Raw genomic sequence first — 69,522 nt, 5'->3', positions numbered from 1 at the left:
GGGAGAGGGACAGGGAGAGAGGGACAGGGAGCGACACAGGGAGAGAGGGACAGGGAGAGAGGAACAGAGAGAGAGAGACACAGGGAGAGAGGGATAGGGAGAGAGGAACAGAGAGAGAGAGAGACACAGGGAGAGACACCGAGCCAGATACAGGGAGAGGCACAGGGAGAGAGGGACAGAGAGAGGGACATAGAGAGGCACAGGGAGAAACACAGGGAGAGTGGGACAGGGAGAGAGGGACAGGGAGATACACAGGGAGAGAGGAACAGGGAGAGAGGGACATGGGGAGACATGGGAAGAGAGGAACAGAGAGAGACACAGGGAGAGAGGAACAGGGAGAGAGGAACAGAGAGAGAGACACACAGGGAGAGACACAGGAAGAGACACAGAGACAGATACAGGGAGAGGCACAGGGAGAGAGGGACAGAGAGAGGGACATAGAGAGGCACAGGGAGAAACACAGGGAGAGTGGGACAGGGAGAGAGGGACAGGGAGATACACAGGGAGAGAGGGACAGGGAGAGAGAGACGCAGGGAGAGACACAGGGAGAGACACAGAGACAGATATAGGAGAGGCACAGGGAGAGAGGGACAGAGAGAGGCACAGGGAGATACACAGGGAGAAAGGGACAGGGAGAGAGAGACGCAGGGAGAGACACAGGGAGAGACACAGAGACAGATATAGGGAGACACAGGGAGAGGCATAGGGAGAGAGGGACAGAGAGAGGAACAGGGAGAGAGACACAGGCAGATACACAGAGACACATACAGGGAGACACAGGGAGAGAGGGACAGGGAGAGAGGAACAGAGAGAGGAACAGAGAGAGGGACAGGGAGAGAGGGACAGGGAGAGAGGGACAGGGAGATACACAGAGACAGATACAGGGAGACACAGGGAGAGAGGGACAGAGAGAGGCTCAGGGAGAGAGGAACAGGGAGAGAGGGCCAGGGAGAGAGGAACAGGGAGAGAGGGCCAGGGAGAGAGAGACTCAGGGAGAGACACAGAGACAGATACAGGGAGACACAGGGAGAGGCATCGGGAGAGAGGGACAGAGAGAGGAACAGGGAGAGAGACACAGGGAGATACACAGAGACAGATACAGGGAGACACAGGGAGAGAGGGACAGGGAGAGAGGAACAGGGAGAGAGGGCCAGGGAGAGAGGAACAGAGTGAGAGAGACGCAGGGAGAGACACAGAGACAGATACAGGGAGACACAGGGAGAGGCATAGGGGGAGAAGGACAGAGAGAGGCACAGGGAGAGAGACACAGGGAGAGAGGAACAGGGAGAGAGGGCCAGGGAGAGAGGAACAGAGAGAGAGAGACGCAGGGAGAGACACAGAGACAGATACAGGGAGACACAGGGAGAGGCATCGGGGGAGAGGGACAGAGAGAGGCACAGGGAGAGAGACACAGGGAGAGATGGACAGGGGGAGACATGGGAAGAGAGGAACAGGGAGAGACACAGGGAGAGAGGAACAGGGAGAGAGGAACAGAGAGAGAGAGACACAGGGAGAGACACAGGGAGAGACACAGAGACAGATACAGGAGAGGCACAGGGAGAGAGGGACAGAGAGAGGCACAGGGAGATACACAGGGAGAGAGGGACAGGGAGAGAGAGACGCAGGGAGAGACACAGGGAGAGACACAGAGACAGATATAGGGAGACACAGGGAGAGGCATCGGGAGAGAGGGACAGAGAGAGGAACAGGGAGAGAGACACAGGGAGATACACAGAGACAGATAGAGGGAGACACAGGGAGAGAGGGACAGGGAGAGAGGAACAGAGAGAGGAACAGAGAGAGGGACAGGGAGAGAGGGACAGGGAGAGAGGGACAGGGAGATACACAGAGACAGATACAGGGAGACACAGGGAGAGAGGGACAGAGAGAGGCACAGGGAGAGAGACACAGGGAGAGAGGAACAGGGAGAGAGGGCCAGGGAGAGAGGAACAGAGAGAGAGAGACGCAGGGAGAGACACAGAGACAAATACAGGGAGACACAGGGAGAGGCATAGGGGGAGAGGGACAGAGAGAGGAACAGGGAGAGAGACACAGGGAGATACACAGAGACAGATACAGGGAGACACAGGGAAAGAGGGACAGAGAGAGGCACAGGGAGAGAGACACAGGGAGAGAGGAACAGGGAGAGATGGACAGGGGGAGACATGGGAAGAGAGGAACAGGGAGAGACACAGGGAGAGAGGAACAGGGAGAGAGGAACAGAGAGAGAGAGACACAGGGAGAGACACAGAGACAGATACAGGAGAGGCACAGGGAGAGAGGGACAGAGAGAGGCACAGGGAGATACACAAGGAGAGAGGGACAGGGAGAGAGAGACAGGGGGAAACACAGGGGGAGAGGGACAGAGAGAGAGGGACAGGGAGCGACACAGGGAGAGAGGGACAGGGAGAGAGGAACAGAGAGAGAGAGAGACACAGGGAGAGAGGGATAGGGAGAGAGGAACAGAGAGAGAGAGAGACACAGGGAGAGACACCGAGCCAGATACAGGGAGAGGCACAGGGAGAGAGGGACAGAGAGAGGGACATAGAGAGGCACAGGGAGAAACACAGGGAGAGTGGGACAGGGAGAGAGGGACAGGGAGATACACAGGGAGAGAGGAACAGGGAGAGAGGGACATGGGGAGACATGGGAAGAGAGGAACAGGGAGAGACACAGGGAGAGAGGAACAGGGAGAGAGGAACAGAGAGAGAGACACACAGGGAGAGACACAGGGAGAGACACAGAGACAGATACAGGGAGAGGCACAGGGAGAGAGGGACAGAGAGAGGCACAGGGAGATACACAGGGAGAGAGGGACAGGGAGAGAGAGATGCAGGGAGAGACACAGGGAGAGAGGGACAGAGAGAGGCACAGGGAGAGAGACACAGGGAGAGAGGAACAGGGAGAGAGGGCCAGGGAGAGAGGAACAGAGAGAGAGAGACGCAGGGAGAGACACAGAGACAGATACAGGGAGACACAGGGAGAGGCATAGGGAGAGAGGGACAGAGAGAGGAACAGGGAGAGAGACACAGGGAGATACACAGAGACAGATACAGGGAGACACAGGGAGAGAGGGACAGAGAGAGGCACAGGGAGAGAGACACAGGGAGAGAGGAACAGGGAGAGAGGGCCAGGGAGAGAGGAACAGAGAGAGAGAGACGCAGGGAGAGACACAGAGACAGATACAGGGAGACACAGGGAGAGGCATAGGGAGAGAGGGACAGAGAGAGGAACAGGGAGAGAGACACAGGGAGATACACAGAGACAGATACAGGGAGACACAGGGAGAGGCATAGGGAGAGAGGGACAGAGAGAGGAACAGGGAGAGAGACACAGGGAGATACACAGAGACAGATACAGGGAGACACAGGGAGAGGCATAGGGAGAGAGGGACAGAGAGAGGAACAGGGAGAGAGACACAGGGAGAGAGGAACAGGGAGAGATGGACAGGGGCAGACATGGGAAGAGAGGAACAGGGAGAGACACAGGGAGAGAGGAACAGGGAGAGAGGAACAGAGAGAGAGACACACAGGGAGAGACACAGGGAGAGACACAGAGACAGATACAGGGAGACACAGGGAGAGGCATAGGGAGAGAGGGACAGAGAGAGGAACAGGGAGAGAGACACAGGGAGAGAGGAACAGGGAGAGATGGACAGGGGCAGACATGGGAAGAGAGGAACAGGGAGAGACACAGGGAGAGAGGAACAGGGAGAGAGGAACAGAGAGAGACACACACAGGGAGAGACACAGGGAGAGACACAGAGACAGATACAGGGAGAGGCACAGCGAGAGAGGGACAGAGAGAGGCACAGGGAGATACACAGGGAGAGAGGGACAGGGAGAGAGAGATGCAGGGAGAGACACAGGGAGAGAGGGACAGAGAGAGAGAGACGCAGGGAGAGACACAGAGACAGATACAGGGAGACACAGGGTGAGGCATAGGGAGAGAGGGACAGAGAGAGGAACAGGGAGAGAGACACAGGGAGATACACAGAGACAGATACAGGGAGACACAGGGAGAGAGGGACAGAGAGAGGCACAGGGAGAGAGACACAGGGAGAGAGGAACGGGAGAGATGGACAGGGGGAGACAAGGGAAGAGAGGAACAGGGAGAGACACAGGGAGAGAGGAACAGGGAGAGAGGAACAGAGAGAGAGAGACACAGGGAGAGACACAGAGACAGATACAGGGAGAGGCACAGGGAGAGAGGGACGGAGAGAGGGACAGAGAGAGAGACACAGGGAGATACACAGGGAGAGAGGGACAGGGAGAGAGGGACAGGGAGAGACACAGGGAGAGAGGAACAGGGAGAGAGGGACTGGGAGGGAGGGACAGGGAGAGAGGGACAGGGGGAGGGACAGGGGGAGGGACAGGGAGAGAGGAACAGGGAGAGAATGACAGGCAGAGAGGGACAGGGAGAGAGGAACACGGAGAGAGGGACAGGGAGAGAGGGACAGGGGGAGACACAGGGAGAGAGGGACAGGGAGAGAGGGACAGGGGGAGGGACAGGGAGAGACACAGGGAGAGAGGAACAGGTAGAGAGGGATAGGGAGAGAGGAACAGAGAGTGAGACACAGGGAGGGACACAGAGACAGATACAGGGAGAGGCACAGGGAGAGAGGGACGGAGAGAGGGACTGAGAGAGGCACAGGGAGATACACAGGGAGAGAGGAACAGGGAGATACACAGGGAGAGAGGAACAGGTAGAGAGGGACAGGGGGAGACACTGGGAGAGAGGGACAGGGAGAGAGGGACAGGGGGAGGGACAGGGAGAGACACAGGGAGAGAGGAACAGGGAGAGAGGGACAGGGAGAGAGGGACAGGGAGAGAGGAACACGGAGAGAGGGACAGGGGGAGACACAGGGAGAGAGGGACAGGGAGAGAGGAACAGAGAGAGGAACAGAGAGAGGGACAGGGAGAGAGAAACAGAGAGAGGGACAGGGAGAGAGGGACAGGGGGACACACAGGGAGAGAGGGACAGGGAGAGAGGGACAGGGGGAGACACAGGGAGAGAGGGACAGGGAGAGAGGAACAGAGAGAGAGACACACAGGGAGAGAGGGATAGGGAGAGAGGAACAGAGAGAGAGAGAGACACAGGGAGAGACACCGAGCCAGATACAGGGAGAGGCACAGGGAGAGAGGGACAGAGAGAGGGACATAGAGAGGCACAGGGAGAAACACAGGGAGAGTGGGACAGGGAGAGAGGGATAGGGAGATACACAGGGAGAGAGGAACAGGGAGATAGGGACATGGGGAGACATGGGAAGAGAGGAACAGGGAGAGACACAGGGAGAGAGGAACAGGGAGAGACGAACAGAGAGAGAGACACGGGGAGAGACACAGGGAGAGACACAGAGACAGATACAGGAGAGGCACAGGGAGAGAGGGACAGAGAGAGGGACAGAGAGAGGCACAGGGAGATACACAGGGAGAGTGGGACAGGGACAGAGTGACAGGGAGATACACAGGGAGAGAGGGACAGGGAGAGAGGGACAGGGAGATACACAGGGAGAGTGGGACAGGGACAGAGTGACAGGGAGATACACAGGGAGAGAGGGACAGGGAGAGAGGGACAGGGAGTGACACAGGGACAGAGGGACAGGGAGAGAGGGACAGAGAGAGGAACAGAGAGAGGGACAGGGAGAGAGGGACAGTGAGAGAGGGACAGGGAGAGAGGGACAGAGAGAGAGGGACAGGGGGAGACACAGGGAGAGAGGGACAGGGAGAGAGGAACAGGGAGAGAGGGACAGGGAGAGAGGGACAGGGAGAGAGGAACAGAGAGAGGGACAGGGAGAGAGGGACAGGGGGAGGGACAGGGAGCGACACAGGGAGAGAGGGACAGGGAGAGAGGAACAGAGAGAGGGACAGGGAGAGAGGGACAGGGAGAGAGGGACAGGGAGAGAGGGACAGGGAGAGGGGGACAGGGAGAGAGGAACAGAGAGAGGGACAGGGAGAGAGACACAGGGAGATACACAGAGACAGATACAGGGAGACACAGGGAGAGAGGGACAGAGAGAGGCACAGGGAGAGAGACACAGGGAGAGAGGAACAGGGAGAGATGGACAGGGGGAGACATGGGAAGAGAGGAACAGGGAGAGACACAGGGAGAGAGGAACAGGGAGAGAGGAACAGAGAGAGAGAGACACAGGGAGAGACACAGAGACAGATACAGGAGAGGCACAGGGAGAGAGGGACAGAGAGAGGCACATGGAGATACACAGAGACAGATACAGGGAGACACAGGGAGAGAGGGACAGAGAGAGGCACAGGGAGAGAGACACAGGGAGAGAGGAACAGGGAGAGATGGACAGGGGGAGACATGGGAAGAGAGGAACAGGGAGAGACACAGGGAGAGAGGAACAGGGAGAGAGGAACAGAGAGAGAGAGACACAGGGAGAGACACAGAGACAGATACAGGAGAGGCACAGGGAGAGAGGGACAGAGAGAGGCACAGGGAGATACACAAGGAGAGAGGGACAGGGAGAGAGAGACAGGGGGAAACACAGGGGGAGAGGGACAGAGAGAGAGGGACAGGGAGCGACACAGGGAGAGAGGGACAGGGAGAGAGGAACAGAGAGAGAGAGAGACACAGGGAGAGAGGGATAGGGAGAGAGGAACAGAGAGAGAGAGAGACACAGGGAGAGACACCGAGCCAGATACAGGGAGAGGCACAGGGAGAGAGGGACAGAGAGAGGGACATAGAGAGGCACAGGGAGAAACACAGGGAGAGTGGGACAGGGAGAGAGGGACAGGGAGATACACAGGGAGAGAGGAACAGGGAGAGAGGGACATGGGGAGACATGGGAAGAGAGGAACAGGGAGAGACACAGGGAGAGAGGAACAGGGAGAGAGGAACAGAGAGAGAGACACACAGGGAGAGACACAGGGAGAGACACAGAGACAGATACAGGGAGAGGCACAGGGAGAGAGGGACAGAGAGAGGCACAGGGAGATACACAGGGAGAGAGGGACAGGGAGAGAGAGATGCAGGGAGAGACACAGGGAGAGAGGGACAGAGAGAGGCACAGGGAGAGAGACACAGGGAGAGAGGAACAGGGAGAGAGGGCCAGGGAGAGAGGAACAGAGAGAGAGAGACGCAGGGAGAGACACAGAGACAGATACAGGGAGACACAGGGAGAGGCATAGGGAGAGAGGGACAGAGAGAGGAACAGGGAGAGAGACACAGGGAGATACACAGAGACAGATACAGGGAGACACAGGGAGAGAGGGACAGAGAGAGGCACAGGGAGAGAGACACAGGGAGAGAGGAACAGGGAGAGAGGGCCAGGGAGAGAGGAACAGAGAGAGAGAGACGCAGGGAGAGACACAGAGACAGATACAGGGAGACACAGGGAGAGGCATAGGGAGAGAGGGACAGAGAGAGGAACAGGGAGAGAGACACAGGGAGATACACAGAGACAGATACAGGGAGACACAGGGAGAGGCATAGGGAGAGAGGGACAGAGAGAGGAACAGGGAGAGAGACACAGGGAGATACACAGAGACAGATACAGGGAGACACAGGGAGAGGCATAGGGAGAGAGGGACAGAGAGAGGAACAGGGAGAGAGACACAGGGAGAGAGGAACAGGGAGAGATGGACAGGGGCAGACATGGGAAGAGAGGAACAGGGAGAGACACAGGGAGAGAGGAACAGGGAGAGAGGAACAGAGAGAGAGACACACAGGGAGAGACACAGGGAGAGACACAGAGACAGATACAGGGAGACACAGGGAGAGGCATAGGGAGAGAGGGACAGAGAGAGGAACAGGGAGAGAGACACAGGGAGAGAGGAACAGGGAGAGATGGACAGGGGCAGACATGGGAAGAGAGGAACAGGGAGAGACACAGGGAGAGAGGAACAGGGAGAGAGGAACAGAGAGAGACACACACAGGGAGAGACACAGGGAGAGACACAGAGACAGATACAGGGAGAGGCACAGCGAGAGAGGGACAGAGAGAGGCACAGGGAGATACACAGGGAGAGAGGGACAGGGAGAGAGAGATGCAGGGAGAGACACAGGGAGAGAGGGACAGAGAGAGAGAGACGCAGGGAGAGACACAGAGACAGATACAGGGAGACACAGGGTGAGGCATAGGGAGAGAGGGACAGAGAGAGGAACAGGGAGAGAGACACAGGGAGATACACAGAGACAGATACAGGGAGACACAGGGAGAGAGGGACAGAGAGAGGCACAGGGAGAGAGACACAGGGAGAGAGGAACGGGAGAGATGGACAGGGGGAGACAAGGGAAGAGAGGAACAGGGAGAGACACAGGGAGAGAGGAACAGGGAGAGAGGAACAGAGAGAGAGAGACACAGGGAGAGACACAGAGACAGATACAGGGAGAGGCACAGGGAGAGAGGGACGGAGAGAGGGACAGAGAGAGAGACACAGGGAGATACACAGGGAGAGAGGGACAGGGAGAGAGGGACAGGGAGAGACACAGGGAGAGAGGAACAGGGAGAGAGGGACTGGGAGGGAGGGACAGGGAGAGAGGGACAGGGGGAGGGACAGGGGGAGGGACAGGGAGAGAGGAACAGGGAGAGAATGACAGGCAGAGAGGGACAGGGAGAGAGGAACACGGAGAGAGGGACAGGGAGAGAGGGACAGGGGGAGACACAGGGAGAGAGGGACAGGGAGAGAGGGACAGGGGGAGGGACAGGGAGAGACACAGGGAGAGAGGAACAGGTAGAGAGGGATAGGGAGAGAGGAACAGAGAGTGAGACACAGGGAGGGACACAGAGACAGATACAGGGAGAGGCACAGGGAGAGAGGGACGGAGAGAGGGACTGAGAGAGGCACAGGGAGATACACAGGGAGAGAGGGACAGGGAGATACACAGGGAGAGAGGAACAGGTAGAGAGGGACAGGGGGAGACACTGGGAGAGAGGGACAGGGAGAGAGGGACAGGGGGAGGGACAGGGAGAGACACAGGGAGAGAGGAACAGGGAGAGAGGGACAGGGAGAGAGGGACAGGGAGAGAGGAACACGGAGAGAGGGACAGGGGGAGACACAGGGAGAGAGGGACAGGGAGAGAGGAACAGAGAGAGGAACAGAGAGAGGGACAGGGAGAGAGAAACAGAGAGAGGGACAGGGAGAGAGGGACAGGGGGACACACAGGGAGAGAGGGACAGGGAGAGAGGGACAGGGGGAGACACAGGGAGAGAGGGACAGGGAGAGAGGAACAGAGAGAGAGACACACAGGGAGAGAGGGATAGGGAGAGAGGAACAGAGAGAGAGAGAGACACAGGGAGAGACACCGAGCCAGATACAGGGAGAGGCACAGGGAGAGAGGGACAGAGAGAGGGACATAGAGAGGCACAGGGAGAAACACAGGGAGAGTGGGACAGGGAGAGAGGGATAGGGAGATACACAGGGAGAGAGGAACAGGGAGATAGGGACATGGGGAGACATGGGAAGAGAGGAACAGGGAGAGACACAGGGAGAGAGGAACAGGGAGAGACGAACAGAGAGAGAGACACGGGGAGAGACACAGGGAGAGACACAGAGACAGATACAGGAGAGGCACAGGGAGAGAGGGACAGAGAGAGGGACAGAGAGAGGCACAGGGAGATACACAGGGAGAGTGGGACAGGGACAGAGTGACAGGGAGATACACAGGGAGAGAGGGACAGGGAGAGAGGGACAGGGAGATACACAGGGAGAGTGGGACAGGGACAGAGTGACAGGGAGATACACAGGGAGAGAGGGACAGGGAGAGAGGGACAGGGAGTGACACAGGGACAGAGGGACAGGGAGAGAGGGACAGAGAGAGGAACAGAGAGAGGGACAGGGAGAGAGGGACAGTGAGAGAGGGACAGGGAGAGAGGGACAGAGAGAGAGGGACAGGGGGAGACACAGGGAGAGAGGGACAGGGAGAGAGGAACAGGGAGAGAGGGACAGGGAGAGAGGGACAGGGAGAGAGGAACAGAGAGAGGGACAGGGAGAGAGGGACAGGGGGAGGGACAGGGAGCGACACAGGGAGAGAGGGACAGGGAGAGAGGAACAGAGAGAGGGACAGGGAGAGAGGGACAGGGAGAGAGGGACAGGGAGAGAGGGACAGGGAGAGGGGGACAGGGAGAGAGGAACAGAGAGAGGGACAGGGAGAGAGGGACAGGGAGAGAGGGACAGGGAGCGACACAGGGAGAGAGGGACAGGGAGAGAGGGACAGAGAGAGGGACAGGGAGAGAGGGACAGGGAGAGAGGGACAGGGAGCGACACAGGGAGAGAGGGACAGGGGGAGAGGGACAGGGAGAGAGGGACAGGGAGCGACACAGGGAGAGAGGGACAGGGGGAGAGGGACAGGGAGAGAGGGACAGGGAGACCTGGGCAGCATGATTCAAGTGGTGGGAATGAGTGAGAAGGAGCTGACTGTCTCATTCTCAGCGGCAGCTGGGGGTGAGGAGCAGAGCTCAGGACCTGTGCCTGGCTATACGGCAGACTCTGCCTCCCCCTCAATCAGCCTCAGCTCCCCTGGAGTCAGGGAGAGGTGAGATCGGCCAGAGGGCCTGCTCCTGCTCGCTATCCAGTGACGTCCTGCTGCCGATATCGGGCTGAGGACAGGATCAGGCTCCCCCTACCACAGTCGAATAGCCTGCCGACACGGGCTCGGACATGAAGAGAATGAGTGTGCGAAACTGGCAGCCTATGGGGCCACATCAAGGTCGCAAGCCGGTCGGTGATGCATGTGGCAGACTAGGTTAAATAAAGAGCGTAGTGGAGTACAGCACTATCTGCCTATCAGTGAGGGACTGCCTGGGAGATTGGCCAACCATCCACAAGAGGCCGTCTGTTCCGTCTCCTTTGTCCCTCGCTGTGAGGACTGAGAGATGCACTGTCCTCCCTCCCACACACACACACACAAGAGCCACGGCCTTGAGCAGTTCAACTGGGAGAAGGATGCAGCTGATGTCAGGAGTGGGCCTCATGCTACGATGTCATCACTATCTGTTCACAGCTGCTACAACTCAATGGGCCTTCTGTAACGAGCAGGATCAATTCTTGCAACATATCCTTCCCTCCCCTCTCTCGCTCCGTATTTCTCTCTCTCTCTCTATCTCCCTCTCCCTGTCTCTCTCTCTCTATCTCCCCTCTCTCAATATCTCCCTCTCCCTGTCTCTCTCTCTCTATCTCCCCTCTCTCTCTCTCTTTATTTCTCTCTCTCAATCTCCCTCTCCCTGTCTCTCTCTCTCTATCTCCCCTCTCTCTCTATCTCTATCTCCCTCTCCCTGTCTCTCTCTCTCTCTATCTCCCCTCTCTCTCGCTCCGTATTTCTCTCTCTGTCAATCTCTCTCTCCCTGTCTCTCCATCTCTATCTCCCCTCTCTCTCTCTCTCTATCTCTATCTCCCTCTCCCTGTCTCTCTCTCTATCTCCCCTCTCTCTCGCTCTGTATTTCTCTCTCTGTCAATCTCCCTCTCCCTGTCTCTCTATCTCTATCTCCCCTTTCTCTCCATATTTCTCTCTCTGTCAATCTCCCTCTCCCTGTCTCTCTATCTCTATCTCCCCTCTCTCGCTCTGTATTTCTCTCTCTGTCAATCTCCCTCTCCCTGTCTCTCTCTCTCTCTATTCCCCCTCTCTCTCGCTCTGTATTTCTCTCTGTCAATCTCCCTCTCCCTGTCTCTTTCTCTCTATCTCCCCTCTCTCTCGCTCTGTATTTCTCTCACTGTCAATCTCCCTCTCCCTGTCTCTCTCTCTCCATCTCCCCTCTCTCTCTCTCTGTATTTCTCTCTCTCAATCTCCCTCTCCCTCTCTCTCTCTCTATATCCCCTCTCTCTCTGTATTTCTCTCCCTCAGTCTCTGACTCTCTCTCTCTCTATCTCCCCTCCCTCTCTCCCTTCTTTCTCACCCCCCTCTCTGCATTTCTCGCTCTCCTTTCTCTGTATTTCTCTCTCTCTCACCACCTCTCTTGCCACTCGGTGTTTCCCTCTCTCTCCTTCTCTATCTCCCCTTCTTTCTTTCTCATCCCCCTTTCTGTAGTTCTCTCTCTCCCACCTTCTCTCTCTCCCCTATGTATTTCTCTCTTTGTCTCCTTCTCTCTCCCTTTCTCTCTCCCTCTGCATTTCTTTCTCTTTTTTCCCCTCTCTATATTTCTCTATCTCTGTATCTCCCTCCATCTCCCCTTTCTCTTCTCATCTATCAATGTCCCTTGGTCTCTGTATTTCTCACTCTCTCCCTCTCTCTCCATTTTGCCCTCTACCTCGCTATCTCTATCCCTCACTATTTCTCTTTCTTTCCCTCCATATATAGCTCTAATTCTCTCACTGTCTCTATTTTCTCTCCTTCTCTCTATCTCAGTCTCTGTCTCCCTGTCTATCTCTATCTTTCCCTTTATCAATCACTTTCTCTCTCTTTCTCTCTATCTCTCCTTCCCTCTCATTCTCTCCATTTCCCTTCTTCTCTCTACCTCTCCCTCCTGTCTGTATCTCAATCTATCTATCTCTCTATCTCCCTCTATCTCCACCTGTCTGTCTCTATCTCTATCTATCTATCTATCTCTCTCCCTATCTCCCTCTATCTCCACCTGTCTGTCTCTATCTCTCTCTATCTATCTATCTCTCTCCCTATCTCCCTCTATCTCCACCTGTCTGTCTCTCTATCTCTCTCTATCTATCTATCTATCTCTCTCCCTATCTCCCTCTATCTCCACCTGTCTGTCTCTCTATCTCTCTCTATCTATCTATCTCTCTCCCTATCTCCCTCTATCTCCACCTGTCTGTCTCTCTATCTCTATCTATCTATCTATCTCTCTCCCTTTCTCCCTCTATCTCCACCTGTCTGTCTCTCTATCTCTATCTATCTATCTATCTCTCTCCCTTTCTCCCTCTATCTCCACCTGTCTGTCTCTCTATCTCTATCTATCTATCTCTCTCCCTATCTCCCTCTATCTCCACCTGTCTGTCTCTATCTATCTATCTATCTCTCTCCCTATCTCCCTCTATCTCCACCTGTCTGTCTCTCTATCTCTATCTATCTATCTATCTCTCTCCCTTTCTCCCTCTATCTCCACCTGTCTGTCTCTCTATCTCTATCTATCTCCCTTTCTCCCTCTATCTCTTCCCTGTCTGTTTCTGTCTCTCTCTATCTATCTCTCTCCCTATCTCCCTCTATCTCCACCTGTCTATCTCTATCTCTCTCTCTCTATCTATCTCTCTCCCTCTCTCCCTCTATCTCCACCTGTCTGTCTCTATCTCTCTCTATCTATCTATCTCTCTCCCTTTCTCCCTCTATCTCTTCCCTGTCTGTTTCTGTCTCTCTCTATCTATCTCTCTCCCTCTCTCCCTCTATCTCCACCTGTCTGTCTCTATCTCTATCTATCTATCTCTCTCCCTCTCTTCCTCTATCTCCACCTGTCTGTCTCTATCTCTCTCTGTCTATCTATCTCTCTCCCTATCTCCCTCTATCTCCACCAGTCTGTCTCTCTATCTCTCTCTATCTATCTATCTCTCTCCCTATCTCTTCCCTGTCTGTTTCTGTCTCTCTCCACTTCCCTGCCTATATCTCTCTTTTTCTCCCTGAAGAAGATTGCGACAAAACACAAGACGACGTAAATAAACTTGCAGAATGGGCGTATAAATTAATTTCAATATGGGTAAGTGTGAGGTGGTGCATTTTGGTAGGAAAAATAAGGAGGTCACATTCTCCATGGAAAATAAGAGTCCAAATGAGGTAGAGGAGCAGAGGGGATCTAGGGGTACAGATTCACAAATCATTAAAAGTAGCAACGCAGGTTAACAAGGCCATAAAAAGTGCAAACAAAGCACTGAGGTTCATGTCCAGAGGAATAGAATTGAAAAGCAGAGAAGTTATGTTAAACTTGTATCGAACCTTGGTTAGACCACACTTGGAGTACTGTGCACAGTTCTGGTCTCCATATTATAAAAAGGATATACAGGCATTGGAGAAGGTGCAAAAAAGATTCACATGGTTGATACCAGAACTGGGAGGTTATCATTATCAAGAAGGATTGAACAGGCTGGGGCTTTTTACACCAGAAAAGAGAAGGCTGAGGGGTGACCTGATAGAGGTCTTTTAAATTATGAAAGGGTTTGATAGGGTAGACGTAGAGAAAATGTTTCCACTTGTGGGGGGAGACCAAAACTAGAGGCCCATAAATATAAGATAGTCAGTAATAAATCCAATAGGGAATTCAGAAGAAACTTCTGAGTAATTTGAGGCGAATAGCACAGATGCATTTAAGGGGAAGCTGGATAAACACATGAGGGAGAAAGGAATAGAAGGATTTGCTGATAGGGTGAGATGAAGTAGGGAGGGAGGAGGCTCGTGTGGAGCATAATCACCGGCACAGACCAGTTGGGCCGATTGGCCTGTTTCTGTGCTGTAAATTCTATGTAATTCTCTCTCTCTCTCCCACTGTCTGTCTGTCTCTTTCTCTCTGTCTATGTGTCTCTCTCTGCCTCTCTCATTATTTCCCTTTCACTATATCTCCTTCCATCTCTATTTCTCTTTCTGTCTCTTTTCTCCACCTCTCCCTCTCTGTCTGTCTGTCTCTCCCTCTCTGACTGACTCCGTCTTTGCCTTTATCTCTTTCCCTGCCGATATCTCTTTTCCTCTCTCTGTCTCTCTCTATTTCCCTTTCTGCCTCTATCTTTCTCTCTTTCTATCTATCTCCATCTCTCTCCACCTCCTTCTCTCTGTCTCTCTCACTCCAACTCTCTCTGTCTACCTCTTTCTCACTGTCTCTCTTTATCTGTGTGTGTTTCTCTCTCTCTCCATCTCTCTCTTGCTGTCTCTCACTATCTCTCTTTCTGTCTGTCTCTCTCTCTCTCTCTCATCGACTGCAGACTCATTAACCCTGGAGTCCTGGACTTTACACAACAATAAACGCACAACGTAGAGACGCAACTGTCACGGACAAAATAAACAAAACAAAACCAAACAAAGGGACTGAGAGAGGAAACTAAATGACGTTAGTGCCTGACCTTCTGTTTCTGAGTGGGAGGCAGTGACAGTGTGTGTGGGACATGTGGACCCTGCCTGAAAGCGGAGTCCGGCACAGAGCAGGTCAGTGTGTGGACCGTGCGTAATGGGTATTGATAAAATATATATAAATAAGATGTAACTTGTGCATATATTAGTTGCAGCTTAAATACTTTCAAAGTAGGACGGGGTAATTGGAGCAGTCTTGTGAATTTAGTCAAGGACTATAACTGGAAATTAAAACATTTATAAGTTTGTACCAAAAATATTGGAAAGTTTCGCTTCTAACGCGGGAAGGAAAAGTTTTTCTTTGTTTCATTTTGAACAGAAGATGGGTTTGATGTGGTTCAAATCTGGAGGGGAGAAGGAGGTGTCTCCGAGCGAGGGGACGGGGCAGTTTCAGGGGCTGGGGGTCCCCATGCCGGCCAGTTTGGACCTCCTGCTGGATCTGCCCCGGGCACCGAGGGAGGTGCGGATCCGACACACCTGGAGCAGCTGGGACTGTTCGCCCAACGTATGTCCGGCGGAGGAGGAGGAGGAGGAGGAGGAGGAGGAGGATGAGGGTGAAGACGGCGGGTTGACCGCGTGCCGGCGCCCGGCGGCCGACAGCACCGACTGCATGCGGGGCAAGGTGGGATACAGGCGGGGGCTGCACGTCTGGAGGGTGGGCTGGCCCTCCGGTCAACGGGGCAGCCACGCTTCGGTGGGGGTGGGTACGGCCGGCGCACGCCTCCAATCCGCCGGTTACCGGGTGCTGCTGGGCGGAGAGGACGGTGAATCGTGGGGCTGGGAGCTGGGAGGCAACAGGCTACACCACGCCGGACGCCCCGGACGGCGCTACCCCGGGAACCGCGGCGGGCCGCTGACCGTGCCCGAGAGTTTCCTGGCCGTGCTGGATTCCGACGAGGGGACCCTGAGTTTCCTGGTGGACGGAGAATTCCTGGGAGTCGCTTTCGCCGGTCTGAAGGGGAAGACCCTGTACCCCATGGTGAGCTGTGTCTGGGGAAACACCAACATCTCCCTCACCTACATCAATGGACTGGATAGTAAGTGGACAAGTACAGAAACACCCTGCTGCAATCTGGCACTTAGAGAGTACTGGGCACAGTTCTGGTCTCCATACCACAAGAAGGATATAGAGGCACTGGAGAAGGTGCAAAAAAAGATTTACAAGGATGATACCAGAACTGAAAGGTTAGAATTATCAGGAAAGACTGAACAGGCTGGGGCTCTTTCCTCTAGAAAAAGGTCGTTAAGATTATGAAAGAGGAGATGTAGAGAAGTTGTTTCCACTTGTGGGGGGAGACCAGAACTAGGGGGCCATAAATATAAGATCGTCATTAATAAATCCAATAGGGAATTCAGGAGAAACTTCTTTACCCAGAGAGTGCTGAGAATGTGGAACTCGCTCCCACAAGGAGTAGTCGAGGTCAATAGCAGAGATGCATTTAAGGGGAAACTAGATAAACACATGAGGGAGAAAGCAATAGAAGGTTATGCTGACAGGATTAGATGAAATGGGTTGGGAGGAGGCTCGTGTGGAGCATAAACACCGGCATAGAGCAGTTGGGCCGAATGGCCTGTTTCTGTGCTGTACATTCCATGTAAGAAACAACAAGTAAAAGCCCATGGGATCCCAGGGAAAGTGGCAAGTTGGATCCAAAATTGGCTCAGTGGCAGGAAGCAAAGGGTAATGGTCGACGGGTATTTTTGTGACTGGAAGGCTGTCTCCAGTGGGGTTCTGCAGGGCTCAGTAATCGGTCCTTTGCTTTTTGTGGTATACATCAATGATTTAGACTTAAATGTAGGGGGAATGATTAAGAAGTTTGCAGATGATACAAAAATTGGCCGTGTGGTTGATAGTGAGGAGGAAAGCTGTAGACTGCAGGAAGATATCAATGGACTGGTCAGGTGGGCAGAAAAGTGGCAAATGGAATTCAATCCGGAGAAGTGTGAGGTAATGCATTTGGGGAGGGCAAACAAGGCAAGGGAGTACACAATAAATGGGAGGATACTGAGAGGTGTAGAGGGAGAGAGAGACCTTGGAGTGCATGTCCACAGATCCCTGAAGGTAGCAGGACAGGTAGATAAGGTGGTTAAAAAGGCATACGGGATACTTTCCTTTATTAGCCAAGGCATAGAATATAAGAGCAGGGAGGTTATGCTAGAACTGTATAAAACATTAGTTAGGCTACAGCTTGAGTACTGCATACAGTTCTGGTCACTACATTACAGGAAAGATGTGATTGCACTAGAGAGGGTACAGAGGAGATTTACGAGGATGTTGCCAGGACTGGAGAATTTTAGCTATGAGGAAGGATTGGATCGGCCGGGGTTGTTTTCTTTGGAACAGAGGAGGCTGAGGGGTGATTTAATTGTGGTGTATAAAATTATGAGGGGCCCAGATAGAGTGGATAGGAAGGACCTATTTCCCTTATCAGAGAGGTCAATAACCAGGGGGCATAGATTTAAAGTAATTGGTAGAAGGATTAGAGGGGAGTTGAGGAGAAATGTTTTCACCCAGAGAGTGGTGGGGGTCTGGAACTCACTGCCTGAGAGGGTGGTAGAGGCAGAAACCCTCAACTCATTTAAAAAGTCCCTGGATGTGCACCTGAAGTGCCGTAACCTACAGGGCTGCGGACCAAGAGCTGGAAAGTGGGATTAGGCTGGATGGCTCTTTCTCGGCCGCTCAGACTCGATGGGCCGAATGGCCTCCTTCTGTGCCGTAAATTTCTATGATTCTATGAACGACAACAACGACAACAAAAAAAATTCCCTCGGGGATATTCCACTGATGTTGCAGCATTCCATCAGGAGAATCCCCAATGGAGTTTCTAGCAGGCAGACTGGTCCTTTCATTCAAAATTTTCTGCCCCCCACCCCACCCCGACCGCTGAGAAATAGTGCAGGGGTCAAAATTTGTTGACAGACTAACCAGGAGGTTCTTTTAATTTAAAACAAATGATGCCCACCCCCCGACAAAAGATTTATCCGAATCTCCCATAAATTTTGCCTCTTTGTTTCCGTTCCCTGTCAATGAACAGGAGGAGGCCATTCAGCCCCTCGGACCTGTTCTTCCATTCAATCAGATCATGGCTGATCTGCACCTCAACTCCATTTACCCGCCTTTGCTCCCTACCCCTCGATACCCTCACCCAACAAAAACCTATCAATCTCAGTCTTGAAATCTCCAATTGCCCCCAGCCTTTTGGGGGGGAGAGAGTTACAGATTTCTATGTGAAATTTCTATTTGTGTGAAAAAGTATTTCCTGATATCACTCCTGAATGGCCTAGCTCTAAATTTAAGATGATATCATCTCATTCTTGATCCTACCCTGCGGAGGAAATAGTTTCTCCGGACTTGTTAAAGGCAAATCATGTTTGATTAACTTGATTGAGTTCTTTGATGAATAACGGAGAGGATTGATGAGGGTAGTGTGGTTGATGTTGTGTATATGGACTTTCAAAATGTGTTTGATAAGGTATCACATAATAGACTTGTTAGCAAAATTGAAGCTCATTGGATTGAAGGGTCAGTGGCAGCGTGGATAGGAAATTGGGTAAGGGACAGAAAGCAGAGAGTAGTGGTGAACGGTTGTTTTTCAGGCGTGCAGTGGTGTTCCCCGGGGTCGTTGTTGGGACCACTGCTCTTTTTGATTATATTACTGACTTGGACTTGGATATACAGAGCATAATTTCAAAGTTTTGCAGATGACATGAAACTCAGAAATGTAGTAAACAATGAGGAGGATAGTAACGGACTTAACGAGGACATCGACAGCCACATGGCAGATGAAACTCAACGCAGAGAAGTGTGAAGTGATTCATTTTGGCAGGAAGAATGAGGAGAGGCAAAATAAATTAAATGGTAACATTTTAAGGGGAACGGAGAGACCTGGGGGTGCAGGTACACAAGTCTTTGAAGGTGGCAGGACAAGTTGAGAAAGATGCATAGAGGCATAGAGTACAAAAGCAAGGACTCTGTAACCTTTATAAAACACTGGTTAGGCCCATGCTGGAGTATTGTGTCTAATTCTGGGCACCACATTTTACGAAGGATGTCAAGGCCTTACAGAGGGTGCAGAGGAGATTTACGAGAATGGTACCAGGGATGAGGGACTTCAACTACGTGGAGAGACTGGAGAAGCTGTTCTCCTTAGAGCAGAGAAGGTTAAGGAGAGATTTAATAGAGGTGTTCAAAATCATGAAGGGGTTTTGACAGAGTGAATAAGGAGAAACTGTTTCCAGTGGCAGAAGGGTCGGTAACCAGAGGACGCAGATTGAAGGTAATTGGCAAAAGAACCAGAGGCGACATGAGGAAAAACACTTTTTTACGCAGCGAGTTGTTACAATCTGGAATGCGCTGCCTGAAAGGGCGGTGGAAGCAGATTCAATAGTGATTTTCAAAAAGGAATTGCATAAATATTTGAAGGAAAAAAGAATGCAGGGCTACGGGGAAAGAGCGGGGGGAATGGGACTAATTGGATAGCTCTTTCAAAGAGCCGGCACAGGCTCGCCAGGCCGAATGGCCTCCTTCTATGCTGTACCGTTCTATGATTCTATCTACCCTATCGAATCCTGTGAAGCACCTTGATCAGATCACCCCTCAATCTGCTGTACTGAAGGGAATACAAGCCAGGTTTGTACAACCTGCCCTTATAATTGAACCCTCTAAGCCCTGGTATCATTCTGGTGAACCTGCGCTGTGCTCCCTCGAAGGCCGATTTATCCTTTGAGAGGTGCGGTGCCCAGAACTGAACGCAGTGCTCCTGTAGCGGGCAGACCAAGCCTCTGTGCGTCCCGCGGTGGCAATCTGGCGGCGATGGTACTGGGCGTAATCGGGACGATGTCTTTGCGCGTCACGTGGAATGTACATCAAAGCCTTTCTACGCCCAGGGCGGCGGATCGGGCTCTTCCGCGACGCCCCCCGTGATCGAATAGCCCTCACGGCGCCGAGCCTGGCGCCCGAGCGAGTTTCCGGAGGCAAGCGGGAGGAGGAGGAGGAGGAGCGGGGGATGGGGGAGGAGGGCGGGAGGGGGAAAGAGGAGAGGAGGGAAAGCGGGAACGGCGCCAAGCCCGCAAGTCGGAATGATCTCTTGCTTAGGGACCGTCTCTCGTGTCCGCAGGGCAGCCGCTGACGCTCGCCGATCTCTGCCGCCGACGGATCCGCCTGGCGCTGGGGAAAGATCGAATCGCGGAGGCCGAGGCGTTACCGTTGCCCCGCGCCATCAAGACATACTTACAGCGCCCCTGAGAGACGGAGGCGGAGAGAGAGACCATTGGATTTGCAAAAACACCAGCTGAACTCCAAGCTCATTATTTATACGTATTGTGAATTAAAAATTGGTTTGATTGTCTCCTGTTTGGACTTTGCTGCATTCTTTTTCAACTTGACCTCCCTATGCTGAGGAATTTATTGTTAATACTCCACACGCCCCCCCTGCCTCGCCCCCCCCCCAAGTGCCCCCCCTCTTCAAGCCTCTTGATTTTGATGGGGGCGCCATCTCCATGGTAACCGCAAGACCTCTGCCTTCCCTCCCTCCCTGCCAACTCTGGCGGAATTCCCAGCTTTTTTAAGCATCCGAACATTTTAACCTTGCTGATCATCTGTAACAGAGGGTGGCATTTGGACGTCCAGATGTGCGACTTTTAATATTTTACCAGTGTTTTGTTAAGTCAGGCGAGCAATGCACTGTTTCCCCTTAAGGCCACAAATTGGAATCGCTGTTAAGTAAACACAGGGCTAAGATCAATAAAGAGTTGAATTGTTTTGTGGGCGATCTCTGGTGTCGAAGATTGTTTTGCACCCGTATAAAAGGAGGTCATTTTAATCCAACCAGTTTCCCACCGGGCGGACGGCATAGGTTAAAATTATATCCCGAGTGTGAGGTCTTTGCATTTCAGATATGCTCGGCCTCGATTTTAACTCTGCCTGCCTGGCGGAAACCGGCCAGTGGTGGAGTGGGGGGGTTGCGGGCGGTTAAGATCGAGGAGGTGGGGGTCCTAAATCCTTCTGAGCAACTGCGTTTTTAAATTGCAGTCGGCAGGGACAACCAACCCAAGCCAGCGGAGTCCTCTTTAAATATGCAGACTGGGCTCCGACTACGTCATCAGGCTTGATCTATTCTAACCCACAGCCTGAGAGAAGGAGCAGTGACAGATTCCACCCTCTCCCCGCTCCTGCAACCCAGCCTCCAGGGCAAACCTCCCAAAAACTGGATCGAGGACCAGAAGAGGCCCAGGAAGGTAAATTTTAAGTTTTAAGTCAATAAGGCTGTTAATAAGGGATTCTGAGCTTTATAAATAGATGCATGGAGCACAAAAGCAAGGGAGTTATGCTAAACCTTTATAAATCACTGGTTAGACCCCAGCTGGAGTATTGTGTCCAATTCTGGGCACCGCACTTTAGGAAGGATGTCAAGGCCTCGGAGAGGGTGCAGAGGAGATTTACTAGAATGGTACCAGGGATGAGGGACTTCAGTTACGTGGAGAGACTGGAGAAGCTGGGGTTGTTCTCCTTAAAGCAGAGAAGGTTAAGGGGAGATTTAATAGAGGTGTTCGAAACTATCAGGGGCTTTGATAGAGTAGATAGGGAGAAACTATTAACAATCTGGAATGCTCTGCCTGAAAGGGCGGTGGAAGCAGATTCAATCTTTGCTTTCAAAGGGAATTGGATAAATATTTGAAAAGGCAAAATTTGCAGGGCCATGCGGAAAGAGCAGGGGGGAGTGGGACTAATTGGATAGTTCTCTCAAAGAGCCGGCACAGGCACGAGGGGCCGAATGGCCTCCCTTCCGCGCCGTATAATTCTATGATCCTACGATTCCCTGTAGGCCAAGAGGGGGTTCAGGAGACCGTGGGCCTCCCCTTACCCTGAGCCCCCCCCCCAGCCCCCCAACTTTAGCAATCCCCTCTGGACCCCTCCCCGTCCTTCCCACCACCTCCCACATCTCACCTGACCGCTGGGGACAGTTCCCGCGGGACCCCAGCGACGGCCCGCTTGGCGCCCGAATTCCCCACCCCACCCCCCGGCCAGGTTCGGGGTGGGGGGCGGGTGTGAAGACCCTGCCGGTCCTCTAACTCTGCTGGAGGTTCGGACTCGCAGATGAGGGGCCGTTCCCTATTTTGGTCAGGGTGGGTGTCCCAGCTGAGACTGAGCCTCCATCACCTGACGATTGCATTGTCCAGCGAGCATTACTCGATCGTGATCAGGAGTGGCTACCCTGGTCGATGTTCCCTCTCTATCTACCTCTCTACTTCATCATTTATCAATCGATCCCTATCTCTTCCCTCTAACTCTCTCTCTCTCCCTCTCTCTCGATCCCCGATTTTAACCTGGGCCAAGAGGTGAGCCTGGGGCCTAGCGGAATCTCTCTGACTCGCTGGCGAGAGGCCCAGGCCATTTTAACTCCAGGCCCGGCTCCCGACTGCACCCGGTGGGAATGTACGTGAGGTAGGTGGGTGGGAGCCGGGTGAGCAGGGCAGGAGCCCGGGGGGGAAACGGTCCCTGGCAGTCAGGTAAGGGAATCGGGGATGCAGTCTGAGGTGGTGGGGGGAGGCCGCCTACTGGGCCTGCTATTTGGTGCCTGGCAACCAGGGGAGGGGCCCAAACGCCCAACTGCGCATTAAACTGGTGTTGAATTGTCATTGGTTTGTCTGTGGTGAGGACCTTAAAACGCCTCCTGAAACCTAGCAGTAAAACTCACAGCCAGCGAGAGTGCAGTACCAAGCCAGAGGGCGGGACCCGGCCTCTGTATCAACCCCCCCACTCCTTCATGTGCGGAGGGGGTGGGGTTGGAAATATCAACCAGAGTTCCCAATGCTGGAAAGTGCAGGTGGATGGGAGTCGGGAGGGGATGGGACTATGTGGGGTAAGGGATGGGAAGAGATGGAGTTGGGGGGGAGCGATGAGGAGCATGGTGGTGGGGGTGGGGGGAGAGAGGGAGAGGAGATGGGACGGGGAAGGGGCGTTGGGGGGGGGGGAAAGGACGCTGGGGCCTGCGATTCTCTCCCCACGGTGGAATAGCTGGTTGCCACTGATTGCCCCTCCACGCACTAAGAGGGAGCGAGGTGCGAGGAGCAGGGCTGGCACCTGTCGGCCCGCAGGAGAGAGAGAGAGAGAGGGGGGGTGGAGTGCGATGTTTAACCCGACGACTGACATCAGGCGAACTGCTGCAGTGAAGGAGTTGTATCAATTTTTAAAAATGTAAATTCCCTCTCGGAATCAGGGGTGATCGAATGTGTTTCGGGATAAAGGGGGTCGAAGGATTTGGGGAGAAGTTAAGCAGTCGGCATTAATCTGAGCAAATCCCTCAGGTACCCCCCTCCCAATCTGATAAACGCCCCTCACTTGGTCCCAGTGCATCCCTATAGCCTCAGCCTGCCAGACTGAGACTATCAGTGGCATCTTTCTGGTTACCAAGGAATCAGCAGCCAGCACACTGCAAGGTTAAAATTGCGCAATGCCAAGCAGTTAACCTCACGCACGTCACCCATCGCCTGTGTGCTAATCCATTAATCCAATCAGACGAGGGGTCTCGCAGCACGAGAGGCTGTCTGCAATTCTTGAGAGAAGCATTCAGTGACTGGCCCATCACACTGTGAGTATAGTATGTTCCAGCATCTGTACAAAGACAGATTTTATTGCAGCAGCAACATCGAGGAGGTTCACCTTGTCTTTGCTATTTGTCGCCTGTTCTTTCAGAGCAAGGAAGCAGAAATTAGAGACGGCGGCAGAAATGATCGTGGCGGAGGAGAGGGGGAGAGAGAGAGTGCGGAGAGGAAGGGGGGAGGAAAATGAAGAGGCAGAGAGAGAGAGAGAGATGATGGAGAAATACAAAGAGAGAGACGGAGAGAGACGGAGAGGGGGAATGGAAGACGGAGAGGAAGAGACAGAGGGAGAGGGACAAAGATGGAGATGGAAAGAAAGAGAGGGAGGGAGAGAAAGAAAGAGAGGGCGAGCGGGGAGAGAGGGGCCGAGAGAGAGAGAAAGAGGCAAGAAAGATAAAGGGAGGGCGGAAGAGAAAGAGGAGAAGTAAAGATGGAGAGGGAAAGGGGAGAGAGGAGCAGCAGGCTGCTGAGAGAGGCACTGCCTGTGGAAACGGAACAGGCAGATAAATAATCATTCGAATCAGTCCAGAAAGCACAGTGAGTCGACAGCGGGCCTGTGGTCAGCTCAATAGGCTGGTTAATGTTTCAGCTGCAGATCTGGCAGTGCTGTCCTTCAGATGAGACAATAAACTGAGGCCCCGTCTGCCCTCTCAGGTGGACAGGAAAGATCCCACGGCCACTATTGGAAGACGAGCAGGGTGGGGGGTGGTAGTTCTCCCCTGTGTCCCGGCCAACATTTATCCCTCAACTAAAAAAAAAAAGCCGGGTTCATTTTATTGCTATTTGTGGGATCTTTGCTGTGTGCAAATTGGCTTCAGCACAGCGTCCGTCACTGCACCTTAAAGTAATTCATTGTACGTGAAGCACTCGGTGGCACGGAGAATATTCCCCACGGGAGGGGGACACGGAACGCACATTTTTCCAGAATGTTGCAGGCCAATTTTGGGATGAAATAGAGGGGGGAAGGGTGGAAAGGACAAAAAGGAGGAGGAGGCATTGTTAGCCCAGCATGATGTCATGATAAGGCGCGCCCGTAGCAGGCTGGTGTTCTCACAAACATGACACTGCCGTTTGCGAAGCTTAGGAGTCCAATGAGTCAGCGGACTCGGGAATCAGCTGCTCCGCGATTCCCGCTGACTTGTGCACCTGGGTGTTGGGTGAGGGCAGCTGCAATGCCCTCCACAGTCAAATAGCCTGCCGATTCTTGCTGTCAAAGCTCATAACATACAAATGCCCTTTTTGTGTTTGGGGTGAGGTGCAGGAAGGTCCCTTGGTGAGGGGGGAGGAGGCAGTTCTTCACTGCTGTCGGGCTATTCCACTGTGAAGGCAACGCCGCTACGTCCAACTGACACAGGGAATTCTCACCGGATAGGGATCAGGTGCAGCAATCCTGGTTGACTTTCCCCTTTCTAACGCAGGGGCACTGGTGCCACCACTGGCAAACCCAGCCCTGATCAGGGATCCATCACACAACCTCCTGGTCTGAATGGCTCAGTAGTAACTCGAAGTGGAGGGGGAGACACATCAGTGTGGGCTCTCTGCTCTGTTCCTGACCTGACCTTTGCACCCTCCATAAACTCGAGCTCATCTGAAACACAGCAGCCCCGTATCCTAACTCGCACCAGGTCCCGTTCTCCCATCACCCCCCTGTGCTCGCTGACCGACATTGGCTCCCGGTGCAGTAACGCCTCGATTTAAAAATTCTCATCCTTGTTTTCAAATCCCTCCACGGGCTCTCGCCACCTCCCCTATCTCCGTAACCTCCTCCAGCCCTCCAACCCTCCGAGATCTCTGCGCTCCTCCAATTCCGACCTCTTGCGCATCCCCGATTTCCATCGCTCCACCATTGGCGGCCGTGCCTTCAGCTGCCTGGGCCCTAAGCTCTGGAATTCCCTCCCTAAACCTCTCCGCCTCTCTCTCCTCCTTTAAGACGCTCCTTAAAACCTACCTCTTTGACCGAGCTTTTGGTCGCCTGTCCCAATATCTCCTTATGTTACTCGGTGTCAAATTTTGTTTGATAATCGCTCCTGGGACGTTTTACTACGTTAAAGGCGCTATATAAATGCAGGTTGTTGTTATACCGAGTCTCCCGCCTTGTATCCCTGCTGATCAGACCCTCGAGTAGTTTTTTATGGTGGGAGTTTAATCCTATACTCCTTCCCGCTGATTCACACTGATTGCAGCATCTCAAACCTCTGATGCCTGATCACCTTCATTTCCTGACTTTGCAACTCTGCATATTTCTTGCCCTGTTCCAATGTGTCTCACAGCCTCTTCTGTCCAGGATAGACCCCATCTGGAGCACTGTGTTCGATTCTGGGTACCGCACCTCAGGAAGCATATATCGGCCTTGGAGTGGGTGCAGTGCAGATTCACCAGAATGATACTGGGGCTAAAAGGGTTAACTTACGAGGGCAGGTTGCATAGACCAGGTTGGTGATCCCTTGAGTATAGAAGATTAAGGGGTTGATCTAATTGAGGTGTTTAAGGTGGTTAAAGGTTTGGATAGGGTCGATAGAGAGAAACTATTTCCTCTGGTGGGGAGAGTCCAGAACAAGGGGGCATGACCTTCAAATTAGAGCCAGGCCGTTCAGGGGTGATGTCAGGAAGCACTTCGTCACACAAAGGGGAGTGGAAATCTGGAACTCTCTCCCCCGAAAAGCTGTTGAGGCTGGGGGTCAATTGAAAATTTCAAAACTGAGATTGAGAGATTTTTGTTCGGTGAGGGTATTAAGGGAAATTAAACCAAGGCGGGTAAATGGAGTTAAGTTACAGATCAGCCATGATCTCATTGAATGGCGGAACAGGCTTGAGGGGCTGAATGGCCTCCTCCTGTTCATATGTTGTCATGTTCCAATGTAGATCTCCCTCCACTCCTCAATCCCTCCACACTGTCCCATCAAACACTCCCAGGGCAGGTACAGCACGGGTTAGATACAGAGTAAAGCTCCCTCTACACTGTCCCATCAAACACTCCCAGGGCGGGTACAGCACGGGTTAGATACAGAGTAAAGCTCCCTCTACACTGTCCCATCAAACACTCCCAGGGCAGGTACAGCACGGGTTAGATACAGAGTAAAGCTCCCTCTACACTGTCCCATCAAACACTCCCAGGGCGGGTACAGCACGGGTTAGATACAGAGTAAAGCTCCCTCTACACTGTCCCATCAAACACTCCCAGGGCAGGTACAGCACGGGTTAGATACAGAGTAAAGCTCCCTCTACACTGTCCCATCAAACACTCCCAGGGCGGGTACAGCACGGGTTAGATACAGAGTAAAGCTCCCTCTACACTGTCCCATCAAACACTCCCAGGGCGGGTACAGCACGGGTTAGATACAGAGTAAAGCTCCCTCTACACTGTCCCATCAAACACTCCCAGGGCGGGTACAGCACGGGTTAGATACAGAGTAAAGCTCCCTCTACACTGTCCCATCAAACACTCCCAGGGCAGGTACAGGGTTAGATACAGAGTAAAGCTCCCTCTACACTGTCCCATCAAACACTCCCAGGGCAGGTACAGCACGGGTTAGACACAGAGTAAAGCTCCCTCTACACTGTCCCATCAAACATTCCCAGGGCAGGTACAGCACGGGTTAGATACAGAGTAAAGCTCCCTCTACACTGTCCCATCAAACACTCCCAGGGCAGGTACAGCACGGATTAGATACAGAGTAATGTTCCCCCTATTTAAAAAAACCCATCATAGTCGCCATTGTCCCCGGGTAAAAACCCAACTGGTTCACTCATGCCCTTCAGGGAAGGGAACCCGCCACCCAACATCGTCTGGCCTACACGTGACTCCAGTCCCATCACTTACCCATTCTGGGTTTACACGTGACTCCAGATCCAAACTCCATGTCGACTACGACCTTGTCTGTTCTGGAGTGTGGCTCCAATCCTATCCCTACCCCACCTGGCCTACACGTCACTCCAGTCCCACCCCTACCTGCTCTGGACCTACACGTGACTCCAGTCCCATCAGAACCATGTCTGGGCCTACACATGACTCCAGTCCCACCCCAAACCGTTCTGGGCCTACACGTGACTCCAGTCCCATCAGAACCATGTCTGGGCCTACACGTGACTCCAGTCCCACCTCTAACTGGTTTGGGCCTACATGTGACTCCAGTCCCCACCTCTACCCAGTCTGGGCCTACATGTGACTCCAGTCCCCACCTCTACCCAGTCTGGGCCTACATGTGACTCCAGTCCCCACCTCTACCCAGTCTGGGCCTACATGTGACTCCAGTCCCACCTCTACCCAGTCTGGGCCTACATGTGACTCCAGTCCCCATCTCTACCCAGTCTGGGCCTACATGTGACTCCAGTCCCCACCTCTACCCAGTCTGGGCCTACATGTGACTCCAGTCCCCATCTCTACCCAGTCTGGGCCTACATGTGACTCCAGTCCCCATCTCTACCCAGTCTGGGCCTACATGTGACTCCAGTCCCCACCTCTACCCAGTCTGGGCCTACATGTGACTCCAGTCCCCATCTCTCCCCAGTCTGGGCCTACATGTGACTCCAGTCCCCACCTCTACCCAGTCTGGGCCTACATGTGACTCCAGTCCCCACCTCTACCCAGTCTGGGCCTACATGTGACTCCAGTCCCCACCTCTACCCAGTCTGGGCCTACATGTGACTCCAGTCCCCATCTCTCCCCAGTCTGGGCCTACATGTGACTCCAGTCCCCACCTCTACCCAGTCTGGGCCTACATGTGACTCCAGTCCCCACCTCTACCCAGTCTGGTCCTACATGTGACTCCAGTCCCACCCCTACCCACTCTGGGCCTACACCAGGGTTCCCAACCCTCCCGGAATGACCGGCAGTTTCCCAGATTTGAGGGTCTCCTCCCCCGGGCGCTGCCTCCAGCAGCCCAGGAAATCCATGATTTAAACTTCTTGCCACCTGCGCTCCGTGATGTCATTGGCTGCCATTAGCAAAGCCTTTGGCTCAGTGACGTCACCCACAGAGAGTCACGACCTCGTGGAGTCCAATCGGGAATCGGAGGTGTAGTCATTTGGAGGGGGGGGGGTGGGGGGCTCAGCAATCGGGGGGCTCTGAAATAGAGGGAGCTCTGAAATAGGGGGGGGCTCTGAAATAGTGGGGGGACTCTGAAATAGGGGGGGCTCATAATGGGGGGGACTCTGAAATAGGGGGCACTGAAATAGGGGGGGCTCTGAAATAGGGGGGACTCTGAAATAGGGGGGGACTCTGAAATAGGGGGGGCTCGTAATGGGGGGGACTCTGAAATAGGGGGCACTGAAATAGGGGGGGCTCTGAAATAGGGGGGACTCTGAAATAGGGGGGGACTCTGAAATAGGGGGGGCTCGTAATGGGGGGGACTCTGAAATAGGGGGCACTGAAATAGGGGGGGCTCTGAAATAGGGGGCACTGAAATAGGGGGGGACTCTGAAATAGGGGGGGGCACTGAAATAGGGAGGACTCTGAAATAGGGGGGCTCTGAAATAGGGGGGGACTCTCAAATAGGGGGCACTGAAATAGGGGGGGCTCTGAAATAGGGGGGGACTCTCAAATAGGGGACACTGAAATAGGGAGGACTCTCAAATAGGGGGGAACTCTGAAATAGGGGGGGCTCTGAAATAGGGGGGACTGAAATAGGGGGGCTTCTGAAATCGGGGGGAGCCGGGAGCAGCCGCAGCAGTAACGTGGTGAGTGGGAGCAGCAGTGAGAGGGGAGGAGCAGCCAGTAAAGGGGACCTCACTGTGGGTAACTGGGGAACGATTATTTCCACTGGTGGACGAATGGGGACCTGGAGAAACGGAAACCAAGGAGTCTCACTGGAGGAAACAAGGGGGAAGGGAGGAGGAACGTCCTTGAACTGAGGGCTATTGGACCGTGGGGTGCTTCACCACATGTAGCTATTGAGGTAGAGGCTAAAACTTCAATTCAAAGGCAATGGGATATTTGAGGCCAAAAAGACCTCCTCCTGGTCTGTAATTTCTATCATTCTATGAAAACTCTTCTTTATTGAGTCCGAGCTCAGGGAGTGGTTTAGAAATGTTGGCCCTGAGCTGAGTTTAGGACGATGTGCCCTGTGAGAAGTGCCCCAAACACTGAGCCCATTGTCCTTTGTGCGATCGCTGGGTTTGGTTCAGGTCAGTCTGTACCGGACGGTCTGTGATGTGTGAAATCCAAGTACAGATCGGCTCTGACTGAGGCTCCCAGTTTAGAGCTGTCACCTTCACACATGGAGTCCAAGGAGATAGGGGGAGAGATGGGGCTTATTAAAAGTGGCATTGACTGGGGACTCTGACCGCACCTTGTGCAGTGCAGGGGGATTGTGCCTATTGTTTCAGAGTAAATATCAGCTGGTTATAGGATTACTACTAGTTACAGATGGACATCGGGGCACACACACACTCTCACACACACACACACACTCTCACACACACACACACACACACACACACTCTCTCACACACACACACACACACACACACACTCTCACACACACTCTCACACACACACTCTCACACACACACACACACACTCTCACACACACACACACACACACACACTCTCTCACACACACACACACACACACACACTCTCACACACACTCTCACACACACACTCTCACACACACACACACTCACACACACACACACACACACTCTCACACACACACACATTCATATACACTTTTACTCATATCACTCAAGAAGCTCGACACCATCCAGGACAAAGCAGCCCACTTGATTGGCACCCCATCCACCTAAACATTCACTCCCTTCACCACTGGCGCACAGTGGCTGCAGTGTGTACCATCCACAGGATGCACTGCAGCAACTCGCCAAGGCTTCTTCGACAGCACCTCCCAAACCCGCGACCTCTACCACCTAGAAGGACAAGAGCAGCAGGCACATGGGAACAACACCACCTGCACGTTCCCCTCCAAGTCACACACCATCCCGACTTGGAAATATATCGGCCGTTCCTTCATCGTAGCTGGGTCAAAATCCTGGAACTCCCTTCCTAACAGCACTGCGGGAGAACCTTCACCACACGGACTGCAGTGGTTCAAGAAGGCGGCTCACCACCACCTTCTCAAGGGTAATTAGGGATGGGCAATAAATGCCGGCCTCGCCAGCGATGCCCACATCCCATGAACGAATAAAAAAAAATTCACATACACGCACATAAACACACACTCACACACACACACACAAGCACACACACTTTCACATACACACACACGCATTCACATACACACAAGCACATGCATATATACACTCACACATTCATATACATGTGCGTGTGTGTATCTTGATAATACAAGAGGGAACCAGGCTGAATATAGATAGTACAGATAGGAAGTGAAAAAGGAAATAAGATGTGCAAAGAGAGAGTATGAGAATAGACTGGCGGCCAACATAAAAGGGAATCCAAAAGTCTTCTACAGGCATGTAAACAGTAAACGGGTAGTAAGAGGAGAGGTGGGGATGATTAGGGACCAAAGAGGAGATCTACTCATGGAGGCAGAGGGCATGGCTGAGGTACTAAATGAGTACTTTGCATCTGTCTTTACCGAGGAAGAAGAGGCTGCCAAAATCACAGTAAAAGGGGAGGTGGTTGAGATACTGGATGGGGTGAAAATTGATAAAGAGTAGGTACTAGAAAGGCTAGCTAAGCTTAAAGTAGATAAGTCACCAGGTCCGGATGGGATGCATCCTAGGTTGCTGAGGGAAGTAAGGGTGGAAATTGCAGAGGTCCTGGCCATAATCTTCCAAACATCCGTAGATACGGGGGTGGTGCCAGAGGAACCGGTGAATTGCAATTGTTACACCCTTGTTCAAAAAAGGGTGTACGGATAAACCCAGCAACTACAGGCCAGTCAGTTTAACCTCGGTGGTGGGGAAGCTTTTAGAAACGATAATCCGGGACAGAATTAATAGTCACTTGGACAAGTGTGGATTGATCAGGGAAAGCCAGCACGGATTTATTGAAGGCAAATTGTGTTTAACTAACTTGATTGAGTTTTTTGATGAGGTAACAGAGAGTGGTGATGAGGGTAAAGCAGTTGATGGTGTTGATAAAGTGCCACATAATAGGCTTGTCAGCAAAATTGAAGCCCATGGAATAAAAGGGGCAATGACAGCATGGATACAGAATTGGTTAAGTGACAGGAAACAGGGAGTCGTGGTGAACGGTTGTTTTTCGGACTGGAGGGAGGTGTACAGTGGTGTTCCCCAGGGGTCGGTACTAGGACCATTGCTTTTGTTGATATATATTAATGACTTGGACTTGGGTGTACAGGGCACAATTTCAAAATTTGCAGATGACACAAAACTTGGAAGTTTAGTAAACAGTGAGGAGGATAGTGATAGACTTCAAGAGGATATAGACAGGCTGGTGGAATGGGCGGACACGTGGCAGATGAAATTTAAGGCAGAGAAGTGCGAAGTGATACATTTTGGCAGCAAGGAGAGGCAATATAAACTAAATAGTACAATTCTAAAGGGGGTGCAGAAACAGAGTTTATGGGGGTATATGCGCACAAATCTTGAATGGTGGCAGAACAGGTTGAGAAACTGGTTAAAAAAGCATATGGGATCCTGGGCTTTATAAATAGAGGAATAGAATACAAAAGCAAGGAAGTTATGATGAACCTTTATAAAACACTGGTTCGACCACAGCTGGAGTATTGTGTCCAATTCTGGGCACCGCACTTTAGGAAGGATGTCAAGGCCTTGGAGAGGGTGCAGAGGAGATTTACTAGAATGGTTCCAGGGATGAGGGACTTCAGTTCTGCGGAGAGACTGGAGAAGCTGGGGTTGTTCTCCTTAGAGCAGAGAAGGTTGAGAGGAGATTTGACAGAGGTGTTCAAAATCATGACGGGTTTCGAGAAAGTAAATAAAGAGAAACTGTTCCCATTGGCGGAAGGGTCAAGAACGAAAGGACACAGATTTGAGGTGATTGGCAAAAGAACCAAAGGTGACACGAGGAAAAACATTTTTACGCAGCGAGCGGTTATGATCTGGAATGCACTGCCTGAAAGGGCGGTGGAGGAAGATCCAATCGTGGCTTTCAAAAAGGATAAATACTTGAAGGGAAAAAGTTTGCAGGGCTAGGGGGAAAGAGCGGGGGGAATGGGACTAACTGGATTGCTCTTAGAAAGAGCCGGCATGGACTCGATGGGCCAAATGGCCTCCTTCTGTGCTGTGACCATTCCATGATTCTGCACATATGCAAACACACACACGTACAAACACACACACACACACACACACAAAAGTGCTCAGCCCGTGCTCTAGATGGCTCTGTACTTTTTTATGCACTTTGGCAGGAAAAATCAGAGAGCAAGTTATTATCTTAATGGCGAGAAACTGGAAAGTACTGCAGTACAAAGGGATCTGGGGGTCCTGGTGCAAGAAAATCAAAAAGTTAGTATGCAGGTGCAGCAGGTGATCAAGAAGGCCAACGGAATGTTGGCTTTTATTGCTGGGGGGATAGAATATAAAAACAGGGAGGTATTGCTGCAGTTATATAAGGTATTGGTGAGACCGCACCTGCAATACTGCATACAGTTTTGGTCTCCATACTTAAGAAAAGACATACTTGCTCTCGAGGCAGTACAAAGAAGGTTCACTCGGTTAATCCCGGGGATGAGGGGGTGGACATATGAGGAGAGGTTGAGTAGATTGGGACTCTACTCATTGGAGTTCAGAAGAATGAGAGGCGATCTTATTGAAACATATAAGATTGTGGAGCGGCTTGATCGGGTGGATGCGGTAAGGATGTTCCCAAGGATGGGTGAAACTAGAACTAGGGGGCATAATCTTAGAATAAGGGGCTGCTCTTTCAAAACTGAGATGAGGAGAAACTTCTTCACTCAGAGGGTAGTAGGTCTGTGGAATTTGCTGCTCCAGGAAGCTGTGGAAGCTACATCATTAAATAAATTTAAAACAGAAATAGACAGTTTCCTAGAAGTAAAGGGAATTAGGGGTTACGGGGAGCGGGCAGGAAATTGGACATGAATTTAGATTTGAGGTTAGGATCAGATCAGCCATGATCTTATTGAATGGCAAAGCAGGCTCGAGGGGCCGATTGGCCTACTCCTGCTCCTATTTCTTATGTTCTTATGTACTGGATTCAATGTCTACCAGGTGCAGCTGGTCCAAATGGCAATGGTTGAATCAAGTTCATGTTCCTTGTGTTTTTCCGACAGGTCCGTTGCTGAAGTTGGAACTATGGCTGTCGGGAGGGTCTTGTTGCTTGTGCTACTGATGATAGTCACTCTCACCTCGGCAAAGAGTAAGTGTTTCCATCAGATTTACACACTCCTTCGTCTGCGATCGCCTTCCTGAAGGTAGGGTTCCCAACCCTCCAGGATTGGCCTGAAGTCTCCAGAAATTGAAGCTTGATATCTGGTGCGAACAACACAGGGAGAGAAAAAGCATTGGGTCATTCAATGGGGGAAAAAAATGTTTTTCATTTTCTTTGCGCGCAAATTATAAAAATATTTGGAGATGGGGATAAAAGGCTGTTTGACTGACAGTCACGAGTCATCCAATTGGGTAATTGAAGGGTCTTTTCGCCTTCCAATTGGCTGTGGGTAGGCAGGACGCCAGGAGGAAGGATGTTTCGGGCAACCAACAGCGGGAGTCTCGGGGCAGTCGGAGGCAGGAGGTCACGTGATGAAACCTCCTGGAATACGGCCAACCAGAGTTGGCAACCCCTGCCTGAAGGTGCCAGCTGAACGACTGCCGAGCAGGCGCCAGCCTAGAGAGGGGGTGACTGCCAACGTGAACCCCAAAATAGCTGAAACAGGCCCAAATCAAATTGCCGAGACACTCTTAAAAAGGCCGAGATAAACCCCAAAAGAGCTTCCACACTGATGGCCCCCCCATTGCTATCTCTCCCACCACCTCTCTTGACCCCGCTGTGTTGTCAGACTGCTCGCCCGATATCCACTCACAATTTCCTCCTGTTAAATATTGGGAAGGCCGGATCCGTCGACTTCAGCCCCCGGCCATTAACTCCGTTCCCTTGCCACCGCTGCAGTCGGGAGGTGCCGTCTTTCGGATGAGACGTTAAACCGAGGCCCCCATCTGCCCTCTCAGGTGGACGTAAAAGATCCCACGGCCACTATTTCGAAGAAGAGCAGGGGGAGTTCTCCCCGGTGTCCTGGGCCGATATTTATCCCTCAACAAACATCACTAAGACGGATTATCTGGTCATTTATCTCATTGCTGTTTGTGGGATCTTGCTGTGCGTAAATTGGTTGCCACGTTTCCTACATCACAACAGTAACTACACTTCAAAAGTACTTCATTGGCTGTAAAGCGTTTTAGGACGTCCTGAGGTTGTGAAAGTCTTTCCTTTTTTACTTTTTCTTTTACTTTTCTATCCATCTCATGGAGCAACGTGTGTGAGCTCTCAGTAACCCTGAGTGTGAGTGTGTGAGAGCTGAGTGTGTGAGCTCTCAATAACCCTGAGTGTGAGTGTGTGAGAGCTGAGTGTGTGAGCTCTCAGTAACCCTGAGTGTGAGTGTGTGAGAGCTGAGTGTGTGAGCTCTCAGTAACCCTGAGTGTGAGTGTGTGAGAGCTGAGTGTGTGAGCTCTCAGTAACCCTGAGTGTGAGTGTGTGAGAGCTGAGTGTGTGAGCTCTCAGTAACCCTGAGTGTGAGTGTGTGAGAGCTAAGTGTGTGAGCTCTCAGTAACCCTGAGTGTGAGTGTGTGAGAGATGAGTGTGTGAGCTCTCAGTAACCCTCAGTACGAGTGTGTGAGAGCTGAGTGTGTGTACTCTCAGTAACCCTGAGTGTGAGTGTGTGAGAGCTCAGTGTGTGAGCTCTCAGTAACCCTGAGTACGAGTGTGAGTGAGCTGAGTGTGCGAGCTCTCAGTAACCCTGAGTGTGAGAGTGTGACCTCTCTGTAACCATGAGTGTGAGAGTGTGGGAGCTGAGTGTGTGAGCACTCAGTAATCCTGAGTGTGAGTGTTTGTGAGGTGAGTGTGTGAGCTCTCAGTAACCCTGAGTGTGAGTGTGTGTGAGCTGAGTGTGTAAGCTCTCAGTAACCCTGAGTGTGAGATGTTGTGAGCACTCAGTAACCCTGAGTGTGAGCGTGTGTGAGCTGAGTGTGTGAGCTCCCAGTAACCCTGAATGTGAGCTAAGTGTGTGAACTCTAAATAACCCTGAGTGTGAGTGTGAGGCAGCTGAGTGTGCGAGCGCTCAGTAACCCTGTATGTGTGTGCGTGAGCTGAGTGCGTGAGCTCTCAGTAACCCTGAGTGTGAGAATGTGTGAGCTCTCAGTAACCCAGAGTGTGAGTGTGAGTGAGCTGAGGGTGTGAGCTCTCAGTAACCCCGAGTGTGAGAATGTGTGAGCTCCCAGTAATCCTGAGTGTGAGTGTGTGGGAGCTGAGTGTGTGAGCACTCAGTAACCCTGAGTGTGAGTGTTTGTGAGCTGAGTGTGTGAGGACGCAGTAACCCTGAGTGTGAGTGTGTGGGAGATGAGTGTGTGAGCACTCAGTAACCCCGAGTATGAGTGTGTGTGAGCTGAGTGTGAGAGCTCTCAGTAACCCTGAGTGTGAGTGTGTGTGAGCTGAGTGTGTGAGGACACAGTAACCCTGAGTGTGAGTGTGTGTGAGCTGAGTGTGTGAGCACTCAGTAACCCTGAGTGTGAGTGTGTGTGAGCTGAGTGTGTGAGCTCTCAGTAACCCTGAGTATGAGTGTTTGTGAGCTGAGTGTGTCAGCTCACAGTAACCATGAGTGTGAGTGTTTGTGAGCTGAGTGTGTGAGCTCTCAGTAACCCTGAGTGTGAGTGTTTGTGAGCTGAGTGTGTGAGCTCTCAGTAACCCTGAGTGTGAGTGTGCGTGAGCTGAGTGTGTGAGCTCTCAGTAACACTGAGTATGAGTGTTTGTGAGCTGAGTGTGTCAGCTCACAGTAACCATGAGTGTGAGTGTTTGTGAGCTGAGTGTGTGAGCTCTCAGTAACCCTGAGTGTGAGTGTTTGTGAGCTGAGTGTGTGAGCTCTCAGTAACCCTGAGTGCGATTGTGTTGGAGCTGAGTGTGTGAGCTCTCAGTAACCCTGAGTGTGTGTGTGTGAGCTGAGTGTGTGAGCTCTCAGTAACCCTGAGTGTGAGTGTGTGTGAGCTGAGAGTGTGTGCTCCCAGTAACCCTGAATGTGAGCTGAGTGTGTGAGCTCTCAGTAACCCTGAGTGTGAGTGTGTGTGAGCTGAGAGTGTGAGCTCTCAGTAACCCTGAGTGTGAGTGTGTGTGAGCTGAGTGTATGTGCTCTCAGTCACCCTGAGTGTGAGTGAGCTGAGTGTGTGAGCTCTCAGTAACCCTGAGTGTGAGTGTTTGTGAGCTGAGTGTGTGAGCGCACAGTAACCCTGAGTGTGTGTGTGTGAGCTGAGTGTGTGAGCTCTCAGTAACCCTGAGTGTGAGTGTTTGTGAGCTGAGTGTGTGAGCTCTCAGTGACCCTGAATAGGAGTGTGAGTGAGCTGAGTGTGTGAGCTCTCAGTAACCCTGAGTGTGAGTGTGAGTGAGCTGAGTGTGCGAGCTCTCAGTAACCCTGAGTGTGAGTGTTTGTGAGCTGAGTGTGTGAGCGCACAGTAACCCTGAGTGTGAGTGTGTGTGAGCTGAGTGTGTAAGCTCTCAGTAACCCTGAGTGTGAGATGTTGTGAGCACTCAGTAACCCTGAGTGTGAGCGTGTGTGAGCTGAGTGTGTGAGCTCCCAGTAACCCTGAATGTGAGCTAAGTGTGTGAACTCTAAATAACCCTGAGTGTGAGTGTGAGGCAGCTGAGTGTGCGAGCGCTCAGTAACCCTGTATGTGTGTGCGTGAGCTGAGTGCGTGAGCTCTCAGTAACCCTGAGTGTGAGAATGTGTGAGCTCTCAGTAACCCAGAGTGTGAGTGTGAGTGAGCTGAGGGTGTGAGCTCTCAGTAACCCCGAGTGTGAGAATGTGTGAGCTCCCAGTAATCCTGAGTGTGAGTGTGTGGGAGCTGAGTGTGTGAGCACTCAGTAACCCTGAGTGTGAGTGTTTGTGAGCTGAGTGTGTGAGGACGCAGTAACCCTGAGTGTGAGTGTGTGGGAGATGAGTGTGTGAGCACTCAGTAACCCTGAGTATGAGTGTGTGTGAGCTGAGTGTGAGAGCTCTCAGTAACCCTGAGTGTGAGTGTGTGTGAGCTGAGTGTGTGAGGACACAGTAACCCTGAGTGTGAGTGTGTGTGAGCTGAGTGTGTGAGCACTCAGTAACCCTGAGTGTGAGTGTGTGTGAGCTGAGTGTGTGAGCTCTCAGTAACCCTGAGTATGAGTGTTTGTGAGCTGAGTGTGTCAGCTCACAGTAACCATGAGTGTGAGTGTTTGTGAGCTGAGTGTGTAAGCTCTCAGTAACCCTGAGTGTGAGTGTTTGTGAGCTGAGTGTGTGAGCTCTCAGTAACCCTGAGTGTGAGTGTGCGTGAGCTGAGTGTGTGAGCTCTCAGTAACCCTGAGTATGAGTGTTTGTGAGCTGAGTGTGTCAGCTCACAGTAACCATGAGTGTGAGTGTTTGTGAGCTGAGTGTGTGAGCTCTCAGTAACCCTGAGTGTGAGTGTTTGTGAGCTGAGTGTGTGAGCTCTCAGTAACCCTGAGTGCGATTGTGTTGGAGCTGAGTGTGTGAGCTCTCAGTAACCCTGAGTGTGTGTGTGTGAGCTGAGTGTGTGAGCTCTCAGTAACCCTGAGTGTGAGTGTGTGTGAGCTGAGAGTGTGTGCTCCCAGTAACCCTGAATGTGAGCTGAGTGTGTGAGCTCTCAGTAACCCTGAGTGTGAGTGTGTGTGAGCTGAGAGTGTGAGCTCTCAGTAACCCTGAGTGTGAGTGTGTGTGAGCTGAGTGTATGTGCTCTCAGTCACCCTGAGTGTGAGTGAGCTGAGTGTGTGAGCTCTCAGTAACCCTGAGTGTGAGTGTTTGTGAGCTGAGTGTGTGAGCGCACAGTAACCCTGAGTGTGTGTGTGTGAGCTGAGTGTGTGAGCTCTCAGTAACCCTGAGTGTGAGTGTTTGTGAGCTGAGTGTGTGAGCTCTCAGTGACCCTGAATAGGAGTGTGAGTGAGCTGAGTGTGTGAGCTCTCAGTAACCCCGAGTGTGAGTGTGAGTGAGCTGAGTGTGCGAGATCTCAGTAACCCTGAGTGTGAGAGTGTGACCTCTCTGTAACCATGAGTGTGAGAGTGTGGGAGCTGAGTGTGTGAGCACTCAGTAATCCTGAGTGTGAGTGTTTGTGAGCTGAGTGTGTGAGCGCACAGTAACCCTGAGTGTGAGTGTGTGTGAGCTGAGTGTGTAAGCTCTCAGTAACCCTGAGTGTGAGATGTTGTGAGCACTCAGTAACCCTGAGTGTGAGCGTGTGTGAGCTGAGTGTGTGAGCTCCCAGTAACCCTGAATGTGAGCTAAGTGTGTGAACTCTAAATAACCCTGAGTGTGAGTGTGAGGCAGCTGAGTGTGCGAGCGCTCAGTAACCCTGTATGTGTGTGCGTGAGCTGAGTGCGTGAGCTCTCAGTAACCCTGAGTGTGAGAATGTGTGAGCTCTCAGTAACCCAGAGTGTGAGTGTGAGTGAGCTGAGGGTGTGAGCTCTCAGTAACCCCGAGTGTGAGAGTGTGTGAGCTCCCAGTAATCCTGAGTGTGAGTGTGTGGGAGCTGAGTGTGTGAGCACTCAGTAACCCTGAGTGTGAGTGTTTGTGAGCTGAGTGTGTGAGGACGCAGTAACCCTGAGTGTGAGTGTGTGGGAGATGAGTGTGTGAGCACTCAGTAACCCTGAGTATGAGTGTGTGTGAGCTGAGTGTGAGAGCTCTCAGTAACCCTGAGTGTGAGTGTGTGTGAGCTGAGTGTGTGAGGACGCAGTAACCCTGAGTGTGAGTGTGTGTGAGCTGAGTGTGTGAGCACTCAGTAACCCTGAGTGTGAGTGTGTGTGAGCTGAGTGTGTGAGCTCTCAGTAACCCTGAGTATGAGTGTTTGTGAGCTGAGTGTGTCAGCTCACAGTAACCATGAGTGTGAGTGTTTGTGAGCTGAGTGTGTGAGCTCTCAGTAACCCTGAGTGTGAGTGTTTGTGAGCTGAGTGTGTGAGCTCTCAGTAGCCCTGAGTGCGATTGTGTGGGAGCTGAGTGTGTGAGCTCTCAGTAACCCTGAGTGTGAGTGTGTGTGAGCTGAGTGTGTGAGCTCTCAGTAACCCTGAGTATGAGTGTTTGTGAGCTGAGTGTGTCAGCTCACAGTAACCATAAGTGTGAGTGTTTGTGAGCTGAGTGTGTGAGCTCTCAGTAACCCTGAGTGTGAGTGTTTGTGAGCTGAGTGTGTGAGCTCTCAGTAACCCTGAGTGCGATTGTGTGGGAGCTGAGTGTGTGAGCTCTCAGTAACCCTGAGTGTGTGTGTGTGAGCTGAGTGTGTGAGCTCTCAGTAACCCTGAGTGTGAGTGTGTGTGAGCTGAGAGTGTGTGCTCCCAGTAACCCTGAGTGTGAGAGTGTGACCTCTCTGCAACCATGAGTGTGAGAGTGTGGGAGCTGAGTGTGTGAGCACTCAGTAATCCTGAGTGTGAGTGTTTGTGAGGTGAGTGTGTGAGCTCTCAGTAACCCTGAGTGTGAGTGTGTGTGAGCTGAGTGTGTAAGCTCTCAGTAACCCTGAGTGTGAGATGTTGTGAGCACTCAGTAACCCTGAGTGTGAGCGTGTGTGAGCTGAGTGTGTGAGCTCCCAGTAACCCTGAATGTGAGCTAAGTGTGTGAACTCTAAATAACCCTGAGTGTGAGTGTGAGGCAGCTGAGTGTGCGAGCGCTCAGTAACCCTGTATGTGTGTGCGTGAGCTGAGTGCGTGAGCTCTCAGTAACCCTGAGTGTGAGAATGTGTGAGCTCTCAGTAACCCAGAGTGTGAGTGTGAGTGAGCTGAGGGTGTGAGCTCTCAGTAACCCCGAGTGTGAGAGTGTGTGAGCTCCCAGTAATCCTGAGTGTGAGTGTGTGGGAGCTGAGTGTGTGAGCACTCAGTAACCCTGAGTGTGAGTGTTTGTGAGCTGAGTGTGTGAGGACGCAGTAACCCTGAGTGTGAGTGTGTGGGAGATGAGTGTGTGAGCACTCAGTAACCCTGAGTATGAGTGTGTGTGAGCTGAGTGTGAGAGCTCTCAGTAACCCTGAGTGTGAGTGTGTGTGAGCTGAGTGTGTGAGGACACAGTAACCCTGAGTGTGAGTGTGTGTGAGCTGAGTGTGTGAGCACTCAGTAACCCTGAGTGTGAGTGTGTGTGAGCTGAGTGTGTGAGCTCTCAGTAACCCTGAGTATGAGTGTTTGTGAGCTGAGTGTGTCAGCTCACAGTAACCATGAGTGTGAGTGTTTGTGAGCTGAGTGTGTGAGCTCTCAGTAACCCTGAGTGTGAGTGTTTGTGAGCTGAGTGTGTGAGCTCTCAGTAACCCTGAGTGCGATTGTGTGGGAGCTGAGTGTGTGAGCTCTCAGTAACCCTGAGTGTGTGTGTGTGAGCTGAGTGTGTGAGCTCTCAGTAACCCTGAGTGTGAGTGTGTGTGAGCTGAGAGTGTGTGCTCCCAGTAACCCTGAATGTGAGCTGAGTGTGTGAGCTCTCAGTAACCCTGAGTGTGAGTGTGTGTGAGCTGAGAGTGTGAGCTCTCAGTAACCCTGAGTGTGAGTGTGTGTGAGCTGAGTGTATGTGCTCTCAGTCACCCTGAGTGTGAGTGAGCTGAGTGTGTGAGCTCTCAGTAACCCTGAGTTAGAGTGTTTGTGAGCTGAGTGTGTGAGCGCACAGTAACCCTGAGTGTGTGTGTGTGAGCTGAGTGTGTGAGCTCTCAGTAACCCTGAGTGTGAGTGTTTGTGAGCTGAGTGTGTGAGCTCTCAGTAACCCTGAGTGCGATTGTGTTGGAGCTGAGTGTGTGAGCTCTCAGTAACCCTGAGTGTGTGTGTGTGAGCTGAGTGTGTGAGCTCTCAGTAACCCTGAGTGTGAGTGTGTGTGAGCTGAGAGTGTGTGCTCCCAGTAACCCTGAATGTGAGCTGAGTGTGTGAGCTCTCAGTAACCCTGAGTGTGAGTGTGTGTGAGCTGAGAGTGTGAGCTCTCAGTAACCCTGAGTGTGAGTGTGTGTGAGCTGAGTGTATGTGCTCTCAGTCACCCTGAGTGTGAGTGAGCTGAGTGTGTGAGCTCTCAGTAACCCTGAGTGTGAGTGTTTGTGAGCTGAGTGTGTGAGCGCACAGTAACCCTGAGTGTGTGTGTGTGAGCTGAGTGTGTGAGCTCTCAGTAACCCTGAGTGTGAGTGTTTGTGAGCTGAGTGTGTGAGCTCTCAGTGACCCTGAATAGGAGTGTGAGTGAGCTGAGTGTGTGAGCTCTCAGTAACCCCGAGTGTGAGTGTGAGTGAGCTGAGTGTGCGAGATCTCAGTAACCCTGAGTGTGAGAGTGTGACCTCTCTGTAACCATGAGTGTGAGAGTGTGGGAGCTGAGTGTGTGAGCACTCAGTAATCCTGAGTGTGAGTGTTTGTGAGCTGAGTGTGTGAGCGCACAGTAACCCTGAGTGTGAGTGTGTGTGAGCTGAGTGTGTAAGCTCTCAGTAACCCTGAGTGTGAGATGTTGTGAGCACTCAGTAACCCTGAGTGTGAGCGTGTGTGAGCTGAGTGTGTGAGCTCCCAGTAACCCTGAATGTGAGCTAAGTGTGTGAACTCTAAATAACCCTGAGTGTGAGTGTGAGGCAGCTGAGTGTGCGAGCGCTCAGTAACCCTGTATGTGTGTGCGTGAGCTGAGTGCGTGAGCTCTCAGTAACCCTGAGTGTGAGAATGTGTGAGCTCTCAGTAACCCAGAGTGTGAGTGTGAGTGAGCTGAGGGTGTGAGCTCTCAGTAACCCCGAGTGTGAGAGTGTGTGAGCTCCCAGTAATCCTGAGTGTGAGTGTGTGGGAGCTGAGTGTGTGAGCACTCAGTAACCCTGAGTGTGAGTGTTTGTGAGCTGAGTGTGTGAGGACGCAGTAACCCTGAGTGTGAGTGTGTGGGAGATGAGTGTGTGAGCACTCAGTAACCCTGAGTATGAGTGTGTGTGAGCTGAGTGTGAGAGCTCTCAGTAACCCTGAGTGTGAGTGTGTGTGAGCTGAGTGTGTGAGGACGCAGTAACCCTGAGTGTGAGTGTGTGTGAGCTGAGTGTGTGAGCACTCAGTAACCCTGAGTGTGAGTGTGTGTGAGCTGAGTGTGTGAGCTCTCAGTAACCCTGAGTATGAGTGTTTGTGAGCTGAGTGTGTCAGCTCACAGTAACCATGAGTGTGAGTGTTTGTGAGCTGAGTGTGTGAGCTCTCAGTAACCCTGAGTGTGAGTGTTTGTGAGCTGAGTGTGTGAGCTCTCAGTAGCCCTGAGTGCGATTGTGTGGGAGCTGAGTGTGTGAGCTCTCAGTAACCCTGAGTGTGAGTGTGTGTGAGCTGAGTGTGTGAGCTCTCAGTAACCCTGAGTATGAGTGTTTGTGAGCTGAGTGTGTCAGCTCACAGTAACCATAAGTGTGAGTGTTTGTGAGCTGAGTGTGTGAGCTCTCAGTAACCCTGAGTGTGAGTGTTTGTGAGCTGAGTGTGTGAGCTCTCAGTAACCCTGAGTGCGATTGTGTGGGAGCTGAGTGTGTGAGCTCTCAGTAACCCTGAGTGTGTGTGTGTGAGCTGAGTGTGTGAGCTCTCAGTAACCCTGAGTGTGAGTGTGTGTGAGCTGAGAGTGTGTGCTCCCAGTAACCCTGAGTGTGAGAGTGTGACCTCTCTGCAACCATGAGTGTGAGAGTGTGGGAGCTGAGTGTGTGAGCACTCAGTAATCCTGAGTGTGAGTGTTTGTGAGGTGAGTGTGTGAGCTCTCAGTAACCCTGAGTGTGAGTGTGTGTGAGCTGAGTGTGTAAGCTCTCAGTAACCCTGAGTGTGAGATGTTGTGAGCACTCAGTAACCCTGAGTGTGAGCGTGTGTGAGCTGAGTGTGTGAGCTCCCAGTAACCCTGAATGTGAGCTAAGTGTGTGAACTCTAAATAACCCTGAGTGTGAGTGTGAGGCAGCTGAGTGTGCGAGCGCTCAGTAACCCTGTATGTGTGTGCGTGAGCTGAGTGCGTGAGCTCTCAGTAACCCTGAGTGTGAGAATGTGTGAGCTCTCAGTAACCCAGAGTGTGAGTGTGAGTGAGCTGAGGGTGTGAGCTCTCAGTAACCCCGAGTGTGAGAGTGTGTGAGCTCCCAGTAATCCTGAGTGTGAGTGTGTGGGAGCTGAGTGTGTGAGCACTCAGTAACCCTGAGTGTGAGTGTTTGTGAGCTGAGTGTGTGAGGACGCAGTAACCCTGAGTGTGAGTGTGTGGGAGATGAGTGTGTGAGCACTCAGTAACCCTGAGTATGAGTGTGTGTGAGCTGAGTGTGAGAGCTCTCAGTAACCCTGAGTGTGAGTGTGTGTGAGCTGAGTGTGTGAGGACACAGTAACCCTGAGTGTGAGTGTGTGTGAGCTGAGTGTGTGAGCACTCAGTAACCCTGAGTGTGAGTGTGTGTGAGCTGAGTGTGTGAGCTCTCAGTAACCCTGAGTATGAGTGTTTGTGAGCTGAGTGTGTCAGCTCACAGTAACCATGAGTGTGAGTGTTTGTGAGCTGAGTGTGTGAGCTCTCAGTAACCCTGAGTGTGAGTGTTTGTGAGCTGAGTGTGTGAGCTCTCAGTAACCCTGAGTGCGATTGTGTGGGAGCTGAGTGTGTGAGCTCTCAGTAACCCTGAGTGTGTGTGTGTGAGCTGAGTGTGTGAGCTCTCAGTAACCCTGAGTGTGAGTGTGTGTGAGCTGAGAGTGTGTGCTCCCAGTAACCCTGAATGTGAGCTGAGTGTGTGAGCTCTCAGTAACCCTGAGTGTGAGTGTGTGTGAGCTGAGAGTGTGAGCTCTCAGTAACCCTGAGTGTGAGTGTGTGTGAGCTGAGTGTATGTGCTCTCAGTCACCCTGAGTGTGAGTGAGCTGAGTGTGTGAGCTCTCAGTAACCCTGAGTTAGAGTGTTTGTGAGCTGAGTGTGTGAGCGCACAGTAACCCTGAGTGTGTGTGTGTGAGCTGAGTGTGTGAGCTCTCAGTAACCCTGAGTGTGAGTGTTTGTGAGCTGAGTGTGTGAGCTCTCAGTGACCCTGAATAGGAGTGTGAGTGAGCTGAGTGTGTGAGCTCTCAGTAACCCTGAGTGTGAGTGTGAGTGAGCTGAGTGTGCGAGCTCTCAGTAACCCTGAGTGTGAGAGTGTGACCTCTCTGTAACCATGAGTGTGAGAGTGTGGGAGCTGAGTGTGTGAGCACTCAGTAATCCTGAGTGTGAGTGTTTGTGAGCTGAGTGTGTGAGCGCACAGTAACCCTGAGTGTGAGTGTGTGTGAGCTGAGTGTGTAAGCTCTCAGTAACCCTGAGTGTGAGATGTTGTGAGCACTCAGTAACCCTGAGTGTGAGCGTGTGTGAGCTGAGTGTGTGAGCTCCCAGTAACCCTGAATGTGAGCTAAGTGTGTGAACTCTAAATAACCCTGAGTGTGAGTGTGAGGCAGCTGAGTGTGCGAGCGCTCAGTAACCCTGTATGTGTGTGCGTGAGCTGAGTGCGTGAGCTCTCAGTAACCCTGAGTGTGAGAATGTGTGAGCTCTCAGTAACCCAGAGTGTGAGTGTGAGTGAGCTGAGGGTGTGAGCTCTCAGTAACCCCGAGTGTGAGAGTGTGTGAGCTCCCAGTAATCCTGAGTGTGAGTGTGTGGGAGCTGAGTGTGTGAGCACTCAGTAACCCTGAGTGTGAGTGTTTGTGAGCTGAGTGTGTGAGGACGCAGTAACCCTGAGTGTGAGTGTGTGGGAGATGAGTGTGTGAGCACTCAGTAACCCTGAGTATGAGTGTGTGTGAGCTGAGTGTGAGAGCTCTCAGTAACCCTGAGTGTGAGTGTGTGTGAGCTGAGTGTGTGAGGACGCAGTAACCCTGAGTGTGAGTGTGTGTGAGCTGAGTGTGTGAGCACTCAGTAACCCTGAGTGTGAGTGTGTGTGAGCTGAGTGTGTGAGCTCTCAGTAACCCTGAGTATGAGTGTTTGTGAGCTGAGTGTGTCAGCTCACAGTAACCATGAGTGTGAGTGTTTGTGAGCTGAGTGTGTGAGCTCTCAGTAACCCTGAGTGTGAGTGTTTGTGAGCTGAGTGTGTGAGCTCTCAGTAACCCTGAGTGCGATTGTGTGGGAGCTGAGTGTGTGAGCTCTCAGTAACCCTGAGTGTGTGTGTGTGAGCTGAGTGTGTGAGCTCTCAGTAACCCTGAGTGTGAGTGTGTGTGAGCTGAGAGTGTGTGCTCCCAGTAACCCTGAATGTGAGCTGAGTGTGTGAGCTCTCAGTAACCCTGAGTGTGAGTGTGTGTGAGCTGAGAGTGTGAGCTCTCAGTAACCCTGAGTGTGAGTGTGTGTGAGCTGAGTGTATGTGCTCTCAGTCACCCTGAGTGTGAGTGAGCTGAGTGTGTGAGCTCTCAGTAACCCTGAGTTAGAGTGTTTGTGAGCTGAGTGTGTGAGCGCACAGTAACCCTGAGTGTGTGTGTGTGAGCTGAGTGTGTGAGCTCTCAGTAACCCTGAGTGTGAGTGTTTGTGAGCTGAGTGTGTGAGCTCTCAGTGACCCTGAATAGGAGTGTGAGTGAGCTGAGTGTGTGAGCTCTCAGTAACCCTGAGTGTGAGTGTGAGTGAGCTGAGTGTGCGAGCTCTCAGTAACCCTGAGTGTGAGAGTGTGACCTCTCTGTAACCATGAGTGTGAGAGTGTGGGAGCTGAGTGTGTGAGCACTCAGTAATCCTGAGTGTGAGTGTTTGTGAGCTGAGTGTGTGAGCGCACAGTAACCCTGAGTGTGAGTGTGTGTGAGCTGAGTGTGTAAGCTCTCAGTAACCCTGAGTGTGAGATGTTGTGAGCACTCAGTAACCCTGAGTGTGAGCGTGTGTGAGCTGAGTGTGTGAGCTCCCAGTAACCCTGAATGTGAGCTAAGTGTGTGAACTCTAAATAACCCTGAGTGTGAGTGTGAGGCAGCTGAGTGTGCGAGCGCTCAGTAACCCTGTATGTGTGTGCGTGAGCTGAGTGCGTGAGCTCTCAGTAACCCTGAGTGTGAGAATGTGTGAGCTCTCAGTAACCCAGAGTGTGAGTGTGAGTGAGCTGAGGGTGTGAGCTCTCAGTAACCCCGAGTGTGAGAGTGTGTGAGCTCCCAGTAATCCTGAGTGTGAGTGTGTGGGAGCTGAGTGTGTGAGCACTCAGTAACCCTGAGTGTGAGTGTTTGTGAGCTGAGTGTGTGAGGACGCAGTAACCCTGAGTGTGAGTGTGTGGGAGATGAGTGTGTGAGCACTCAGTAACCCTGAGTATGAGTGTGTGTGAGCTGAGTGTGAGAGCTCTCAGTAACCCTGAGTGTGAGTGTGTGTGAGCTGAGTGTGTGAGGACGCAGTAACCCTGAGTGTGAGTGTGTGTGAGCTGAGTGTGTGAGCACTCAGTAACCCTGAGTGTGAGTGTGTGTGAGCTGAGTGTGTGAGCTCTCAGTAACCCTGAGTATGAGTGTTTGTGAGCTGAGTGTGTCAGCTCACAGTAACCATGAGTGTGAGTGTTTGTGAGCTGAGTGTGTGAGCTCTCAGTAACCCTGAGTGTGAGTGTTTGTGAGCTGAGTGTGTGAGCTCTCAGTAGCCCTGAGTGCGATTGTGTGGGAGCTGAGTGTGTGAGCTCTCAGTAACCCTGAGTGTGAGTGTGTGTGAGCTGAGTGTGTGAGCTCTCAGTAACCCTGAGTATGAGTGTTTGTGAGCTGAGTGTGTCAGCTCACAGTAACCATAAGTGTGAGTGTTTGTGAGCTGAGTGTGTGAGCTCTCAGTAACCCTGAGTGTGAGTGTTTGTGAGCTGAGTGTGTGAGCTCTCAGTAACCCTGAGTGCGATTGTGTGGGAGCTGAGTGTGTGAGCTCTCAGTAACCCTGAGTGTGTGTGTGTGAGCTGAGTGTGTGAGCTCTCAGTAACCCTGAGTGTGAGTGTGTGTGAGCTGAGAGTGTGTGCTCCCAGTAACCCTGAGTGTGAGAGTGTGACCTCTCTGTAACCATGAGTGTGAGAGTGTGGGAGCTGAGTGTGTGAGCACTCAGTAATCCTGAGTGTGAGTGTTTGTGAGGTGAGTGTGTGAGCTCTCAGTAACCCTGAGTGTGAGTGTGTGTGAGCTGAGTGTGTAAGCTCTCAGTAACCCTGAGTGTGAGATGTTGTGAGCACTCAGTAACCCTGAGTGTGAGCGTGTGTGAGCTGAGTGTGTGAGCTCCCAGTAACCCTGAATGTGAGCTAAGTGTGTGAACTCTAAATAACCCTGAGTGTGAGTGTGAGGCAGCTGAGTGTGCGAGCGCTCAGTAACCCTGTATGTGTGTGCGTGAGCTGAGTGCGTGAGCTCTCAGTAACCCTGAGTGTGAGAATGTGTGAGCTCTCAGTAACCCAGAGTGTGAGTGTGAGTGAGCTGAGGGTGTGAGCTCTCAGTAACCCCGAGTGTGAGAGTGTGTGAGCTCCCAGTAATCCTGAGTGTGAGTGTGTGGGAGCTGAGTGTGTGAGCACTCAGTAACCCTGAGTGTGAGTGTTTGTGAGCTGAGTGTGTGAGGACGCAATAACCCTGAGTGTGAGTGTGTGGGAGATGAGTGTGTGAGCACTCAGTAACCCTGAGTATGAGTGTGTGTGAGCTGAGTGTGAGAGCTCTCAGTAACCCTGAGTGTGAGTGTGTGTGAGCTGAGTGTGTGAGGACACAGTAACCCTGAGTGTGAGTGTGTGTGAGCTGAGTGTGTGAGCACTCAGTAACCCTGAGTGTGAGTGTGTGTGAGCTGAGTGTGTGAGCTCTCAGTAACCCTGAGTATGAGTGTTTGTGAGCTGAGTGTGTCAGCTCACAGTAACCATGAGTGTGAGTGTTTGTGAGCTGAGTGTGTGAGCTCTCAGTAACCCTGAGTGTGAGTGTTTGTGAGCTGAGTGTGTGAGCTCTCAGTAACCCTGAGTGTGAGTGTGCGTGAGCTGAGTGTGTGAGCTCTCAGTAACCCTGAGTATGAGTGTTTGTGAGCTGAGTGTGTCAGCTCACAGTAACCATGAGTGTGAGTGTTTGTGAGCTGAGTGTGTGAGCTCTCAGTAACCCTGAGTGTGAGTGTTTGTGAGCTGAGTGTGTGAGCTCTCAGTAACCCTGAGTGCGATTGTGTGGGAGCTGAGTGTGTGAGCTCTCAGTAACCCTGAGTGTGTGTGTGTGAGCTGAGTGTGTGAGCTCTCAGTAACCCTGAGTGTGAGTGTGTGTGAGCTGAGAGTGTGTGCTCCCAGTAACCCTGAATGTGAGCTGAGTGTGTGAGCTCTCAGTAACCCTGAGTGTGAGTGTGTGTGAGCTGAGAGTGTGAGCTCTCAGTAACCCTGAGTGTGAGTGTGTGTGAGCTGAGTGTATGTGCTCTCAGTCACCCTGAGTGTGAGTGAGCTGAGTGTGTGAGCTCTCAGTAACCCTGAGTGTGAGTGTTTGTGAGCTGAGTGTGTGAGCTCTCAGTGACCCTGAATAGGAGTGTGAGTGAGCTGAGTGTGTGAGCTCTCAGTAACCCTGAGTGTGAGTGTGAGTGAGCTGAGTGTGCGAGCTCTCAGTAACCCTGAGTGTGAGAGTGTGACCTCTCTGTAACCATGAGTGTGAGAGTGTGGGAGCTGAGTGTGTGAGCACTCAGTAATCCTGAGTGTGAGTGTTTGTGAGCTGAGTGTGTGAGCGCACAGTAACCCTGAGTGTGAGTGTGTGTGAGCTGAGTGTGTAAGCTCTCAGTAACCCTGAGTGTGAGATGTTGTGAGCACTCAGTAACCCTGAGTGTGAGCGTGTGTGAGCTGAGTGTGTGAGCTCCCAGTAACCCTGAATGTGAGCTAAGTGTGTGAACTCTAAATAACCCTGAGTGTGAGTGTGAGGCAGCTGAGTGTGCGAGCGCTCAGTAACACTGTATGTGTGTGCGTGAGCTGAGTGCGTGAGCTCTTAGTAACCCTGAGTGTGAGAATGTGTGAGCTCTCAGTAACCCAGAGTGTGAGTGTGAGTGAGCTGAGGGTGTGAGCTCTCAGTAACCCCGAGTGTGAGAGCGTGTGAGCTCCCAGTAATCCTGAGTGTGAGTGTGTGGGAGCTGAGTGTGTGAGCACTCAGTAACCCTGAGTGTGAGTGTTTGTGAGCTGAGTGTGTGAGGACGCAGTAACCCTGAGTGTGAGTGTGTGGGAGATGAGTGTGTGAGCACTCAGTAACCCTGAGTATGAGTGTGTGTGTGAGCTGAGTGTGAGAGCTCTCAGTAACCCTGAGTGTGAGTGTGTGTGAGCTGAGTGTGTGAGGACACAGTAACCCTGAGTGTGAGTGTGTGTGAGCTGAGTGTGTGAGCACTCAGTAACCCTGAGTGTGAGTGTGTGTGAGCTGAGTGTGTGAGCACTCAGTAACCCTGAGTGTGAGTGTGTGTGAGCTGAGTGTGTGAGCTCTCAGTAACCCTGAGTATGAGTGTTTGTGAGCTGAGTGTGTCAGCTCACAGTAACCATGAGTGTGAGTGTTTGTGAGCTGAGTGTGTGAGCTCTCAGTAACCCTGAGTGTGAGTGTTTGTGAGCTGAGTGTGTGAGCTCTCAGTAACCCTGAGTGTGAGTGTGCGTGAGCTGAGTGTGTGAGCTCTCAGTAACCCTGAGTATGAGTGTTTGTGAGCTGAGTGTGTCAGCTCACAGTAACCATGAGTGTGAGTGTTTGTGAGCTGAGTGTGTGAGCTCTCAGTAACCCTGAGTGTGAGTGTTTGTGAGCTGAGTGTGTGAGCTCTCAGTAACCCTGAGTGCGATTGTGTGGGAGCTGAGTGTGTGAGCTCTCAGTAACCCTGAGTGTGTGTGTGTGAGCTGAGTGTGTGAGCTCTCAGTAACCCTGAGTGTGAGTGTGTGTGAGCTGAGAGTGTGTGCTCCCAGTAACCCTGAATGTGAGCTGAGTGTGTGAGCTCTCAGTAACCCTGAGTGTGAGTGTGTGTGAGCTGAGAGTGTGAGCTCTCAGTAACCCTGAGTGTGAGTGTGTGTGAGCTGAGTGTATGTGCTCTCAGTCACCCTGAGTGTGAGTGAGCTGAGTGTGTGAGCTCTCAGTAACCCTGAGTGTGAGTGTTTGTGAGCTGAGTGTGTGAGCGCACAGTAACCCTGAGTGTGTGTGTGTGAGCTGAGTGTGTGAGCTCTCAGTAACCCTGAGTGTGAGTGTTTGTGAGCTGAGTGTGTGAGCTCTCAGTGACCCTGAATAGGAGTGTGAGTGAGCTGAGTGTGTGAGCTCTCAGTAACCCTGAGTGTGAGTGTGAGTGAGCTGAGTGTGCGAGCTCTCAGTAACCCTGAGTGTGAGAGTGTGACCTCTCTGTAACCATGAGTGTGAGAGTGTGGGAGCTGAGTGTGTGAGCACTCAGTAATCCTGAGTGTGAGTGTTTGTGAGGTGAGTGTGTGAGCTCTCAGTCACCCTGAGTGTGAGTGTGTGTGAGCTGAGTGTGTAAGCTCTCAGTAACCCTGAGTGTGAGATGTTGTGAGCACTCAGTAACCCTGAGTGTGAGCGTGTGTGAGCTGAGTGTGTGAGCTCCCAGTAACCCTGAATGTGAGCTAAGTGTGTGAACTCTAAATAACCCTGAGTGTGAGTGTGAGGCAGCTGAGTGTGCGAGCGCTCAGTAACCCTGTATGTGTGTGCGTGAGCTGAGTGCGTGAGCTCTCAGTAACCCTGAGTGTGAGAATGTGTGAGCTCTCAGTAACCCAGAGTGTGAGTGTGAGTGAGCTGAGGGTGTGAGCTCTCAGTAACCCCGAGTGTGAGAGTGTGTGAGCTCCCAGTAATCCTGAGTGTGAGTGTGTGGGAGCTGAGTGTGTGAGCACTCAGTAACCCTGAGTGTGAGTGTTTGTGAGCTGAGTGTGTGAGGACGCAGTAACCCTGAGTGTGAGTGTGTGGGAGATGAGTGTGTGAGCACTCAGTAACCCTGAGTATGAGTGTGTGTGAGCTGAGTGTGAGAGCTCTCAGTAACCCTGAGTGTGAGTGTGTGTGAGCTGAGTGTGTGAGGACGCAGTAACCCTGAGTGTGAGTGTGTGTGAGCTGAGTGTGTGAGCACTCAGTAACCCTGAGTGTGAGTGTGTGTGAGCTGAGTGTGTGAGCTCTCAGTAACCCTGAGTATGAGTGTTTGTGAGCTGAGTGTGTCAGCTCACAGTAACCATGAGTGTGAGTGTTTGTGAGCTGAGTGTGTGAGCTCTCAGTAACCCTGAGTGTGAGTGTTTGTGAGCTGAGTGTGTGAGCTCTCAGTAACCCTGAGTGCGATTGTGTGGGAGCTGAGTGTGTGAGCTCTCAGTAACCCTGAGTGTGAGTGTGTGTGAGCTGAGTGTGTGAGCTCTCAGTAACCCTGAGTATGAGTGTTTGTGAGCTGAGTGTGTCAGCTCACAGTAACCATAAGTGTGAGTGTTTGTGAGCTGAGTGTGTGAGCTCTCAGTCACCCTGAGTGTGAGTGTTTGTGAGCTGAGTGTGTGAGCTCTCAGTAACCCTGAGTGCGATTGTGTGGGAGCTGAGTGTGTGAGCTCTCAGTCACCCTGAGTGTGTGTGTGTGAGCTGAGTGTGTGAGCTCTCAGTAACCCTGAGTGTGAGTGTGTGTGAGCTGAGAGTGTGTGCTCCCAGTAACCCTGAATGTGAGCTGAGTGTGTGAGCTCTCAGTAACCCTGAGTGTGAGTGTGTGTGAGCTGAGAGTGTGAGCTCTCAGTAACCCCGAGTGTGAGTGTGTGTGAGCTGAGTGTATGTGCTCTCAGTCACCCTGAGTGTGAGTGAGCTGAGTGTGTGAGCTCTCAGTAACCCTGAGTGTGAGTGTTTGTGAGCTGAGTGTGTGAGCGCACAGTAACCCTGAGTGTGTGTTTGTGAGCTGAGTGTGTGAGCTCTCAGTAACCCTGAGTGTGAGTGTGAGTGAGCTGAGTGTGCGAGCTCTCAGTAACCCTGAGTGTGAGAGTGTGACCTCTCTGTAACCATGAGTGTGAGAGTGTGGGAGCTGAGTGTGTGAGCTCTCAGTAACCCTGAGTGTGAGTGTGTGTGAGCTGAGTGTGCGAGCTCTCAGTAACCCTGAGTGTGGGAGTGTGTGACCTCTCAGTAACCATGAGTGTGAGTGTGTGGGAGCCGCGTGTGTGAGCTCCCAGTAACCCTGAATGTGAGCTGTGTGTGTGAGCTCTCAGTAACCCAGATTGTGAGTGTGTGAGAGCTGAGTGTGTGAGCTCTCAGTAGCCCTGAGTGTGAGTATGTGAGCTCTCAGTAGCCCTGAGTGTGAGTGTGTGAGCTCTCAGTATCCCTGAGTGTTAGTGTGAGTGAGCTGAGTGTGTGAGCTCTCAGTAACCCAGATTGTGAGTGTGTATGAGCTGAGTGTGTGAGCTCTCAGTAGCCCTGAGTGTGAGTATGTGAGCTCTCAGTAGCCCTGAGTGTGAGTGTGTGAGCTCTCAGTATCCCTGAGTGTGAGTGTGAGTGAGCTGAGTGTGTGAGCTCCCAGTAACCCTGAATGTGAGCTGAGTGTGTGAGCTCTCAGTAACCCTGAGTGTGAGTGTGTGTGAGCTGAGTGTGTGCGCTCTCAGTAACCCTGAGTGTGAGTGTTTGTGAGCTGAGTGTGTGAGCTCTCAGTAACTCTGATTGTGAGCGTGTGTGAGCTGAGTGTGTGAGCTCTCAGTAACCCTAAGTGTGAAAGTGTGTGAGCTCTCAGTAACCCTGAATAGGAGTGTGAGTGAGCTGAGTGTGTGAGCTAACAATAACCCTGAGTGTGAGTGTGAGTGAGCTGAGTGTGCGAGCTCTCAGTAACCCTGATTGTGAGAGTGTGTGACCTCTCAGCAACCATGAGTGTGAGTGTGTGTGAGCTGAGTGTGTGTGCTCTCAGTAACCCTGAGTGTGAGTGTGTGAGCTCTCAGTAACCCTGAGTGTGAGTGTGAGTGAGCTGAGTGTGTGTGCTCTCAGTAACCCTGAGTGTGAGTGTGAGTGAGCTGAGTGTGTGGGCTCTCAGTAACTCAAAGTGTGAGTGTGTGTGAGCTGAGAGTGTGAGCTCCCAGTAACCCTGAATGTGAGCTGAGTGTGTGAGCTCTCAGTAACCCTGAGTGTGAGTGTGTGTGAGCTGAGAGTGTGTGCTCCCAGTAACCCTGAGTGTGAGTGTGTGAGCTCTCAGTAACCCTGAGTGTGAGTGTGTGTGAGCTGAGTGTGTGTGCTCTCAGTAACCCTGAGTGTGAGTGTGAGTGAGCTGAGTGTGTGGGCTCTCAGCAACTCTGAGTATGAGTGTGTGTGAGCTGAGTGTGCGAGCTCTCAGTAACCCTGATTGTGAGAGTGTGTGACCTCTCAGTAACCATGAGTGTGAGTGTGTGGGAGCTGAGTGTGTGAGCTCCCAGTAACCCTGAATGTGAGCTGAGTGTGTGAGCTGAGTGTGTAAGCTCTCAGTAACCCTGAGTGCGAGTGTGTGAGAGCTGAGTGTGTGAGCTCTCAGTACTCCTGAGTGTGAGTTGAGTGTGTGAGCTCTCAGTAACCCTGAGTGTGAGTGTGTGTGAGCTGTGTGTGTGAGCTCTCAGTAACCCTGAGTGTGAGTGTGTGTGAGCTGAGTGTGTGCGCTCTCAGTAACCCTGAGTGTGAGTGTTTGTGAGCTGAGTGTGAGAGCTCTCAGTAACCCTGAGTGTGAGTGTGTATGAGCTGAGTCTGAGCTCTCCGTAACCACGAGTGTGAGTGTGTATGAGCTGAGTCTGAGCTCTCCGTAACCACGAGTGTGAGTGTGTGTGAGCTGAGTCTGAGCTCTCTGTAACTGTGAGTGTGAGTGTGTGTGAGCTGAGTGTGTGAGCTCCCAGTGACCCTGAATGTGAGCTGAGTGTGTGAGCTCTCAGTAACCCTGAGTGTGAGTGTGCGTGAGCTGAGTCTGAGCTCTCCGTAACCACGAGTGTGAGTGTGTGTGAGCTGAGTCTGAGCTCTCTGTAACTGCGAGTGTGAGTGTGTATGAGCTGAGTGTGTGAGCTCCCAGTAACCCTGAATGTGAGCTGGGTGTGTGAGCTCTCAGTAACCCTGAGTGTGAGTGTGCGTGAGCTGAGTCTGAGCTCTCCATAACCACGAGTGTGAGTGTGTGTGAGCTGAGTCTGAGCTCTCTGTAACTGCGAGTGTGAGTGTGTTTGAGCTGAGTGTGTGAGCTCCCAGTAACCCTGAGTGTGATTGTGAGTCAGCTGAGTGCGTGAGCTCTCAGTAACCCTGAGTGTGAGTGTGTGAGCTCTCAGTAACCCTGAGTGTGAGTGTGTGTGAGCTGAGTGTGAGCGTGTGCGAGCTGAGCCTGAGCTCTCTGTAACCGCGAGTGTGCCTTCACTTGTTCCAGATTCCCTCCAGTGCACGCGCCAGGCGGATGAGTTGACGGTGACGAATGGAGGCTCCGTCTTCTTGCCGTGCAGTTTCAACTGGACGGGCCCCTCTCCCGAGGTGTGCAGGGTGGTTTGGAAAAAGGAGGTGAAAGGGGGTGACCCTCTGGTAGTCCACACGAGGGACCGAAAAACGGAGAACAAAAACCAGGGCAGCGAGTTCGTGGGACGCACCGCCTTGGCGGCCGATTGGTTTGAGAGGAGAGACGCGGCGCTGAACCTGACGGGAGTGTCGGTGCGCGACACTGGGACCTACGAATGCCACATCGTCACTCAACGGCCTCACAACTCAGAGAACTGTGCCGCCGTCACGCTGAGTGTCGCCACAGGTGAGGGTTTCCGTTGGCGCCCTTCCTCGGCTGCTGCCGGGCCGCGGAGGCGCAGCGTGCCGGCGGGCCCTCCCGGAGCCTCGGCCAAGCGGCTGCGGCAGTGAGTGGTGGCGGGCTGTTCGACTGTGGGGGGCATCGCATCATGTTCCTCAACATCCAGCTGGCGGAGGGAGGGAGTGGCTGGCGGGCGGAGGGAGGGAGGGGACGGGGGGGGGGGGGATTTGGGGAGCCCATTGGGAAGCGGTCAGTCTTCCTCTTCCCGCTGCCGGGGTGGGGGGGCTGCGGACCATCGTAGCACCACAGCCGACATCAGCTTGCTCAGTTCAGGCCGGGGTTTGAACCAGGGTCTTTCCCGGGTCACTGCTGCAGCAGGAGGCACCGTCGCCCCACGGCTGGTCCGCCCGAGGGAGTGGACTGAGGTTCAGAGCACAAGAAGTGTTGCTTTAAAGCTGGGAGAAGGGAGGACACTCAGAGAGGGTCACTCTGAGCCGGGACTGGTGGGCAAGATAACCTGCGGTCAGGATCACAGAACCAGTGCTGCTAACCGAGGGCCTGGGAGAGGCAGTGACCGACCGGCAGTGAGGAGGCCCCGGCAACTCAGCTCCCTGTTAGACTTTACCTGAGCCTAAGGCACGGTTTGAGGGACAGATACAGATATTGCTCCCCTCCCTCCCTCCCTCACTCTCTCCATCACCTCCCTCTTCTCCCCTCTCTCTACTCTCCTGTCTCTCTCTCACTCTCCTGTCTCCCTTTCTCTCTCTCCTCCCTCTTTCTCTCTCTCCTCCCTCTTTCTCTCTCTCCTCTCCTCTCCCTCCTCCCTCTTTCTCTCTCTCCTCTCCTCTCCCACTCTCCTGTCTCTCTTTCTCTCTCTCCTCCCTCTTTCTCTCTCTCCTGTCTCTCTTTCTCTCTCTCCTCCCTCTTTCTCTCTCTCCTCTCCTCTCCCTCCTCCCTCTTTCTCTCTCTCCTCTCCTCTCTCACTCCCCTGTCTCCCTTTCTCTCTCTCCTCCCTCTTTCTCTCTCTCCTCTCCTCTCCCTCCTCCCTCTTTCTCTCTCCTGTCTCTTTCTCTCTCTCCTGTCTCTCTTTCTCTCTCTCCTCCCTCTTTCTCTCTCCTGTCTCTTTCTCTCTCCTGTCTCTTTCTCTCTCTCCTGTCTCTCTTTCTCTCTCTCCTGTCTCTCTTTCTCTCTCGCCCCCCTCTTTCTCTCTCTCCTCCCTCTTTCTCTCTCCTGTCTCTTTCTCTCCCACCTGTCTCCCTTTCTCTCTCTCCTCCCTCTTTCTCTCTCTCCTCCCTCTTTCTCTCTCTCCTCTCCCACTCTCCTGTCTCTCTTTCTCTCTCTCCTCCCTCTTTCTCTCTCTCCTCCCTCTTTCTCTCTCCTGTCTCTTTCTCTCTCTCCTGTCTCTCTTTCTCTCTCTCCTGTCTCTCTTTCTCTCTCTCCTCTCTCTTTCTCTCTCTCCTCCCTCTTTCTCTCTCCTGTCTCTTTCTCTCCCACCTGTCTCTCTTTCTCTCTCTCCTCCCTCTTTCTCTCTCTCCTCTCCTCTCCCTCCCTCTCTCACTCGCTCCCTCACACTCAGCCCGAGAAAGACTAGGCCCCCTTTCAATTGGTTGGTTCAGCAGATCGCAGAGTGATGCAGTGAATGGACCTCGTGGGAAACAGAAGCAGAGACTTTTAAAACATGAGCATGTTCCCCCTCCTTCACCCCGTGTCCCCCCCTCCTTCACCCCGTGTCCCCCCCTCCTTCACCCCGTGTCCCCTCCTTCCCCCTGTGTCCCCCCTCCTTCATCACGTGCCCCCCCATTCCACCGACCGCGGCCAGCCTTTGGGTGTCAATAGTCTGGTGGACAACCTGTGGGGAGGGAGTTCCAGACTGGGGGAGGGGAGATTATATTTTGAGGGACGGGGGTGAGACGGAAACTAATATTCCATTTTGTTTTTTTCTGTTCTGCAGATGCTGCTGAGATTACGACTCTCCCCAGCATGCTCCTGATCGCAGGCCTGGCTCTCGTTCCCTTCTTCAGCTGACGGGTTTCTGAACAGTTCACACGAGGTCAGTAAAGAGGCAGGAGATGGTGCCTTGACTTTCTGCTTCAACCCTCCCCCTCCGTCTTCCCCATCCCTCCTCTCCGTCTCCCCCTCCCGTCGCCCCCATCTCCCCCAACTCCCCCTTCCCATCTCCCCTTCTCCCGTCTCCCCCCCATCTCCCCCTCCCGTTACCTCCTCTCGTCTCCCCTTCCATCTCCCCTTCTCCCGTTAACCCCCTCCCATTTCCCCCATCTCCCCCAACTCCCCTTCCCATCTCCCCCCTCCTGTCTCCCCCATCTCCCCCTCCCGTTACCTCCTTCAGTCTCCCCCTCCCGTCTCCCCCTCCCATCTCCCCTCTCCCTCCTGTCTCCCCTTTCCCCCTCCCGTCTCCCCCTCTCCCGTTTCCACTCCCCCTCCTGTCTTCCCCCTTTCCCCCTCCCGTCTCCCCCTTTCCCCCTCCCGTCTCCCCTTTCCCCCTCCCGTCTCCCCCGCTCCCATTTCCCCTCCCCCACCTGTCTCCCCTTTCCCCCTCCCGTCTCCCCCTCTCCCATTTCCCCTCCCCCTCCTGTCTCCCCTTTCCCCCTCCCATCTCCCCCTTTCCCCCTCCCGTCTCCCCCTTTCCTCCTTCCGTCTCCCCCTTTCCTCTCCTGTCTCGCCCTTTTCTCCTCCCGTCTCCCTTCCATCTTCCCCTCCATCTCCGTCACCCCTCCCCCTCTATCTCCTTCTCCCCCTTCTGTCTCTCCCCTCCCCCTACGTCTGTCTCCCTCTTTACTCCTCTTTCCTGTCTAATTGCTCGTTTATTCTAGGGTAGAGGTTCCATGGTTCTATCCAAGAGGCCACCCTCGTTATATAAGCGGTGAAGGTCAGCTATTTGACCCAAGGAGTCATGGCAACTGTGTCAGATCCTCTCTCCCCACCCGGCAGGGACCGGACCGGGCTCAGCTGTGATGCCCCCCAGAGTTGAATAACCTAACAATACTCGCCGTGCGGACTCTCGCTTTCCTGCCAGCGGTGACTGGAGTGGGAACACTGGCTGATATTCGCTTCGTCTCCAGGCATGCCGAGGCGATCTGCGACAGGCATCTCCCCAACCCCCCGACCACTGTCCCCACCCCCCCCCGAGGTTAGCTGCCTCAGCAAGGAGCGGGGGTGGACAGCTGCGTCCGTGCGGCCTTCATCAGCTGTCTGATCATTCCCGAATCCCGGTGCTTGTCCGCCCTTGGAGCGTCGCTCGCAATCCCGCTGTAAGGATCAGCCCCAGGGGGAAATCACGGTGACGCTGCCCCTTTAACGAGTTTCTAGGCCCCTCACCCACCCTTCCCACTGAATTCCACGTCTTGCCCTTGACCTGTGAATGAGATAATGGGCCAGAAATCACTCCCGCAATAACGGAGGAGCCCCGCAGTGCCCTCCGTTTTTAATGGAAAAATCGAAGGAGCCAGTTCCGAGTGAAACGCAGAAATTGTGAACGTCCTCCTGTTGGCTTGCCAGCGACTTGACAGCTGCGAATTAAAGGGCCATCGCACGCTACAATCATTAAAAAAAATTCCCAAACTTGCTCATCCGCCCAATTGGAAAGCAACTAATTCCGCCATCTAAAGCTACGCCTAAAAATTCCAGGTCTAAACTAAGTTTTAAAAGCGCAGTTGGTCTTATTGACTGCAAAACAACTAACAATTAAATTTAAAAATGTGGAGTCTCACATTACTTCTTATTTTTGGTCTTTGACGTGCGTGCACATCCAAGACGCCATCTTGGATGTCAGAGAGGCCGTGTAGCGCCAAAACAACGGGCGCTGCACGGCCCAATTTAACGCCCCTAGAATCATACAGCACATTGGGAGGCCATTTGGCCTGTGCCAGCTCTCTGAAAGAACGATCCAATTAGTCCCACTCCCCCTGCTCTTGCCCCAGAGCCCTGCAAATTTTTCCTTTTCAAGTATTTCTCCAATTCACCTTTTGAAAGTTATTATTGAATCTGCTTCCACCGCCCTTTCAGGCAGTGAATTCCAGATCATTACAACTCGCTGCGTAAAAAAAAAATTCTCCTCATCTCCCACCCTGGCTTTTTTGCCAATTATTTTAAATCTGTGTCCCCTGGTTACCGACCCTCCTGCCAGTCGTAACTGTTTCTCCCTTATCTACTCTATCAAAACCTCTCTCATAATTTTGAACACCTCTATTAAATCTCCCCTTAACCTTCTCTGCTCTAAGGAGAACAACCCCAGCTTCTCCAGTCTCTCCACATAACTAAAGTCCCTCATCCCTGGCACCATTCTGGTAAATCTCCTCTGCACCCTCTCCAAGGCCTTGTTATCCTTCCTAGAGTAGGGTAGCCCCTTGTCTTGCTTTAGTTTGAGATTTGCCCTTTCCACACTGTTTACCATCTTGTGCACAGCTCTCCTCTCAGTCACCAGGTTTCAGGAGCCATGCCATTATTTACTGTTACTGACCCTCAACTCTTTTGAAAAGTACCTGGACCTGCACCTAAAGTGCTGTAAGCCGCAGGGCCATGGACCGTGGGATTAGAATGGGCACCTGGTTGTTCTTCGAGCCGGCGCGGACACGATGGGCCGAACGGCCCCCTTCTGTGCTGTATCTTTTCTATGGTTCTATCAACATCCAATCCTGGAAATCTCAATCTCCAGAATGAGACTTTCACTAAAGAGAGGTTAATGTATTCCCTGGTGGAGTCCAACCCCTTCTGTTTTGTCCCTGAGGGGGAGCAGCTCAGTAGGAGATGTTTAGAGTTCACCCCTCTGCTACAACAGATATCTGGAAGGCAGGGAGCTCTCAAGATGGTGGCATGGCCTCAATTATTACCTATCCCTACTTGCCCTGGGACGATGTCTAGCCTTATTCTAAGTCAATCCTTCCAGGGGGGCTTTAAGGATCAACCACATAGTCACAGGTAGAGGTGACAGATTCCCTTCTCTGAAGGATTATCAGTGAACTGGTTGAATGAACCTGGCAATTTTTATGGCCATTGGGGTTTTTTTTGGGTCTGTTGCTGGTTTACCTTCGTTGAATTCAATGCAATGGTGGGATTTGAGCTAACAACCTCAGTACCATAACCACTAACCTACAGTACCCCACCTCCTCTATTCCCTGAGCATGGATGTCCAGATAGCTGATTCCAGAAGCAGTCATGATTGGTAGGAGGAACTATACGGCCTTTGAGGATAACTAGGATTGCCACCCTGGAGTCTCCAGGAATTAAGGATTAATCACCTGGACACTGCTGCGGGCAAAATCATAGGGGCGTTACAAAAAGACTGCGTGTGGTTTTTCTTAATTTTCTTTGAATACTTTTATTTATTAGTTATCAAAATATTGGAGATGGGGAGAAAAGGCTGTTTGACTGACAGTCAAGAATGATCCAATTGGGTAACAAAGAGTCTGCTCGCCTTCCAATTGGTGCACCTGGAGGATGGACGTGTCGGGCGACCAATGGTGGGAATGTGGGGGCGGGGCATTTGGAGGCCGGAGGTCATGTGATGAAACCTCCAGGGATCCGTCCAATGAGAGTTGGCGACCCTCGTGATGAGCCAAATGGCGTCCTGGTCCGCACCTCTCTCTCTTACGATGTTCTCAACAACGGGAGACGTGCTCCGAACCTGCAGGTGGAGCTTCTGCAAAACACAATCCCAGTTCCCGTGCCGCATTGACTGACTCTTATAGGAAGTCGAGTGAAGGAGGGAGAGGGAGGGGGTGCGGAGGGAGGGAGGGAGGGAGAGAGAGGTATGGCGAGGCCAGACTCCATTGGTCGTGAAGAGCTTTGGGACGCCTTGAGGTCGTGAAAAGCTCAATAGAAATGCAAACTCTTTCTTGCTTTGATGAACGAGCAAGGACGTGTTTTCTTCTATTTCCAAAGTCTGCGTATTGCTCACTTAGATTGGCGGACGTCCAACTGTTTTTGTATACACTGCGTAGGAAACGCCAGCAGATGTGGGCCCACCACCCACAATTCCCATTAGTCTCGCAAGCCCCAGACCAGGGTGTCCTTGGGTCACCAGACGACCGTGTTATCCCCAGCTCCAGGCTGGCACTTCCAGGGTGCCTTCACTGCCTGAGCCATTCGCACGCCCAGTGCCCAGTGAGCCCTTGACCCACTCACCAACTTCTCCACCAAGGAAAGCCTCTGTCGAACGGGAACCCTCAGTGTGACCAAGATGAACTGCGCCCCGTTAGATACTCAGTATCAGCGAGGACAGTGCGGCGGAACTTGAGATGCAGTCCAGGAGGCGGTGCGGACGAGGCGGGTCCCTAGTGTTGGTGGGCCAGGGCACTTCAGTATTGAACGGAGATGTCCCTTAGGGGGACCTTATGCAATACTCAATAGGATAGAAAGAGTGAGCCCTAAGTGATCCTTTCGTTGCCCCAGGGCATTGGGCTCAGAGTTGTGACGGGCTAGTTTAGGACAGATGTCAGGGGAGTGTGATCAACAGCTGGATTGGGGTTAGCAGGGAGCATGCTTGAGGCCAGGGCACTGGGCTCACTTAAGAGACAGCTGGATGCTGTAATGGGAAGGGGGCGAGGGTGGGGAGGCGGGGGTGGGGTGGTGGCAGGGTTGGGATCCTGGGAGGTTGAGATCAAATGGGCCTTCCTCATCCCGGCCCAGGGTGAGCTGGTGAGAGAAACCCATCAGATAAAGAGAATGAGGCAGAATGACCCCTTTTCTTTATTTTCAGATCTTGTACATATAATCTGAAACCAGCACTTCGAAGACAAGAAATGTTGTGTGCTAACTTGTTTAAGGATTGATACTGGAACATATGCCCCCCAAGTCTATGAAGTAACTATTTGCATGTGGCTTTGTGCCTCACTTTAGATGTACCCCGCCCATGTCCGCAGAGTGCGTTAATTTTGCTCTTCGTTTCTTCGAACGATTCTCCCATGACCAGAGGTGGGTCGGCCTGAGACTTTGGAATTCTGTTTTCCCAAGTTGTGCTCCTGATGGTCCGCAGGAGACGATTGCAGGAAGAGAGCGAGAGATACCCGCCAATTCTTGATTCTAGCCCGCGAGCACCTCCATCGCAGCATTGGCCCCCCCCCCCCCCCTCGTTTGGCTGCAGTGCGGGGGCGGGTGGGAGTTTTATCCGAATCGGGGACAGACCCAGAGGCGTCCAAACCCCCAACTATCCCCCTCCCCACTCACCCCCCCCCGACCGCTCCTGCAAACACGAGACTGGCAGAAGGTGTGAAGTTCTCCGAGCTCAAGCTGCGGTATCCCCCGGACTTGGGCCGAGTCCCGAACAGACTCCCGTTGCAATAAGTGAATGTGCTCAGTTATACACAGGGCTGCTCCCTCACACACACAACGTCTCTGGAGTGCCTCAGCGTCAAAGACACATCCTGGGCCGTCGCCGTGGGAGGTTTTAAAAAGATTGGCTACTTTTATTTTTTTTTAAATTGCAAATGGACAGGTCTAGTGACAATTGTATTGTCAATAGCAGTTCTATCTTTAACCATTAACCCCTAAACCTAACCAGTAACCCAAACTACTAACCGCTACCTCTATCCCTGACTACTATCATTAATCCTAACCACCAACCCCAACTTTAACCTCTATCCCTAATCCTAATTTTAACCACGAACCCTAACTTCTATCCCTAACCTCTAACCTCTAACCCCTAATCCTAACCCTAACTACTAATCGCTGACCACTAACCTTAGCTCTAACCACTAACCCTTAGCCCTAACCACTAATCCTACTCCAAACCCCCAACCGCTAACCCCAACCCCATAGACCCTAAATCGTGCGGTGTCAGTAGTCACTCCACTCGTTAAATGCCGAGTCCGTTGCTATGGAAGCCAAATGTTGTCCTGATTCAGATTGAACCCTTACCTTATCCTGCCATATAGTAATTATTTTATCGCAGAGTATAAATGTGCAATTGGTGAGTGTGGGATGTCGATCCCACGACACAGCCTGGAGTGGATGTGAAGGGTAGGGGGTCTAAAGCCGACAGCACAAGCTCCCTCCCCGGCCTTGCGGGCGAAAGACGTCCCAGAGTTTTGAACCCCTGTACCTGTTGAGTCGGTTGATCTGAGCCTGGGTTCCTGCTCCCCGCTGCTGTCCAGCGAGGGGCCCCCCTTTGCTGGAAAGTGCCCCATCGTGAGGGCACGGCCTTGGCCACCCCACCCACTCCCCCTCCCCACTGTGGTGGGGTTTGCTCTCACCTCCCCTCCCCCCGAGGAACAGACGCCCTTGAGTGAGCTTCCAGAGGGAGATGAGTGGATCCGTACTCCAGCGGGATTGGGGCTTTCAGAAGATGGAAGGGAGACGATGGGAGAATGGGACAACGTTCTCAACAGGAGACGGTTTGGATGTCTCAACGCCTTGGCCGGTGCTCCAGAGTGTAATGGCCTGTGATCGCTGTGAATACAGCACGACCATGCCCTTTCTCCGTTTAGTTTACCTTGTTTATTTGTCCTCTTGTGTGTTTGGTGATGGGAATATCATGGAGGACAGATTGTCATCTCCTCATTACCGGGCAGGTAACCGGATGCATTCACCGACACACCCGAGGACCTTCGGTGGGCGACAGATAGCGAACGAGAAACGTTTTACTTCAATGTGATTGAGCTGATCTCGGATGTTATTGTTTTTCTTTGTTTGATATAGTGTGCCCCTTACTCGGTCATTGCACTCTCACCATTCTCTAAAACAGGTGGCAGAGTCACACTATTTAATTGTGAAAAGTAGTAGTGAACCTGAGTGTATTTGTGGTCGGTGGTAATTCTGGGAAGGTCTGTGAGCTATTGATACCCTTGTCCCTGTTAATGTCGATGTCCCTTTGATATCCTTTGCCTTATCCCTATTGATGTCCCTTTAATACCCTTTCCCTGTTGATGTCCCTTTGATACCCTTGTCTCTTTCCCTATTGATGTCCCTTTGATACACTTGTCCTTGTCCCTGTCCCTGTCCACAGCAACATTAATTTCCATGATGATGTCGGTGTCCCTGTTGATGTCCATGTCTCTGTTGGTGATGGCCATGGTGATGTTGGTGATGTCCATGTCTCTGTTGGTGATGCCCATGGTGATATTGGTGATGTCCATGTCTCTGTTGGTGATGCCCATGGTGATATTGGTGATGCCCATGGTGGTGTTGGTGATGTCCATGTCTCTGTTGGTGATGCCCATGGTGATATTGGTGATGCCCATGGTGGTGTTGGTGATGTCCATGGTGGTGTTGGTGATGTCCATGTCTCTGTTGGTGATGCCCATGGTGACGTTGGTGATGCCCATGGTGACGTTGGTGATGCCCATGCTGACGTTGCTCTTTTGCTGTCGATGCCCAAATCCGTTTTGATGCTATTTCACTGTTGTTGCCGATGTCGCTGTTGATGATGTTTTTGGTGATGTCTATGTTCATGGTGATGTCTATCTCTCTGTTGATGGCTAAATCAATGTTGTCATCCTTGTCACTGTTGCTAGGTTAACAGTGATATCCATGGTGATGTCTATGTCCTTGATGATGTCCACAATGATGCCCGTTCCCTTCTTGGTGCCAATGCCCATGCTAATTTCCCCATTGATGCCCATGTCTCTGTTGATGTCCTTGATAATACTTACGCCAATTTTCCTGCTGATGTTGTCAGCCCTGTCTCCGTCCATGTTCTCAATTCAGTGTAACCCACTTGGCGAGAACACCTGCCCCATTATCAAACCAACTCGAGCCAAAGCAACCAGTCTCCATTGGATGCTCAGCCTGGTCCTTGTGCAAACTGCTTTCATACTCATTCTCACCCTGCTCACAGACAGCTGTGTAAACCTTTGCACGGTTTCAGTAAGTGTCAAGCTAGATAGAAGTATACAGGTGCCTGGCCGCTTAGAGACACTCGAAGCCAGGGCTTACAGGTGATTGAAAAATGGGTTGAGAGTGGGATGAGATGTTTTCCAACGGCCCTGCTTGGACTGATCGTACTAACGGGTGATCTTACTGTCTGGCTTACGCTGTGCTTGCATGTACTCAGAGAAGCGACTCTGTTTTATGACTTTCCAATGTGTTAACACTAATCGCTGTGTCTCAGCTACTGACTGCTATATCACTGGTAGAATAAAGCTTTGTTTTCTGCACTTCTCTGCTGCTCGTGTCTAAATCTGCTCTTGCTTTTCTAGAACCTGATATTGGGGTACTCCCAAAATGGACCTAGCATGGGCCCTTTAGGTCTTGAAATCCTGCTACTCTGTACGGGGTGGGGGGGGGGGGTGAAAATGGAACTCATTGCACCCATTTACCGGGCGGAAAACGGGTGCAAAGCGGTCCAATTTAGGGGGCCAATCTCCCGCACCCGAATAGCGTCAGAAACACATCCGACACCATATTGGTTCTGGCGCTGTAGAGGTGTCCCTAGGGCGTCTCGCCCCTTGAATATGCTAATAACCCCTTATTTAGGACCCAAACCGGAAATTGGTTTGCCCTGAACGCAGCTGGCGTCGGACCCACTGCTCAACATCACCTGGTCCACGTGCGGCCAAACTGGAGGTCCTTAAAGGGACCGCTGGAGGCCACCGCCAAAAGAAAGGTACGTCATTAAAATGAATACTTGCCTGAAAGTTGAGCTCGCCCCTCTCCCCCACTGATTACCTCCACCGCCCCTGTACCTGGACTCACCTTGGGGAGGTGAGGAAGTGCTGAGGAAGTGCAGGTAAATTGAGGATGAGCCTTAAGTGGGTGTGAGGAGTAGCCTTGGCAGTACAGAACGAGTAGGGCGGGGGGCGGGGGTGCAGTGATGTGGAACACGGAACGTAGGAGAATCAATAAATGTACTCACTTTTGCTGACCTGGTTGGGTCATTGAAACACTTCTTGCACTGGATCCATGCGCAGGAGATGTTGCTGCTGCTGGTGACCTCCTCCGCCACCTGGAGCCAGGCCTTCTTGGTGGCAAAGGCAGGGCACTTCCTCCCGTCCGCGGGGTAAAACACTTCCCTCCTCCTCCTCATCCCGGCCAGCAGCTGCTGCAGTGAGGCATCAATGAACCTTGGAGCAGAAATGCCCTTGTGTCGCTCCACTGTGTGCTTTGGATCTTTGCTGGAGCGATGGCCCTTCAAATAGAGACGCTCCAGCTGACAGCCTGTCATGTGGGCACGCGATCGCCTGGGAAACGTTAAGATTTTATTGGCCGGGTCACCCGCGCTCCCATTGACCCCCTCCCCCCAACCCTGCTGCCATCCCACCGCCCTTTCAAAATCGAGCCCATGGTCTTATCCACGTCAAAGGGTCTCCAGGCACATGATCAAAGCCTAAACTGACAATCGTTGTATGTTCAGGATTGAGGCACAGCAACAGGGAGCGATTGGACCAAAAAAAAAAAATGACCCGCCCCCAACCTCACGTCCTGTTGGTTAAAAACAATACAAAAAGACTTTGAGAGACGGACAGCCTCTTCACCACCCGGCAGTCGAACATCACACACGAAGAGAAGGACCTCACGGACTCAAAGAGCTTACTGCCTTCAGGCCTCGATGAGCGAAATCCTCGGTTTAAAGATTGCACGTGTATTAATGATTTGACTGATGTGTGAATGAACTGTTAAATCATTGCCAAATAACGTTGTGAATTATTAAGCGTGTAACAGGATTTTATTCAGGAAAATCAAATATAAGGTTTGATTTTGCTTCACGAATACTCATGAATTTATAACATCGTTAAGTAATTACTTTTGATTAACGAATTACCGTGAGCGAGGGTGACATTCTTTGCTTGACTTTTCCTCCAGTTCCAAGAATCACAGGGAAATAAGGATTACCCGACAGCCTTTCCTGCTTTCTTCTTCTGCTACGTGTCTGTGCTTTGGATCCGTGCCATCCATCATCCTTTCCCTTCCTGGCCTCGAAAGCTTCAATCCGGCCTTGCCTTGCCAAAGGAAAACCAACCCAACTTCCATGACCTTTTCTGATAAGTATCAGATAGGTTTGATGTGAATGCTGGAAGTGCCAGAAGGAGTGATGTTCCTGCTTTAAGTCCGAAGGGAACATACAAAAACATGAAAAGGCCTTTTGGCCAAATAATCCTGCTCCTTCCACAGCCCCTATACACTCTCACCCGTCCATTTAATCTCCTTCCACAGCCCCTATACACTCTAACCCGTCCATTTAATCTCCTTCCACAGCCCCTATACACTCTCACCCGTCCATTTAATCTCCTTCCACAGCCCCTATACACTCTCACCCATCCAATCAATCTCCTTCCACAGCCCCTAAACACTCTCACCCGTCGAATTAATCTCCTTCCACAGCCCCTATACACTCTAACCCGTCCATTTAATCTCCTTCCACAGCCCCTATACACTCTAACCCGTCCATTTAATCTCCTTCCACAGCCCCTATACACTCTAACCCGTCCATTTAATCTCCTTCCACAGCCCCTATACACTCTAACCCGTCCATTTAATCTCCTTCCACAGCCCTTATACACTCTAACCCGTCCATTTAATCTCCTTCCACAGCCCCTATACACTCTAACCCGTCCATTTAATCTCCTTCCACAGCCCCTATACACTCTCACCCGTCCATTTAATCTCCTTCCACAGCCCCTATACACTCTAACCCGTCCATTTAATCTCCTTCCACAGCCCCTATACACTCTCACCCATCCAATTAATGTCCTTCCACAGCCTCTATACACTCTCACCCGTCCATTTAATCTCCTTCCACAGCCCCTATACACTCTAACCCGTCCATTTAATCTCCTTCCACAGCCCCTATACACTCTCACCCATCCATTTAATCTCCTTCCACAGCCCCTATGCACTCTCACCCGTCCATTTAATCTCCTTCCACAGCCCCTATACACTCTAACCCATCCATTTAATCTCCTTCCACAGCCCCTATACACTCTCACCCGTCCAATTAATCTCCTTCCACAGCCCCTATACACTCTAACCCGTCCATTTAATCTCCTTCCACAGCCCCTATACACTCTAACCCGTCCATTTAATCTCCTTCCACAGCCCCTATACACTCTAACCCGTCCATTTAATCTCCTTCCACAGCCCCTATACACTCTCACCCGTCCAATTAATCTCCTTCCACAGCCCCTATACACTCTAACCCGTCCATTTAATCTCCTTCCACAGCCCCTATGCACTCTCACCCATCCAATTAATCTCCTTCCACAGCCCCTATACACTCTAACCCGTCCATTTAATCTCCTTCCACAGCCCCTATACACTCTAACCTGTCCAATTAATCTCCTTCCACAGCCCCTATGCACTCTACCCAATCATGGACTCTAACCCCTCTGCCCTGGTCCCCTTATTTTCCACCCCAAATCTGCCCTAAATAATCACCGCTGTATATCAATGGCAGTAGGAGTTCCTGCAAGGTATCTCTGAGGTGGAGACCCATGAAGAGGCTATTTTGTGTGCTGCTACTGGAGGTTGGTGTTCCTTTACCTGCACAGCGATCTTTTTAGTACCTCGGGGGGTGAGGGAGGAACGTTTGCTGCTGAATTTCCTCAGTGCAATGGGAATACATTTATTTTGACATTATGGAGGAAGATAAAGACACTTGGCATCACTGGAGGTATCTTTTCCCTGCACATAAGACACTCACCAGGGTCTATAGAGCTAGAAGGTCTTCCCACAACTCAAAGTGTGTGCACAAGGAAGAGGCAGGACAGGAGAGCCCGCTGCCAGAGCTGAGAGCCCAGAACTTTCAATAAATAACTCTCACCGAATAAAGTCACTCTACGCCTCTTGTTCTCTTTTTCCTCCCTCCCCAACACACCTTCACAAAGTCCCTCACTTTCCAAGAATCCTGTCAAGGGCCCTTCATAAGACTGAAGTCTACGTTTCTTCCTGCCAACTCCCAAAAGTTGAAAGCAGACCGAGTTCAGAAATGAACTGGCGACTCGATGCGATCAGGGCCGTGTTTACTTAAAGCAACGGCATTGACCGGGAATTGCAATAAGGATCCCATCTCCCTTTCCAAAACTACTTCCTTACACTGTGACTACCCTTATATATATCTATAGATCAAGAACATAGGAAGAGGAGTAGGCCATTCAGCCCCTCGAGCCTGTTCCGCCATTCCGTTAGATCATGGCTGGAGATCTCCACCTACCCGCCTCAGTTCTGTAACCCTCAATGCTCTTGTATATTGTACTTTGTGCCAGCTACTTTCCTTACTCTGTTACTAATTCACTAACCCTGCAAAGTGCCCCCTGAGTGGCATGAGCTTGAGCAGTGTGTGGTTGGGATGTAATCCCCTTGGAACCTTAGAGAACTGAGTTGAAAATTCCCAGCAATGGGAAAGAAAGAAAGATCTTGCATTTATCTAGCGCCTTTCACAACCTCAGGACGTCCCAAAGCTCTTTACAGCCAATGAAGCACTTTTGAAAGTGTGGTCACTGTTGTAATG

At 52.1% G+C, this 69,522-nt stretch overlaps 2 protein-coding genes across 2 annotated transcripts; both read left to right on the top strand.

Annotated features, from left to right (window-relative positions):
• The first annotated feature begins 15,033 nt into the window (after positions 1-15,033).
• Positions 15,034-20,300, top strand: LOC137302472 (SPRY domain-containing SOCS box protein 4-like). Its single transcript, XM_067972162.1, has 2 exons — positions 15,034-15,989; positions 20,070-20,300. Exons 1-2 carry the CDS (start codon positions 15,275-15,277, stop codon positions 20,195-20,197), a joined length of 843 nt encoding a protein of 280 aa, XP_067828263.1. The 5' UTR covers positions 15,034-15,274; the 3' UTR covers positions 20,198-20,300.
• An 804-nt stretch (positions 20,301-21,104) lies between these two features.
• LOC137302469 (V-set domain-containing T-cell activation inhibitor 1-like) lies at positions 21,105-66,710 on the top strand. The gene is made up of 5 exons (XM_067972157.1): positions 21,105-21,189; positions 33,750-33,835; positions 54,762-55,130; positions 57,076-57,174; positions 61,840-66,710. The coding sequence occupies exons 2-4, from the start codon at positions 33,772-33,774 to the stop codon at positions 57,147-57,149; spliced, it is 507 nt and encodes a 168-aa protein (XP_067828258.1). The 5' UTR covers positions 21,105-21,189; positions 33,750-33,771; the 3' UTR covers positions 57,150-57,174; positions 61,840-66,710.
• The last annotated feature ends 2,812 nt before the right edge of the window (positions 66,711-69,522 follow it).

The sequence above is a fragment of the Heptranchias perlo genome, chromosome 35 (genome assembly GCF_035084215.1).
Source record: "Heptranchias perlo isolate sHepPer1 chromosome 35, sHepPer1.hap1, whole genome shotgun sequence".
Taxonomy (NCBI): Eukaryota; Metazoa; Chordata; class Chondrichthyes; order Hexanchiformes; family Hexanchidae; genus Heptranchias; species Heptranchias perlo.
The sequence above is the reverse complement of the archived record's forward strand: the minus strand, read 5'-3'. Positions and strand labels throughout refer to the sequence as shown.

What these genes read in the sequence shown, in the direction of transcription:
- LOC137302472 (XM_067972162.1), top strand. Translation starts at nt 15,275, where the DNA reads ATGGGTTTGATGTGGTTCAAATCTGGAGGGGAGAAGGAGGTGTCTCCG. An exon ending in CTACATCAATGGACTGGATA is followed by an intron (nt 15,990 to 20,069) that starts GTAAGTGGACAA and finishes TCGTGTCCGCAG; the next exon opens with GGCAGCCGCTGACGCTCGCC.
- LOC137302469 (XM_067972157.1), top strand. Translation starts at nt 33,772, where the DNA reads ATGGCTGTCGGGAGGGTCTTGTTGCTTGTGCTACTGATGATAGTCACT. An exon ending in CACTCTCACCTCGGCAAAGA is followed by an intron (nt 33,836 to 54,761) that starts GTAAGTGTTTCC and finishes CACTTGTTCCAG; the next exon opens with ATTCCCTCCAGTGCACGCGC. An exon ending in CACGCTGAGTGTCGCCACAG is followed by an intron (nt 55,131 to 57,075) that starts GTGAGGGTTTCC and finishes TCTGTTCTGCAG; the next exon opens with ATGCTGCTGAGATTACGACT.